Below are 70,616 nucleotides of genomic sequence, written 5' to 3'. Positions count from 1 at the left end.
TTGTCTCCAGACAGCAGTGCTTTGTAAATGTTTTATTATACCGTGATACACCAAAAATGAAGCTCATCTTCTCTTCTTTCCAAAAGCATTCAAATTTTTTCTCTAGCACAAATTATCTCATAAACTCAGAACAAGCATCAATTCTAAGCACTTCTTTAAATGCTTAGAAGTCGGGGTTAAAATGAGTTGTGCAATGGGTGGGAAGAGTCATGTATGACAGTGCTGACTTTATGGAAAAAGGTGAAGTTAAAAAAGTAGAGGATGTTTGGCTATATTCTGCAAATACTTTATTAGATTTTTTAATTATATAATATATACACTTTATTATATGTTCAGTGTACATTGCTTATTTACTTGAAGTGAGAGGAATGTTGAATAAGAATTGAAACAATAATCTTGAAGTGAACAGTGTATTTTTGATTTTTTGATTTTTTTAGTTCTCTAAATAGATCAGAATTATATCCGAAAAAAACGTGTCTACTGTAGTTTCTTGTCTTAAACGTGGCTCTCACTGGAGATCTGACAGCCAAATCAAACTCATTCTTGAATGCAAGTTAAGGCAATGACAAACATTTCATTCGTATAATAAAACAGATGTGAGTGACTAGCAGACACCCTGGTACCTGCCGAGTGAAGAACATCATGTGAGAATAGAAAGGTGTGTCTTCTCTGACACTCACTGGCATGTAGCTGACAGACAAGAGGTGCCGCAATGAAGACAAACTGATGAACTGAAAGAGAACATTTTTAGGGAATTAACATTTACTCTTGTTACTGTGAGCACAATCAAACCTTTTACAAGTGAAAAAGGTGGTTCTGGATCACAGTATGTGTTCCACGACCATTAAGCAACATGTAGAAAAGTTATCTTTTTTTAACCGCTTTCATCCACCCCTTATGTGTTTTACAAAAAAAGCTACCTGTATGGAGACAGACTTGCTACATATCCTGAAACGTTGTAGACCCTTGTAAACTCATTTATAAAGGATAGCCAACTCACCCCTAGTCTAGTCAAGAGTATGTACCACAAATTTGTTTGACCTATCCTAAACTTCGTGTGAGCTGTCCTGCCAATCACAGGTAAACAACTTGGTATTACCCATGGTTATGCTGGGCCGAGCATAGCTCTCGAGTATGAAGACCGGCTGAACTTGTCAGTGTCTAAAAGCAGCTATTATCAATGTAATCTTTTAATTTTACAATAAAATGTTCATTGTAGCATCAACAAAAGTGTAGATAAATAAAGGTAAACAATAAGCAGTGTCTGTATCATATGAATACAATCCTAACAATATATATCCCTAATTATGGGCATAAATATTTAACTTTAAGGCACAAATCTGACCAAAGGAGCAGGGCTTGTTGTTGTTTTTTTATTTAGCTTTGTTGTGTCTTTCCTACAGTTCCACCCACTAGGCATGCATCAACAAGAAACCTACAGGAGCCATGGCATGAGAAGCATGGTAAGTCTCAATGGCTGTAATAAAAAGAACTTTTCCTTCTTAACCGTTTACCTTACCCTATTTATTTTCTAGATAAAATTATTTTAATATATAATATAATAATAATATCATATTGTAATAAAAGAATTGTACTAGGCACTGGTAAACTCTATGATGAATAGCCATGCTACCACTTTAGATCCACAAGAGGGTGCTGGAACCCCTATGTTAAAAAATACTGCCTTACCTTTTTTTGGATAAAATATTTAACTCATGCTAGCTTGTTAGCTTTTACACACATACAAATACTACTAAAAGTAGTTTAAAGAAAGTGAAACATTAGTGAGGATGTTTGATTACAAGTATTATTATTCTATACTGCCAATATTAAATATAATATTAAAATACAACATTTATAAATATACTCACAGATTTACTCTTATGTTAACAAACACACATAATGGCAGCTTTGCTTCATTTTATTATATGTTCAGTATTTAATTACTCAATTACTAAAGTGGGTAGATGCTGAAGCAGTTAAAAAATAATTTTGTGTGAAAAGATACACAGATTTTCAGAGTAAATTTAAGTCTGCAGTGAACAATTTATTTTGGTTTTTTTAGAGGATGAACTCTACATGGAACTCAAACAGAATGAACACCTATCGGGTAAGGAGTACTCTTATGTGGCTTCATATTTTACAAAACATTGAAAATCAGTGATTATGTTAACAAAGCACTATGAAAATTATGCATTTGCATTATATGATGCAATAAAATCTGACAACCCTGTTCTCTGTAAGCAGGCCGGCTCATCAATTTACCAACGTTCTTTCAGCCTTCGATCGGCTGACCGCATTGAAGACCATATCAACAGGGTAAGAGGTTTATTTCACACAAAGCATGCCTTGTATATGGCTTATAATGCACTTGATTTTATTGACGATCACATTCATTAAACTGCACTGACTGCACAGCAATGATGTGTGGAAGGGCTGCAGTCATGCTGTACCAAATGCAATTCAACGCTATACTGAGTGATGTCTCTTTTTTGTTTGTTTTACAAATTAAGCCAAGCCATTTATTTTTGACTTCTAAATTCCACAGAGATGTAACGAGGTTGATGGAAATGTTGTTGACCACCCAACATACCAACCCCACAGCTATGCCTTTGAAGGAGATGGCAGCATATGTCAGTCATTGGATAAACTGTCATTCCACGACATGGGAGAGGATTTTAAGTATCTGGATGATTTGGGGCCAAAGTTCAAGACTTTGGGACAGATGTATGATGAGGCAATTAAAAAAAAGAAAGTACAGCTTTAAAAGGCACTGCTGAAATGTAAATTGTATTCCAAGTTTCGCTCCCTAAAATACAGACTGAGCAGAGATGATACACCACTACGTTTTAATATTTTTACTTAAAGATTATGGACTATAACATCTAATTCATCCTAAGCTAGATATATTTTGTTGGCATTAAGATGGATTTAACGCACTACACAGCTAGTGATGCACAAGTGGTTTGTAAAATGTAATAACTTGAAAGGGATTAGGTGTGTTTTCTTGTTTTTTTAGTTTGCTTTGTCAGGGCAGTATTATTGGGAAATTTAATAGAACTTCTTTTGTTGAAACTGAGCTGACTCCTGTTAGTCACATTTTTCTAGAGTACTGTTTTGTAAAGGGTTTTTGATGAGAACACAGGGCTTATCATAATGGGTTATTGTTCATGCAAGTTAGAAATGTCCTTGGCCTATGGTTGATGATCGAGTGACATACTGGTCTGGAATTAACACTGGATATCCTACAAGATTAAAACGTTAATGTTAATGTTTAGTTTTCGTATTTGCATTTCATGATACAAAAATAACAAACTTTATTCCTATAACACCTTTCTAAACCAGTCACAAGGTTCTTTAAATACTTTACAATACAAAAATAACACATTTTTATAAAATACATAATAAAATGAATGACATAAAAAAAATGAAAATAAAAATGAAATTAAAAAACAACAAAAAAAGCAAGATACATCATGAAATGTTATTTTTAGAAGAGCAAGTGTATACAGGTATATTTTTTGAGTTTACTGGACGGTTGGACTGATTGAGCTGATCTAAGCGTAACAGACTTGTTCCGGGGGCTAAAACAATAAAAACACTGATTTTAAGTGATTTACAAGTAATATAGAAAAATTGGAAACTGTATAGAATAGAGAGCAAATGTGCATATTTGTAAAAAATATTTTCTTTGTTAGGAATTAAAATAAAGATTGTAGTTTTTGGGCTGAAATACTTCAACTTTTTAAAATTATACAAAGATTTTTTTACACTTTCTAATGACAACAATTAATTATATTTATTCAGTTTATGTTTGCACAATGCTCCTCTAACCCGGCTACTTAAAGTGTGGCTTCAAAAACATCACTGCATAGAAATATCACTGTAACACTGAGTTGGGTTGTCTGTACTTGTGCAAAGTTTTGAGCTTCGGTTGTAAAACGTTGTGACAGCTCCTTAACAATGTGCTTTGTTGTGTTGTGCTGACTGTAAGCCGTGTAGTCATAGCTCTTTCAGCAAGTGTCTGAACTTGTTTGTTTTTTAAAATACTGACAAATGTCAGCAGGTAGTCAAGGTGAGCCACAGAAGGTAATATGCTAAACAAATCTATGAACATGTTTGCATGCATAACTTAAAAACCTTTCTCTATTACAAGTGCAAATGAATTGCCAGAATTCATAAAAAGACAAAACATGGATTATAAATAATAAAACATAATATGAAACAAAAACAGACAGATGAAGGCATCGAATGAGGCGATAATAAGGGCATTAAAGACATGTAAAGAATCTTAAAGTTCACTTTCATTTTTTCCATTTCTTCTGGCTGGTGTAAGTGAGGTGCGGTATGGTTCAAAAGGAAACTAAAATTTGAACTTGTTGATGCATTTTTGCTGACTTTTATTATTCCAAACTTTTTTCTTAAAACCTTTTTTTAGCTTCTACAGTAGGAAAGTTTGAGAATGACTGGATTAAAGTGATTAAAGTACATACAAGAACGCATAGGGGGTTTCTGTGTTTTTAAAGTAAGCCTGCTTGTTTTAGAAAAACAGTTTGTTTAGTTATTTTACTTTGTTTTTTTGCATGGGGTGGTTTTGGCAATGATCTTCCCACGCAGGGTGTTGTTCATTAACAGTTCTTATCTGTTTTCCGAAGAAGTGATTTCATCAGTGCTGCTGGTAAAGGCTCTGAAAGGCTGTTTTGCTTCAGGCCATAAAATAGTTATTTTAATAATAAAGACGAACATCCCAACAGTAAAAAAATAAAATAAAAGCCTAGCAGACAGGAGCCAGGGCTCTATTCCTGATCACTAAATTGGCAAATCATAGACAAATTGGTAAGTCACTGAAAATGTATTCTCCTGTGTACATTATTTTCCAGAAAGCGATCTTCTTCCCTTTCCCTACCAGACTCAGAGGAATTGACAAAGTGTTTTTCTGAAGGTTTTGGAGATCTCCATAGCTGCACAGTGCCACCACAAACTTCAGTAGTTGTAGGGGTAAATAAGTTTAACCCATCACTCTGTAAGGAGGCTCAAATTGCTGACATCTAATCTGGTTTGATTTCCCAAAACTGATGGTTTTACTTTTCCCATGACATGCCGTGTGGGTTTCCTTTATTTGAATTTGACTGCAACGCTTTGAACACAATGTTTTAAAGAGGATCAAATTATTGCTGCTACTCAATTTGATGTGTTTAAAATAGAGATGGCACGATACCACTTTTTTATGTCCGATACCGATACCGATATCATAAATTTGGATATCTGCCGATACCGATATGAATCCGATATAGTGTTTTTTAATCAACAAAACTGTTTTTTAAAATATCTTGCTGCATTTTGCAAGTCTGCAAGTTCATACTCAAGTTTAAAACAACAACTACACTAAAGCTATTCTGTTATACCTGTATACAAAAAAAATATTTCATAGTTCAGCAATACTGATCAATCTAATAAACTTAAACCTACACCATCCTCACTATTCTGGTATTTTAAAGAGTACTTAGCGTAAATATTAAGCAACCTAACTAATAGGGTTCCAACTCCCAGCAACAACAAAAATAAATAAATAAAAAATAGGGAACCACCCCTCATGCTCCACCTCATGATGCTTAATCGACGTAATCAACCTTAATTTGATGCAGTGTGAAAGAAAATGCACAGAAATCAATTATTTTTCAAGAAATATTAAATAGATTCAGCATCTTTCTTCAACAAAATTGCAGACTGCACAGATGGTACCATCCCAAAGTAAAAAGTACTATAGCTTACTAGGGTATATATATTAGACTTAATAGTCACTATATACAGTAATTGACTTCTATTCATTTTACATCAAATTAAAACTTTGGGTGTCAGATAATTATTTATTAAAAGCTAGACATTTTAAATGAGAGTAAGAAAGAAAAGTATGTCTTTGTGCCCCCTTTTCCCTGTTCATGCCCTATCGGCCCCCCTGGCTAAACTTTGCTAGATCCGCCCCTGCACAGTTACGTCAGCTATGTAGAAAAAGATCCTCGAGTAGAAAGTAATATTAAATAAATTCTAACAACAGCTGATCAAGCTTAAACGTGCTGCTGTTGTTCAGCCGCTGGTTTCCTCTTTCTGGTGCAAAGTGGGGCAAAAACAAACAAGACAGACGGACTCGCGACAGAAAAGCCGATCAGCTGATCATTAAGCAGTTTCACGATTGATTGGTAATTTGATTGGTAATTTATTTCAACATGTGAACAATATACAAGTACATTTAGAAAAGAAATGAGAGAAAAAAAATATACTATACAAATTACATACAAAAAAACATTCTGATTAATTTACATGTTGAAAGGGAGTGGGAAGAAGTATACACTTATTTAATCCCACCCCTGTCCCATAAATTATCAGTGAATATTTAGTCAGCTTCCTTACTGATATAATTTGTAATAAAAATAGTGAACAGATTTCTGATATACTATATACTATAATATCACATCATGAATTTTTTGTTTGTTTGTTTTTAAATAGAGACATTCACTTAATTTAAATATTTTCCTTTTCTTTATAGATCGAGAAGATCATATTTTTATAACTCTTTTTGAACAGTTTTATGTTTGGACATTGCTTTAATTCCATATTCAGTTTGTTCCATAGTTTCACTCCTTGAACAGAAACACAAAAGCCTTTTCTTGTAGTACGTACCTTCATTGTTTTGAAGTTACAAAAACCCCTTAAATTATAACTTCCTTCTTTCAAAAAAAACATACTCTGAATATTACCTGGCAGTTCTTTATTTTTTGCTTTGAATAGAATTTGTGCTGTTTGGAATTTCACTATATCGTCAATTTTCAATATTTCAGACTGCAAAAATAGTGAGTTTGTATGTTCCCTATAACCTGCATTGTGGATGATTCGAATTGCTTTCTTTTGAAGAGTAAAAAGTGAATGTAATGTGGTTTTATAGTTATTGCCCCAGACCTCTGCACAATAGCTTAAGTATGGTGAAACCAGTGAACAGTAGAGAATATGAAGTGATGTTCTGTCGAATACCTGTTTTGCCTTGTTTAGTACTGCAATGCTTCGTGATACTTTGGAATGAATATATCTTACGTGAGCTCTCCAGTTAAGTTTTTCATCTATTATTACCCCCAGAAATTTATTTTCACTGACTCTTTCAATATCAACACCATTTATTTGAATCTTTGCATTTGTATTTAAACTACTATTTCCAAATAACATAAGTTTAGATTTATTCAAATTGAATGATAATTTGTTTTTATCAAGCCAGAACTTCACTTTACTTATTTCATTAGTCATATCCTCCAATAAATTCTGCAGATCATCACCAGAGCAAAAAATGTTTGTATCGTCAGCAAAGAGAACCATTTTTAATACTTTGGACACTTTACAGATGTCGTTAATGTACAAGTTGAAGAATTTTGGACCCAAAACTGACCCTTGGGGTACACCACAAGCAATGTCCATACATAAGGAGCAGGATTGAAGTAGCAGCCGGAGAGCGAGAGGCAGTCGCTTGTTAAGCTTAACGCATGAATGCTTTACAAACATTCAGAGATGGACTTACACACTTGCTTTACTTCTCTCGGGGATAACTTTGTCGGAGATGAAATGCCAGGTTGCTAGCGAAGCTCCACATGCTATCCAGACCACCGACAGGTCCTGCATGCCACAGCCGCTCTATCACGTGATGCATACTGCTCCGACGTGCTAACGTTCTGAGGTGAGTTACAGCGTGTTGCAAGTTTTGTGAGGTGCTTTCGTGATATTTAATGGATCGGATTACATTTTTTATTTTTCTCCGATATCCGATCCAGTAATTTAGGTCAGTATCGGACCGATACCGATACGTAATATCGGATCGGTCCATCTCTAGTTTAAAATACATAAAAAGATTTCTGTCACTTAGTTAGAAAGAAAGCGAAACAACTATGAAAGCTTTTATTATAAGCAATCAAATCACTTCTTGAGAAAAGGGCCTCAAGTTAGGAGTGGTGTAATTGTTTATTATTTCCAGATAAGTATGCAAGTTCCTGCTTAGTTCCTTCAGCTCAATGGCTAAATGAAATAAATAAAATCACTTAAAAAAAACAACTGTATTATTATTATTATTATTATTATTATTATTATCATTATTATTATTATTATTATTATGAGCCACTGTGGACATTACCAATACCCTCCCACTCCTCCAACCCTTCCACCTTCTGGGAAGAGATACAGATTAATCCGAACCTGAAGCAACAGATTAAAAGTCCTTAACTCCTTCTGTCCTCAAGACTGTAGTAATATGCAGGGTAGTGGACATAAACCATGTTAGTCTCACCTTTTTTTCTTTCTTTTTTTACTAAATGCAAAAGTCTTGAGCCACAACTAATTTCTTTCTAATTTGGTTTCAAATTTTAAAGGGATTTATTCATTTGACTTAAATATTTGACTTAACTGACTGTGGCATCAGCAAATACTATTTACTATTTTTTCTGTGTTCTAGCAAGTTTTCAGTAGGTCAGAGTTTCAAGATTTTATATATTTATACAGTGTTACAGTTTGTAACAAAAGCTGCCAACTTCTGCTGTCAGGGTTAATTAAAATTAAAATTTAAAATTAAACACAAATAAAAAATGTAAATAACAGTAGAGCTTACTATTAGTCATGAAAATATGTGTTATGAAGAACAAAATTGTATTTTAAATCTGCTATTTACCCCAATTTTAATCCCTTTCTTTTTTTTTTAGTCACAAACATTTTTACTACAAAAATTATCAGTATTTGCATAAAGTTAATTTGTCTTCTGCTGACAGAACTTGGGTTAGTTTGTGTTTTAAATTTGTATTATAAATAAAAGTCACATGCCTCAAACCTGAAGGGAATGAATCTGATTCTTGGGCTGCTTTTTAGGTACAATTTTCAAAAATGCTTTCTAAATGAAGATACCACAAAAGCCGAAAAGAAAACACCATTCCATTTCTTGGCCGAGAAAGAATATCTATAAAGCTATATAACTCTAAATAAAATTGTGTACAATAAGGCACTCAAATCATTCATCATTAACTGATGGAAAACTATGAGTTTCTATTCATTTAGTTCTGTAATGACTTCATCCCGTCTTTACCACAATTGCAACAAAAGCATTGTCAAGTAGCTTTGGAAAGATCTGTAAGACCTGAAACACTGAAAGGCTTGTGTAGCCTATCCCCAACATGCTATACTTGTAACTGACTTCCACTAGAAGTCTGAACATGCCAGGCGCATTTTGGAAACACCTGTTGTGGTCTCTTAAGGTTTAGAACATCTGGACACAATGAGAAAAGGTACACTTCAAGACAAAAAGGTGCTGAAAGCCTCAACCAAACTCTTGGACTATATGTGTTTAGGTAAACATTTTAACAAGCACTAGATTAAAAACATTAAAACAAAAACTTTAAAAATATAATTCGTTTTAGACTTAGTTTGGATAATTGACCTGTACAGAGCCCCGCAAGTGACATTGGAGAAAAAAAAATAAAGATGAACTTTTGCAAGATCTCCCAAAACTTTTGACATCTTGCAATTCTAATACAACAACAACAACAACAACAACAACAACAACAACAACAACAATCTTTATTTATAGAGCACATTAAAAGCCAGGGGCATGCCAAAGTGCTTTACATGAAACAATAAAACAATAAAATGATTTACACTAAAACATCAGAATCATATAGGTGTGGGATTATGTTCACAGGTAAAAACCACTAATAGGAACAGTCAATAGCACACAGCTGTAGCAAAGAAGAACTGTACCATCATACACAGTGATAGAGGACATAGGCAACGCAACAATAAAATAATAAAATAATTAAGACTATAACGTCAGAGTCATATAAGTGTGAGATTATGTTCACAGGTAAAAACCACTAATAAGAATAAACTATAGCACACAGCTAAAGCAGAGTAAAGCTGTAAAGCTGAACCATCAAACACAGTGATGGAAAACATTGACAGCACAGGACAACGCAAAACAACCAGACACATTAGAACATTAGAACAACTCACTAGAAGCAAGGCGAGAATTTAACTGGTAGAAAAAGCAAGTTCAAACAGATATGTTTTAAGCCGTGATTTAAAAGATTGAATAGAATCAGACGCCCGGATGCCAATCGGGAGACTGTTCCACAGCTCAGGTGCAGCTAGAGCGAACGCTCGATCACCTCTAGACTTCAAGCGAGATCTGGGCTGAACCAACAATGACTGTGAGGAAGATCTTAAGGCCCTCGTAGGAAGATATGAATTTAAGAGTTCCTTAAGATAACTTGGCCCTGTGTTATTGGTAATTTTAAAAGTAAACAACAGAATTTTAAATTGAATACGAAATTTCACAGGCAACCAGTGCAGATCGGCAAGGACGGGAGTGATGTGAGCAAACTTCCTAGTTTTAGTTAGAATGCGTGCAGCGGCATTCTGGACTGTCTGTAATCTATGTAAAAGGGTAGAGTGGAGACCATAATAAAGTGAATTACAGTAATCTAGTCGTGACGTAACAAAGGCATGGATAAGCTTTTCCAAGTCATTGTGCGGGATGTAATGTTTGGCCCTGGAAATAAGGCGAAGTTGGTAGAAACTAGATCTGATGACAGCAGATACTTGTTTGTCAAGTTTAAATGAGCTGTCAAGTAGCACACCCAGATTCCTAACAGTGTCAGGGAAAGAACTAGTGAGAAAACCAAAAGCATCATGAAGTTTGGCACGAAGAGCGTCACTGCCAAAGATCATAATTTCAGTTTTCTTATCGTTAAGGATAAGAAAATTTGCCAGAAGCCATTGCTTGACCTCACACATGCACTCTCGAAAGTTACTCACGGACATAGCTAGATCATCATTCAGCTCAAAATAGATCTGGATGTCATCGGCATAATAGTGAAAGGCAATGTGGTATTTCTCCAAAATAATAATGTTGTATCATGTGCTAACTTGTGCACGCAAGGGCTCGGGTTACCACCATGAAACAAATAAGTCATGTGTGGCCTCTGTATTTTTTGCTGCATTTGATTTGAAGTGGAAATTCTGAATTTGTGTATAAAATTCATAAAGTCAGAGAAGCCATACGACCAAGATTTGACAATCCTATGACAGCTTTGCGTATAAACAGCAGGGAACCTGTAAAACTTGGAATCTGTACAGCTACTTCTGTGCATTTGAGACTCACTAAATAAATCATACACAGAACACTAACCATGTTCTATTTGTGAATATGAAGCGGTTTTAATCACACAAAAGGCCTTGTACTATATTAATGGTAATTGATGAATGATTGTACCTTGACATAGAGCATTTAAAAAGTTGCTTTTCCAACTTTACAAATGGAATGCAGTTAACTCTGGAGTGAGGTTACTCCAATGTGTGACATCCGGAGCAAATCAAACAACGCATTTGTCCTTGATTCCCTTGAATCAGTGCTGTGACTACATGTATTAGTCTTTATTGTCAACATTTAAATTGTCTGTATTAAAATACAATCAGTATTGTGTAACAATCTTTAGCCAGCCTTCATTTGTTTCATATTTGGACATTTTTGTAATTTTTCTAAATCTTTTAGAAGAGAATTGTGTGTGGGGGATTTTCTTCATTTAAGCCATTTAACACTGACCTTGCAAAAATGCCTCCACCACTTGTGTCAGCTAACAGAACATATTTGGTAATTGTAGATATATTTTTATATATTTTTGTTGTTGTGTGGTTTGAGGGGGCGACCATGTCTGCTTGCCTTTCTGTAAATAGCCGCTTCAATCACAAAAGGTATCTAAATCAAGGTGTGTGTTGTGTGCACACACAGACAAGTGAGCAAAAAATCTTAAATTGTCCCTTTAGACATTTTGTGGTGATTAGCCTGTTGCAAAAACCCATAATCTATTCCAATGTATTTAAGTGAACCTATAAAAGTTGCCCAAGATACAGTTACAAATACATATACTCACAGACACACAGATGCAATACAATACAATGCAATTCTATCTATTCTATTCTATATTATATAATATATTATAATACATAATATAATATCATAGACTAATTATGTTTTTAAATGTGATTTTACGTGGTTTTTAGTTGGGGTTTTTTTCTTTTCTTTTCTAGCATCATTATAGGTTCTCAAGCAAGCGGGTACTGTTAGTCAAGGTGAAAACTGTACACACCCATACAGATACAGATAAAGATTACGATTACCTCATGGCTAGACGTATACAGCTGATTTATAAAGATATCCCTCCCACCGGTATCTCTCTGCCAAAGCTCACATTGGCATGCAGCTGAGTTTCTACTCAAGTGCATTCAAGTAGTAGTCTGCAACGAATTCACTTCAAAACTAGCCGTTCTGTGGATATAAAATGGAACTAATACACCCAATTCTACTTTTGATTCTGGTAAGGCTTAAGTATGTAAAACTACATGTAATCTTTTATTACTTCTGCCATAAATTTCAACACAAATATTTTAAAAATATGTCTAATTGTTTTACTAATTGTGTTTATGACGATTATGTCTGTCAACATTATACTGAGTTATAGCCAGTGTTTAAAGATTAAAAATCTGCTAAGAATATAATATAATATATAATATATATGATACTCATAAATATGCTGTGCTGCACATTTACTGCAAGAAATCTTTCCAGTGTGATCTTTTGCAGTGTTGGGGAGTCCACAGATCATCTTCACAACTTTTGCTGCGTCAAAAAAGAAACTGGATCATTAATTCCTTTACTATTGATGAAGGTTATCAGGGACCTTTCCCATATTCACTGGGCAAAGTGAGTGTATGCCTTAAAATGTAACACATATCATGAAATAAGGAAAGATAATTCCAAAATTCACTGCTCGTGTGTCTTATGTTTGATACAGATTGAGGTTGAGAAGGACCTCGTTCTTTTTATGATACAAGGAGAAGGTGTCGATGAGGAACCAACGCAAGTGTTAGAAATCAATTCATATACAGGAGAAATAAAGGTCCTCCGTTCGGTGGACTACGAACAATATAAAACTCTTAAGGTAAGAAGAAATTTAAAAAAAATATCTAAATGGAAAGTAAAAGCTATGCATGGAGCGAGGTTTGATTATTTCATCTTTCCATTGCAGCTTAAATTTAAAGCACTTGACAGAGAAAAACATGAAATAGAGACACAGCTCGGGATTTATATAGAGATTTTGGACACAAACGACAACCCTCCAAAATTTCTGTTTGAAAAGTACACTTTCACCATAAAAGAGTCAACATCACAGGGTAATTTTCTCATTTGGAAAGAAATATTATTAAAATTACTAATGCTACGGTGTCAAAATTATGTTTTTGTGACAGTGAATCTAAACAAAATAATCATTATTTCCTTTTGATACTAACAGGCACTGAAGTGGGTAGAATTCAAGCAACAGATCAAGACATAAGTGAGATATATAACAAAGTTGACCTTAACATAGTTTCAGTCAAACCTAAACCTAAGGATCTTGAGTTCTACTTCAAAGAGATCGATGAGACAGGCATTGGAGTCATTTCTTTTAAAGGATGTCTGGACCATGAGGTGAGAGAAATTACTGCTTGAAAAATTAAAACTTTCCATTTTAATCTTTCAACATGAATCTCCTCAAATTTCAATAGTACAACTAAATTCAATATTTTTGACATCCATTCAAGATGAGCAAAATTTTATTTTTCTCCATCAGACAGCTGAGAAATACACCATTATAGTGGAGGCCAAAGACAATGGAGAAAAACCGCTATCCACCTCCTGCACCATCATAATCAATATAGAAGATGGAAATAATCACCTTCCTGTCATCACACAGCAAACAGTTAGCAGTTACTTATTTCAGTCACAATAATTTATTCAATGAAAATCATTTCCTATTTTACATCTTCCTCTTTTGTGACCCAAGGGCCCAGAAAAAGTGAAAGAAGGACAGACAAATGTTCTTGTTTCACGTATACAAGTTCATGATGAAGACACCAGAGGAACCCCAGCATGGAGAGCCAAATATACAATCCAAGGAGACACAAACAACAACTTTAGAATAACTACAGATCCTGAGACAAACGATGGACTACTCCATGTGGAAAAGGTATTTTTGTGATTATGTTTACAGTAGACTAAACTTTCCAATCTAAGTAGTTCAAAACAGTCTCTGTGGTAAAAACCCTGTTGCATTTTTTAAATTAACCAACATAAGCTCTTTTTTATCTTCAAAAATTAGTATATAAAACACAGAAAAATATGAAAGAGATTTTCCTGGCCTGGCTTTTTATAGCAGATAACCTTAAAAATAATTTGAAGTAGAACAAAAATGGAAGAAAACCATGACTCAGCATATGAACATACCTGATGCTGCTAAAGTGAAGCAGAACAAAATTACAGTGGTTTTATTAGACACAGCTAAGCGTTTTGCAATTTCGCATAAGTTTAAAAAGTTTATATTTATTCAGTATTGAACAGCAGAAATGAGACTTTGTTGTCAGAAGTCATTTATATAAGAAAATTCAGTGACCAACAGTGCTGTAAACAACAGTAGACTGCTTGGAAATAAGCAAGCAAATCATGCAGAAAACAGATTTGAGATGGGGAAACTGTTCTTGAAGTGCACTGAGAGAGAGAGAGCTGTGCAGGAAGTGTGATTTTATCATAGTGGAAGCAAAACAGCAAAAGTAAGAGGGAATTCATGACGATGTTTATGTAAAGTGAAATGTGAAGCGGCGAAGCATAGTTTTGATCTTCTTTTGCTGCTGGTTCAGTCTATTTTGGTTGGAGAGGGACAAAACCTACAGCTTTACAATCTAGTGCAAAAAAAGACAAAAACACAAAGCGCAGCCCCGACCTATCAGAATCTGTGAGCTGTCGACTTTCAGCACTGACTGTTTATGTGAAAGAAAGCCGAAATCTCACTCACTGTGATGCATCGGGTCCGCGCTCTGTGCGAGAGTCTTTTTGTGGAATCCATTTACCTGCTTTCATTTACTGTTTTAGCTGTTTTGTGGTTGCTGAAATAGTTTTGTGAGATTCTGGCATTTCTGGCAAAGTACATTTATATTTAAAAATCGATTCGGGATTTTAACAAATCGATATGGCTTTATTCAAGCTAAAAGCAATTTTAATCGGGTAGCAAACAGTTTTAACCAAAGCTATGATTTAAAAAGCCCTGGAAAAATATGATAAGTTATTGTTGGGTCTGCGCTTCCACAGGCCCCGCTGGTTTAGAAACCTATTCCCGTTAACGTCAAGCAAGGAAGCAAGATGAACAGCTTTTACTTGCTAGCAAGGGAGACTGGCAGTGGGAGCTGAACACTCCTCACCTGTCTCCTAGCCAGAATCAAATAAACAGCCTTCCTCGCAGCCTTTTATTTCCATGATTTACAAATTTAAGTAACACAATGACAACATTTAACAATTTGACTCCAACAGTTATGCTCTTTTACAGGCTTTAAACTATGAAGATGGTGCTCTGAAGAATATAACTATCACTGTAGAGAATGAGATCCCCTATTATTCATGCAAAGTGGAAAAACGCAGCTCCATTGGTCTTTGGAAAGTAGTTACCATATCTGGTTCCGCTGCTACTGGGTCTGCAATGAGCTTCGTGGCTGGAACAGTTGCATCCAGCCGTCAAGTGATCGTGGCTGTTGAGGATGTCAATGAGCCTCCAGTTTTTGACAAGACTTCCATAGAAACTGTGGTCACTGAGAATGTTAAGGAAGGCCAATACCTGGCAACACTCACAGCTAAAGACCCTGATGTTGCCAACAAAAACACATTTAAGTAAGTCTTGACAACTATACAACTACATGTCACTTCTACAAGACAAAAACATACAGCATTACTACATCAGTAGACACTTTGAAAATGACTAACAAACCATTTCAGATACATTATAGGACACGATCCAGCTGGTTGGATTAAAGTGGACCCTGACACTGGAAACATAACAACATCAAAGCCCTTGGATCGAGAGTCAGAGTTTGTTAAAGACAACATTTATGTAGTCACAATATGTGCTGTTGACGATGGTATGAATCGACAAGTATTTACATATTTGGCCAATTATTCATTTACATTTCCTCATTACATTTCTAAACAAGTTGCAATACTTTTTCATCACCAGGGAAACCACAAATGACAAGCACTGCAACTCTTAGTATCTATGTTAGAGATGACAATGATCATACTCCATACCTGGTTGTAAGCACAATTGAAATGTGCCAATCTGACGGACAATCCTTTGCCAACATCACAGCCTTGGACTCAGATGTTGAGCCCTACAGTGGCCCTTTCACCTTCAAGCTCCATGGAGATGTTGAGGGCAAGTGGAAGATTGACCCTGTCACTGGTAAGCTTTAGAGTCTGCAGATAGTCAACCTTATATTACTCACAAAAACAATGTCACTTGTATTAAATATACTTCTAAGCCTCCTTTATATAAAAGTATAAGTAGTATATACATAGACTGCCACAATGACTGTTATACATCTGATTATGTATTCATTTTGGACACACAGGTTATTCAGTCAACTTGGTTAAAGAGCCTACAGTTCATTCCAATCACCATGAGCTGTCGCTAGAAGTTTCTGACCAACAGGGGAAATCAGCTTTCCACAACCTGTCAGTTACTGTTTGCAGCTGCTTAGACTCAGAAACCCCAAACTGTCATGTGAGGACATCTGGCACCACACTAGGAGCAGGGGGAGTGGGAATGATTTTTTTGGCCATGCTGCTGATCACAGGTTGGACACATGTTTCAAATATTTCCATCATTATAAATAAGATATCCTCATTTATATTTGTTGTTGTTATTTAAAAACGATTAAAATGTAATAATAAAAAAGGTCTAACAATAAGAAATAACTTTGACTTTAATAATAAGCTTTGGACTTTTTCAGGAAAAAAATGTAAATGAGTTTTCGATGGGTGTTTTTCAGTTAGATTTAAGTACTTATTTTTATACTTGTTAAGATTTTGAAAAACAGTTTTTTTTTTAATATTTATTTAAAGTAAAAATAACAGAATTATAACAGCAATAAACATCTAGCATGTTTTGTATGTCATATATTTGTGTGTGTGGTCTTTATGCTCCAGGTTTGCTACTTTTGGCTCTTCTGATGTCCTGCAAAAAACAGATCTTGGAAATCAAAGAGGATTTATCTTCTGAACAACAACTGATGAAGTCTAACACTGAGAATCCAGGAACAGACTGTTCGGTAAATACATTTATCATAAATCACACTTACACACACACTCAAATGCTCACACACACAGATATTTGTTGGTTTTTAAATTAAAGATTCATTTTGCCTGACTTTTTAAAAGTAATTATCCCTACTTCAGCAATTGTAATGACTGAAATTATGTAAACATAACTTCTCGTTTTTGGTATAAAAACCTTAAAACATCATTACTTTGTCAAGGTGGCCATTGTGAATCAGAATGGAAATGCGATGCAAGAAATATCTCAAGTTAAAACTGTGAAAATGAGTCCAGTAAGTGCTACAAAATATATATTATTGTAATAACTAGTTTGTAAAGAGTATTTTTGTAATATACCATGCATTGTGAGAAATATTTGATGTTTTTCAGGCGTTTCTTCTAAATGACTCAGAAACCAGCACAGAATTCCTCAAGTATCAAAAAGAAAGCTCGGTGGCACAACCTTTCATTCGTGGAAGCTTTATGCACATGGTACAGATATTATGATTACTGTTGTTTTATTTGTTATTATCACTAAGTAAACCTGTGATACTTAAACAGGTAGAAGTTAAGAATTTTGCTCATCATAATTTTCTGTTCATGAAATTTATCAAATCTCAGAAGTATTTAAATGCTTGATTTTTCAGTCACAGCGGGGATCAAACGTGGGAATGGGATATCACCAGGGACAATCTGTGAGTGGGGTATGTAATATTTCTTTTCATATGAAACCTTCTGAAAGTGCTGGACCACCTTTTCTGTCAGAACTGACTTAATTCTACAAGAAACCAGCATGAAATGATTTGAGATTTGTGACATGGTGCCTTATTTTGCTGGAAGCAGCCATCCAAATTTGGGTACACTGTGGTCATAAAGGGACAGACGTGGTCAGCAGTAATACTCAGGTAGGCTGTGGCATTTAAATGATGTTGACTTTGTCCTAAGGGGTCCAAAGTATACCAAGAAAATATCGCCCACGCCATTACATCACCCCCACCTGATTGAATCATTTCTATAAGGATGGATGAACCTGTGCTTAGATGTTGTTTATGCAACTGTTCCTATCATATACTTCACAACAGAAGCCAATACATCCAATGTTCTCTTGTCTGTTTTTGGTGAGCCTATGTAAAACATAGCCTCAGTTTCCTGTTTTTAGTTGACAAGAGTGACAGTGTGGTCATCTGCTGCTGCTGTAGCCCATTTGCTTCACAGTTGAGATGTAGGGTTAGTCCCCTGCTCTTTCAAGAAACTGTTTAGCCTTAGAACAAAAAACGAAGTCTTTATTTCTTTCGGGTTTTGGTCCTTTTTTTATGAGATTGATTGAAAACTAAAAAAGCACAGAACAATCTGCTGGCCTTGCTTTTTTACATTGTATGTTATCATAGACTTTAGCAAATGGATTCTTATTGAAATCATTTGTGCCAGGAAACAATGTCATGGTTTGATGTGTTTGTTTTGCGGTTTTTTCTTCAGCTGATGAATGAAGCAGTACATGGAGGATCACAAATGAACTCACTAACCTCACAGTACCGGGGGGAAGGATCAGGGTCAGCATTTATTCGTGGAACCATCATGCGGAAGGTACTGAGATTATTATTAGTATTAGTATAATTAGTAGTAGTAGTAGTATTGAGTACATCTGTTTGACGAAGTGGTTGTTAAGGATTTTGCTGGTTCTTGACATTTTGCTTTTCTGTGAAGTTTCAAAAGTATTAACCAGTTAATGCTTGATTTTTCCAGTCACTGGGAGCAATATCAAATAGTGGAATGAAACATCTCCAGTGGCAATCCAGGCATGGGGTAAAGCAACATGAGTCCTTTTGATGTTAAATTTTCCAGAACTATTTTATAATTTCCACTCACCAGCCACTTTGTTAGTTACACCTTGCAAGTACCCTTTTGTCGTCATAATGGGATGTATTCAACAAGGTGCTAGAAGTATACCTCAGAAATGTTGGTTCCTATTGATATGATAGTGTTTAACAAATTTTGCAGAAGTGCAAATCTCCAATTCCACCACATCCCATAGATGCTCTGCTGGATTGAGATCTGGAGACTGTGAATTAAAGTATGCCATTTGAGTATAGCGAAGTCATTGTTATGTTCAAGAAACCAGTTTTGGTGTTGCACATTATTTTACTGGAAGGAGCCATCAGAAGACTGTAGCCCATTGGTTTCAGGTTTCCCTGTTTCCATTAAGAGATGCACTTCTGCCTACCCTGGGAGGATCGAGTAGTTTTTACTGTTGCCATCCTAGCAACTCAAAGCTGTTCACCCGTCTCCCCATCACCCCTCTGCCAGTAACACTGAGTTGATGGAATGTGGTTGGCTAATTAGAAATGTGCATTAATGAGCAGTTGAACAGTTATTCCTAATGAAGTGGCTGTTGCATGCAATTCCTACTATGGAACAAATTTTGTTGTTAACAGGTATTGTCGATGTAACAACAGCCGCATATTACAGGATAGATAATAAAGATGAATATTGGCATTATTACATAATTGGAGATGATTATATACACATAATCCTGCTGCCAAATACTCATTAAAACACTGAATAACTGATAAAAATCCTTAATTCAAGTCAAAGACGGGAACACAGTTTTGTCGGGACAGAGAGCAGCCACTGTGTGTGCATATTATTATGCAAGTAGTATGCAAGTAGCATAATATATGCTACTTGGTTTAACTTGTGTAATGTGTTCTTCTTTAGTCCCTTGCTCTTTTATTTTTAAAAGGTTTTAAACACAGAAAAGTACAGTATCAACTGACAGCCTTGCTCTAACATGATCCAAGTATGATAGGCTTGGAGGACAAGCCTAATCATAATTAAAATGATTTCAACCATGAAATGCTGTCATTCTTTGACATTTGTTTGTTTGGTTTCTTTTCAGCTGATAGATGAAGCCGTACGTGGAGCATCACAAACCGGGTCAATAATCTCAGCTTTTCAAAGGGAAAGCTCAATGGCACAAGGTTTTACTCGTGGAAGCTTTATGCGCATGGTACAGAGATTTTTCTTATAAAACTTGTACTTACTCTTGTTATCATTAAGTACATGTGTCATATTTAAATAGTCCGGTGTTAAGAATTTTGCTTAACTATTTAAATGCTTGATTTTTTCAGTCACTCGGAGGATCATCCAACAAAGGAACGGCACATCTGCAGGTTCAATCTAAGCATGGGGTAAAGCAACATTTTCTACAGTTTTGTCATTTATGGTCAACTACAAAGTCTTGTCTTACCTTAATTCCTATTTAAATTCTAATATAATAATATTTCAAAAAAGAAAATTCATACAACTTCCTGTTTCTACTTTTTAAGATTTATATGGGACTAGACCAACGAAACCAGCTACTAAATGAGGTAATACCAAAAAGGATAAATGCTCTCCAGGAACAAGGAAAGGAACTGGGCAATTATCTGCCTCGTGTATATAATGAGGAGGGAGACACAGAGCATAACTTTGAGCTTGATTCAATCTCCATTGCTGATGTTTCCTTTGACCCTGAAATGGATCTGTGTGACAAGTTCACTACTCTGGCCTCAGTCTGCATGCCTAGTGATGTCACCACAATACAGAAAATCCAAACAGCAACTCTTGTCCAAGAGGAAAGCCATGAACTAAACTGGCAGAAACTCACATTAAATGAGGTTTACATTTCACAATAAAGTCACCAGACCTCAAGTATAAGGTACAATATGAAAAGTCATAAATATTTATTCAGTTGTCTGGGAGCATGGTATGGTAAGATGCAGTGTCATGTCATAATGTTTACAATAAAGACTGGGTAATGCAAAAACTAATGCAGAGGGGTGAATATGGTATTTATCAAATCTGCTTATTTGCACTTTGGGAAACATACGATCAATTGTACTAAGAGGGTAATGCTTTCTACTTTCGTTTGGGTTATCTTGAGCTTCTGTTCTCAAAAGTGTTTTTTAAGGTCACTTTTTTATCTTTTTCTATTGCGAAATAATATATTTCAAGCGTGTGAACTGTTTTCTTTGTCCATTAGAGGTTGTCAGGCCTTTAAAAAAACAGAGTTAAGCTTGAATGCATGAATCTTAAAGGCATGCAGGTGTGTCTTGTGCAAGTAAAAGCTTTCTCCAGAATAAATGATGACTGCCGCTGTAATGTAATTCCACAGTATTTCCATTTTGGCACGACGAACTTGTCAAACTTGTTCTCATTTTGTTGTTTAGACTCCACGTTATCAAAAGGTGCTGGCGTGGGCGTGCTCTCGGGTATCTGTGGTTGTATGGGTGTTTTCATGTTTGTACATGCAGGACAGTAAGTCTGCTGACTGCTTCGGTGAGGAGGATGGTCGGCCTTCTCCCACACTGTCTGAGCATCTGGGTGCATCTAATAAACTAGTTAATATGCTTCTAAGGATCATTGTAACCATGTTTTATGTGCATCAAATGTTTGTATAGTGGTAATACTAATAAATGTGTTAATCTGAACCTCTCAAACAAGATTCTCACTATAGAACTATCACTATCATGTTTATTAATCTAATTCTTGTGAAACACTGACTCCTTGTGGTTTTACAAAGAAATTGTTATATTTGTATTTGTGCCTAGTTATATTAAGCCATATTCATACAGTAAAAATACTTCTGAACACTCATACCAGCAAAGGTAATGTTGGGAAGTGCATTAAAATTATATTTACTAAACTTAGTAAATATCTAATGACTTACTCACATTTCATTAATGTCTAAATCTGTCAGAAGCTTCTACACAAGCCTGACTGAATTAGTTTTTCATTCTAAATGGCATTCTTGTAAGCTTTGTCATTGCACATTTTTCTCACTAATTAAAAAACATCCAAAGATGAGTAAAATAACTCTCAGGTTTCTTATCAAAGCTTTAGATTTGTCAGATGGGTTAAAGTCAAAATCCTAAACTTTTCTGTAGACAAAGCTTTATTTATTTGGGGTGACATATTCGATGCCAAAATGTGCTTTTAGTAAAGATTAGTCTATTGCAACAGATGGAAATCTGAACATAAAAGAAATAAAAACAACTGTAAGTAAAAAGGAAGCAGTCTCAAAGCAGTCAACTTCTATTGCTCCACTTGTTCAGAAAAATACTGATAATAAATCATAATAAGTCCATCAACTAAAGCTTGGCCAAAAAAGGGTCACGCAACAGGACAATGGTTCCAAGTACACCAGAAAATCTACAACAGAATAGCTAAAAAAAACTAACGAATCACGTTGTGGTAGGACTTTACAAAAACTCTGCATAAATAAAAACCTGCAAACCTTATAAAACAGAACCAACGACATGGGACAAAATTCCTCCACAACCATTTTAGACTTCAGTTTGTTGGCGGTGGTTCTACAAACTATGGAATCATGGCTTGTAGTTCGTATTTCACATGATAGCATCTGATTTACTCATCAGCTTGGTTACGCCACTGATTATGGCATGTCTCAACTTCCATAATCATAAACCTTGGGGGGGGGGGGGGGGGGGGGGTCATTTTTTTCATCGTGCTGCTTTTGGCAGCCTCTGTCAACATTTTATTCACAAAAAGTAAATTACACATGCATCTTTAGATATGCATCTAATATCAGACTTGGGACAGTCAGTGCATCCAGAGTTTTCACTGCAGTTGTACAGGTCCCAAAAAGGTCAGAATCCCAGTTACCTTGACCACAAAATGAGGTGATGTAGGATTTTGAATTTCATACAAAAGGTGCAGCTACTAAAAATTTCAGATGAGTTTGCATTTCGGTGACCTTGACCTCCAGGTCAGAGGTCAGGTTTTCTGAAAATTCTGTGAATGCAATATCTTGAGAACAAGACGACAAGGAGTTTGAAATTGATACCACAGTTGTATCTACTAGGAGGCTGAGGGGTAGCATTGGCACCCCCCAGCATGCCCACTGCAAGAATATGTGAGACAGAATTCTCTAAAACCACATCAACTTCAACAGGGAAGGCTGCAGTACAGTTCTGTGCAAAAGTCTTACATCACCACTGTTCTGCACACCTAACTGGCTGAAATATTATAAAGTTTATATCTAATTATTTCCTTGAGCTCACAATGACGTGCTGGAGAAATCATGTAAGATCCCTTAGCAAAAGTAACAATAGCATATTACACATAAAACTGTATTAATGCCAAACTGTACATAAATTCAATCAAATGAAAAAGTACTTACAGTGTTATGTGAATCAGTATTAATGATGCAGTTGTTTATGGTTGAGCTCATTTTAAATATTTCTGTTTAACCTCCAGTGCTACTTGATTGCTCCCATATCCACAAGGGGTCGCTACAGACTGTAGCAGCATGTTTTGATCCAACACATTTTAATGCTGGATGCCCTTCCTTATAAAAACCCAAAGAGGCCTAGCAAGCGAATCTGTAAATCACAACACTTTGGAGATACTGTTTAATCTCGGGTAGTGCATCATGTACTACATATATAATCATATGTTTGTGTTGGCTGTCCAGTAAGGACTACATCTCTCCAAATAAACAGCTGTTAATGAGCTCAAAAATACATTTTTCAAGCTTTGACTTAAAAGTTTATATCAGGTGTATTTATTTAAGAATGTATTTATAAAATGGAAAAAAAATCAGATGAATTAAAGCACTTTTCGCTTTTCGTTTTTTCGCCTGTCCCGTTTGGTGCTTTTGCCATCAGAATTATTGTCTAAAGGCAAAGAAAGATACCCAACGGATTTACTTTACCAAATGGACCATCCCGGCTTGCCATATTGGTCTATTTGATTCACCTTTGATTTTATTGTTTATTTTATTTTATTTTCACTTGCTACACACATAACTACGGAAGAGGATTAGGGCCACTGGAAAAAAAAAAAGAATTCTGACTTTATTCTCAGAATTCTGGGATTAAAGTCAGAATTCTGAGATTAAAGTCAGAATTCTTTTTTTTTTTTTTCCAGTGGCCCTAATCCTCTTCCGTACAATTGTGACTGGTTTTGGTGGAAAAACTTAAAACACTATTACTATTTCTGAAGCAGGTGTCGGGAACCAAAAAGAGAACCAGATGCAAGAAATATCTCACGTTAAAACTGTCACAACGAATCCAGTAAGTGTTGCAAAATATATATTTTTGTAATAATACAATTTTTTAGCTGTTTTTTTTTTTTTTTTAATGAGTGGCTCTGAATTGCAGCCTGTCACAAATCATTCAACTGTGATGCATGGCCACTTAGAGGAGTATGACATGTGCGAAAATTAATTCCTGCAAAAGTCACAAAGTCCAAATAAAAATTGGCATTGGACACTTTTATTATCAACTATCACTACTGGACAAATTATAAAACTGTTCTTGTGATATTTTAGGTTGTATGTTCAACAAATCTTGTGAAAAGCCCAAAAGGAGCAGGCAGTTGCTATACAAGGTGCCATCATTGTAACATAAATCCAAATATAATGTGTCTTAATCGTCTGTGCCATTGAACTTATTTTTTACTATTACGAGTGACCGCAATTTACTTTGAGCTGATTACACACTTATCATCCTGTTAAAAAAACATTAAACCTGAAATAACACAAAACTGTCCTAAATACAGGTGCCAATCATGTAATTAGAATATCATCAAAAAGTTGATTTATTTCACTAATTCCATTCGAAAAGTGAGACTTGTATAATGGTTACATTCATTCCACACAGACTGATATATTTCAAGTGTTTATTTCTTTTAATTTTGATGACTATAACTGACAACTAATGAAAACCCCAAATTCAGTATCTCAAAAAAGTAGAATATTACTTAAGACCAATACAAAGAAAGGATTTTTAGAATTCTTGGCCAACTGAAAAGTATGAGCAAGTACAGCACGCAATACTTAGTTGGGGCTCCATCCATCCATCCATCTTCATCCGCTTTATCCGGGGCCGGGTCGCGGGGGCAGCAGCCTAAGCAAAGAGGCCCAGACCTCCCTCTCCCCAGCCACCTCCTCCAGCTTATCCGGGGGAATACCAAGGCGTTCCCAGGCCAGCCGAGAGATATAATCTCTCCAGCGTGTCCTGGGTCTGCCCCGGGGCCTCCTCCCGGTGGGACATGCCTGGAACACCTCACCCAGGAGGCGCCCAGGGGGCATCCTTGTCAGATGCCCGAACCACCTCAGCTGGCTCCTTTCGATGTGGAGCAGCAGCTGCTCTACTCTGAGCCCCTCCCGGATGGCCGAACTTCTCACCCTATCTCTAAGGGAGAGGCCAGCCACCCTTCGGAGGAAGCTCATTTCTGCCGTAGTTGGGGCTCCTTTTACCTGAATTACTGCAGCACTGCGGGATGGCATAGATTTGATCAGTCTGTGGCACTGCTCAGGTAAACGGTAAATGCATTTGTATAGCGCTTTACTTAGTCCCTATGGACCCAAAAGTGCTTTACACTACATTCAGTCATCCACCCAATCACGCACTGGTGATGGCAAGCTACATTGTAGCCACAGCTGCCCTGGGGCACACTAACAGAGGTGAGGCTGCCAGACATGGCGCCACCAGGCCCTGTGACCACTAGACAACGGGTGAAGTGTCTTGCCCAAGGACACAACGACCGAGACTGTCGGAGCCGGGGCTCGAATCGGCAACCTTCCGATTACAAGACGAAACTCTTGAGCCACAATCGCCCCACTGAGAGCCCAGGTTGCTCTGATAGTGGCCTTCAGCTCTTCTGCATTGTCGGGTCTCGCAAATCGCATCTTCCTCTTCACAATACCCCATAGATTTTCTCTGGGGTTAAGGTCAGGTGAGTTCGCTGGCCAATTAGGAACAGGGATACCATGGTCCCAGATACTGGTAGCTTTGGCACTGTGTGCAGGTGCCAAGTCCTGTTGGAAAATGAAATCTGCATCTCCATAATGTTGATCAGCAGCAGGAAGCATGAAGTGCTCTAAAACTTCCTGGTATATGGCTGTGTTGACTTTGGACCTCAGAAAACACAGTGGAGCAACACCAGCAGATGACATGGCAAGGGTTAGGGTTAGGGTTAAGGCGAGACCCTTCTGACACTGTCTGTTGTTCAACAGTGGCTTGACACAAGGAATGCGACAGCTGAATCCCATGTCTTGCATACATCTGTGCGTAGTGGTTCTTAAAGCACTGACTCCAGTTGCAGTCCACTCTTTGTGAATCTCCCCCACATTTTTGAAGGCGTTTTGTTTCACAGTCCTCTCGAGGGTGCAGTTATCCCTGTTGCTTGTACAGTTTTTTCGACCACATCTTTTCCTTCCCTTTGCCTCTCTATTAATGTGCTTGGACATAGCGCTCTGTGAACAGCCAGCCTCTTTTGCAATGACCTTTTGTGTCTTGCCCTCCTTGTGCAACGTGTCAGTGGTTGTCTTTTGGACAACTGTCAAGTAAGCAGTCTTCCCCTTGATTGTGTAGCCTACGGAACTAGACTGAGAGACCATTTAAAGGTTTTTGCGGGTGTTTTGTGCACATGTAGATGCTACTTACTCCTGCTTGTGTAATGTTTTCTTTTCTGCTCTTTAATAAAACTACATAGTTCCAAGAAAATAAGTGTTTATTTGTCAAAGGTCTTTATTTTTTTACATTTTCATTAAGAATAGCCAAGTCACATATAGGTTTGGAAATTTGGACAGAAGATGTCAAAACATTTGAATTTGGTCTTTTTCCAAGATTAACTACAAAAGTACATCAAGCCAGCTTAGCATGATGGGCTTGGATGACAACTGTATTTCAAACATGAAATACTGCCATGGTTTAGATTAGATTAGATTAGATGAAACTTTAATATCCCTCAGGTGGGTTCCTTCAGGAAATCTGGTTTCCAATAGCACTGCACCGACAGAAGTTACAGAATGTGAGCAGAAATATACCATATATACACATATATAAATACAGAGTATACAAAAGGGATAAATAGAATAAATAGGAATAAGAATACAAGGGAATTGCACATTTCAAGTATTGTGAGTCTATTGCACCGTTGGATATTACATTACGTTTGACATTTCTTTGTTTGGTTTCTTTTCAGGTGATGAATAAAGCCGTACCTGGAGTATCCGAAATCTGCGCACTGATTTCAAAGTCCCAAAAGGAAGGCTCAATGGCACAATCATTTAGTCATGAAAATGTTACGCATGGTACAGATTATTATAATAATTATTCTTATTATAACTGAGTAAATCTGTCAGATTTTTAAAAGCAGGTGTTAAGACTTTTGCAAACCTGGTCAAAACTATTAACATTTAAATGCTTGATTTTTCCAGCCACTGGAAGCGTCCTCAAACATGGCAATGAGACATCTGCAGGGACAACCTAAGCCTGGGGTAAAGCAATATGAGACCTTTTCGTGTGAAAGGTTTTTACAGAGACTTTTGTTGCTATTGTTAAGTCATCTGAAACAAGCTAATTCATACAACTTTCTACTTCTAACTTTCAAGACTTGAATGGGATTCTGTCTATATTCTCTAAAAATTCTACTAAATAAGGCAATAGCAAAAAAGTAATAAATCCAGCAAACATAGATCTAAACAGCTAGATTCTGTTATTAATGTATTATCTCTTCTTTTTCACCCCTTTGTCTATATTTTTCAGAATTTGAATACTCTCCAGCAGGATGCTCTCCACAGATCACAACTTTGAGCTCAGTGCCAGCTCAGTACTCATAGTCTCTAATATGTCTCATAAGTGTATATTACAATATTATGAAAAGTAAGGCATTTTAAATGGCTGCTCTTGATCTAAATATTAGCTTAACAAAACGCAAAGCCAGAGTATAGCTTAATTGTGTGAGATGATAGTATGATATGATGGGGTCTGGGTTATGGGAAAAGAAAACTTGACTTTAGAGATGAGAATGGTTCACATGCTACTTTCACTACGATATCATTAGACAGTGATAGTGGTTAGATAGAGAATGTGGTTATCAACAGTCATAACAGGGAAATGCTTTTTACTGTAATTTTGAGTTCTCAACAGTTTTTAAGGCATAGTTTTAATTTTTCCTATGGTTAAATTTCAAGTTTACTTGCTTTCTGTGAATCCTTTCCTGTCTTGTTAGTACAAAAATGTTATTTTATGCCGTTAATCTACCGACAATCCTATAAATAAACTCCTGGAATCAGAACAAATTATGTTTTTGTGACAGGCTGTTAGTAACAAAATGCCTGAAGATACAACTTAAAAAATGTTTCTGTTATCATCAGCAAGTGCAGGCAGAGGTTTTAACAGTTTTCAAGTCTGAAGAATGGGAGTGTATGTTAACACAATGCCATAATTGTTAACTATGTAGGCCTCAATTAGCTTGTTAAATGTTAAAGTTAATGAGAGCACAATTAGAAAAGGACAGAAAACCTATGAATTGTTTGAAATGAGAAAGCATTTTCTCTCTAGAAACATGACAGTGTTGATTAGGTTTACAAAACTGTATCTGAACAAACCCTTCTGGAAAATGTCCTTTGAACAGACCAGACCAAGTCTGGTCATAAGAGGAAACTACAGAGAGCATCAGCATAAATGCTTCATACCAACTATCAAGCATAGTGTTTTGCAGCTCTTTCAAATAACCTATTTGAGGAGACCAGCAAAAGAACAAATTTATTCTGGAAAGTGATGTAAGTACCTCTTGTAAAGGTTCATCCCTACACTTAATTAAAAGTGGAGAAATTGCTGAGTGTGCTCTTCCTGACCTTGTTTTCCCAGGCTGGCAGCTAATCCTTCCCCAGAGGCATTTGATGATATACTGGGTCATTTAACACATCACTCTGACATCAGACACTGCTTTCAGTGCTGTATACATCTTATTGACATAGGAAGTAATAGACATAAGAAGCATAAGCAATACATATACATTTATCAAACTGTAGTTTTAAATCGAATTGCTTGGGTTACATTTTTGTTTTAAATTAACTTACCCAGAGATAAAGTAAAAAGGAAATAAAATCAGCTATGAGGTGTTACAGACTTCTTAACCTCTTGTTGGTTAAGAAAAAAGATCATATATAGCGAAATTCCGGTCTACTTGATCCTTGACTTACAACACCAAACAGGACACACTTATTATGCTAGCTCGTGAAGAAAACCGTTGTTAGCTAAAGAGAAAAAAAAATCTTTTTTTTCCCCCAGATGATGGTGAACAAACCTGAGTTGGAAGGTCTATTCATCTCTTGACCAGAAACAGGTTACAATGATATGGCAATAGAGCTGGGCGATATAAGATTTTTTCATATCACGATATGTTTTTTTCATTTCAGGCGATAAAGATATCTATTAGTAAGATTTAAATGTGCCGTTGCTCACAAGTAAAATGTGAAATAATCAGCAGCTTGTTTTTATTTAAATATTTATTTCCCATAATAAGTTCTTCCATTAAGCGGACGCGAATGGATGGATGAAGTTCAACAGGGTAGATGTACTTAAGGAACATGAGACTTTTTCAGATAAATAAAGGCAAATATTGCAAACTACACAAAAGGCAGCCGCTAAAGCGTTTAAGTTTCAAAATAGAACAAACGAAACAGACTAAATTGTCAATTCCACTTAGAAACAAAATATTAATTCTAAAAATAAATCTTAGTTTGTTTTACAGAAGAACAGACAAAACTGACTAACTTTTGTCAATATCAAATAAAGTGAGAACTAAAAGGAAATTCTCAATCTCTCCTTGTTGTATAGCTTAGCTTTTCAAACAGTTTTAACAGTTACTTTAGTCTGACAAAAGCCGAATGACGAATTAGCGCTTCCAGTCAGAGACTGAGGCTACGTCCACACGTAGACGGGTATTTTTGAAAACGGAGATTTTCCGTTTGTTTTAAAAAATAATCCCGTCCACACATAAAGGCAGAAATGAAGGAAAACGCTGCTATGAACATGCCAAAGCAGCAGGTGGCGCTAGATTCCTAACCGTGCAGAAATGTTGGCCAATCAGAAGTCTAGAAGCCTCGGTGGGAAAAAGTAAACAAAGCTGGGGCATAGAAGCAGAGCCGAGTCGTATGTGTGGAGGGACAGTAACTGTGTGTATATGTAAGCATTTAAACACTGCAGAGAGTAGAATTAACAGTAACAGTATTGTAGAAAATCATTTCACCGAAACAATAACGTGGCGCACAGTGTGACGCATGCACCAGTTCATTGTATTTCCAGACTTGCTTTCGGCACAATTTACAGTGCACGCTACTCTGTTTTTTGTCAGACTTGAAATAGCCGAAATACCTTCACACTACGGAACTTCTATGGCTCTTCCGTTCGACAATCTCTCCGGCATTGGAACCATCATCTGTTTTCTCTTCGGTAACCTTCGGTCACGCTCGGTTGATTTTTCTAGTCGGCACACTCATTCACCCGGGCGGTACGGTGGCTGGCTGCTTCACAAACAAATACACATGTGCGGCTTGGCACTTGTGCTGTATGTAACAAGTCACGCGACGTGACGCTGCGGCTGTGATTGGTTCGGCTCTGCGCTACTTAATTTGGATTGGCTGACCTTTTTTTTTTTTTTTTTTTTTTTTAAGAGGACAAGAGTGGCGAGGTCTATCGCGATAGTTTAATTTCTCTATCGAGTAAAAGTTATATCGCGATACATATCGTTATCGTTCTATCGCCCAGCTCTATATGGCAATTATTATTTGTGCCTGCAAACATTATCAAATCCTTTGTTAAAATTTAACTTTAAAAGTTGCAGCGCATCAGGGCTGTTTTTTGTTGATTCTTCCGCCCCCTGGTGGAGGTGCAGCTTTGTAAGTAAAAGCTTTTTTAATTATTTAAAAACCGCATTTAGACTTACAAATTGAATATAGCTTATTAACATGGTTTGTTTTGCGCAAAGTGCACAAAGAGCTATACCATATTATAGCTAGGAATGTGGCCCATTGCTTCCACATGAAAGGAGGACCAGACTTGATAATCAAATTATAAACATTATAAATTATAAACTCAGTCAACAACGTTTATCCAACTGGCTGTACTGATTTTATAATTAGCATTTTACAAATATCTCTCTCTCAAACTCCTTCTTCCCCTGGGCTTTTCGGACATAGTCTCTACTCTGACCAAGCATTTTGTATATATTTCTCCTGTTTGTTATTTATTCCTGCACAGTTGCTGCGGTGTACCCACAACGTACAATGACAATAATGGGCTATTTTACTCTGTTCAATTCAAAACTCATATAACGTTCACTGACAGAAAATTTAACACACATTTCTGAAACCACATCAGCTCCAGGAGAGAAAGCTGCAAGTCATATTTAGATTTACCCCAAAATATTAGTTTGTAGTGACACCACTTTCTAAAGATTTACACACACATACACAACCACCAATCTTTTTATGAGCTTGTAAAAATCAATTGAAGTTCCCTGCTCACCACAGTAACTGTACTAAGTTCTCCACAAACCCTCAGATGTCTTTACTTTGACTATATGGAGCTTTATTTACATAACTACCACTGAGGTTCAATAAAACATGACAAACATGCCCTCTGCTGGTTTAGCAAGGAATTCCATCTACTTTCAACTCTCAATAACTTTGTTCCTGACAAATCATATCTTAAAAAAAATTGATCAAGTAAAACTTAAAGGCAGCATTGAAAATCTCTTTTGCTGTTCATCTTTTATAAAATAATACATTTAAATATTGTATGTGTAAATACCATCATTAATTAAACACCAAACTCTTATGTTTTATTTATTATTTTATTTATTTATTGAGAAATTAAAATACTGACTAAATTGTCCAATATAAATATTCATCATACACATTTTCTATTAAGCAAGTAGCCAGTTTTTCCTACCATTGAATCTCCCTTCACCCATTACCTCCCCCTTGGATGTAGCCATCATACAACTCTCTCAGGTGGAGAATGAGCTCCTCTGTGTTTTGTCCTGTGAGAGCTGAAACAGGGATGACCCTCTGGGAAACGTGGCTTTTAAGAGTTTCCAGCTTTTCCTGGGCCTCAGATAGGTCCATTTTGTTGGCTATGATAGCCTGAGGCCGCTGGGACAGTCCAGGTTCATACTGGTCCAGTTCATAACGCAAATGTTGGAGCTGGGTCCAGGGCTCTTGAGCCGACAAGTCCAGAACAAAAAGGAGGAAACGACAGCGCTCTATGTGGCGCAAGAAGGAGATTCCTAAGCCTCGATTTAGATGGGCTCCTCGAATAATCCCTGGGATGTCAGCAACTGCATAAAGTTAAGATAAAAAAAAAAAAATCACAACATCATTCAACTTTATCATACTGTAATATACTATAATAATAACCTTTTTTTTCTCCTACAATAGACAATTAGAATCTTTGCTTAAAACCACCCACCTGCAACTTGCTCATGATCCCTGTACTTGACTATGCCCACATGAGGATTGAGAGTTGTAAAAGGGTAAGCAGCCACAGCAGGTCTAGCATTGGTGATGGCTCTCAACAGAGATGATTTCCCAGCGTTTGGAAAGCCAACCTGATGGGATGAAAGAGAATAAAAACACTTCAATACATCTGCATTGATGAAAAGTCTGACGCCAGTTTTCTCTTCAGAAACAGGGTCTGCTCACAAGTCCAGCATGTGCCATGGTACGAAGCTCCAGTTGAAGGAGCCGCTCCTGGCCTGTTATTCCAGGAGTAGCTGTCATTGGAGAACGGTTTTCATTTGACAGAAAGAATCTGTTCCCTTTCCCTCCAGCCCCTCCAAATGCAGCAAGATACTCCTGACCATGCTCAGTCATGTCCAGTATGGTTTTGCCCAGCTCCTTGACTACAGTTCCTAATGGTACCTTTACAGATTTAAAAAAGCAAACACACACACACAAAAAAAACATCACAGGAGAGGTTAAGTAAGGTCAGGCCAGACTCATGATCAAAGTGGGTGCCATTTATGATGAAATGCAGGGACTCACACGAATGTAGGTTGGGCTGCCATTCCGACCATAACAGTTCTTGCTGCCTCCCGATTCCCCATCCTCCCCCTTGTAAAGTGGAACTACTTGTGCTAATGATTTGACAAAGCGGTCAGCTGAAAGCAGACAAAAAAGGAATACGTATAAAAGCATGAAGAAACTCATTCTTATTGAAGAATTTATTGTCCATTTGATCCTGGCTTTGGTTCCTGTCTATACACACTCACCGGCCACTTCATTAGGTACACCAGGTGCTCATTAAAACATATATTTAATCAGATGGCAACATCTTAATGTATAAAACATCTTGACACAGTCAAGACCAATTGCTCAAGTTTAAACAGAGCACCATATGGCGAAGAAACATGACTTAAGTTGCTTTGAATGTGACTGGATTGTTGGTGCCAGGAGGGCTGGTGTGAGTATTTTAGAAACTTGTTTACTGGAATTTTCCAGCACAATGGTCTCAAAGATTTATACATAACAGTCTTGAAAAGAGAAAATATCCAGTGAGCAGCAGTTCTCAGCAGGTGAAGATGCCTTGTTGATTTCAGAGGTCAGAGGTGAGCTGATAGGAAGACAACCTGCTGAACCTTGAAGCAGTTGGGCTACAGCAGCATAAAAACTACATCGGGCGCCACTCCTGCCAGCTAAGAGCAAAAAGCTGAGGCTTCAATTCACACAGGCTCACAGAAACTGAACAACGGAAGATTGAAAAATTACCGTATGTTTGCTCTTGAGAGTATATTGACTTCTACATAGCAAATAGTGCAAATAAACATTCCTGTAACCAATCAAACTTACCCTTTATAATGATGCTTCCTCCGTCACCTCCATTCCCTCCATCCGGTCCACCCCACTCTTTCCGAGGCTCACTGTGAAAGCTGCTGGCCCCTTTACCCCCTGACCCAGCCACCAGCTTCACACGGCGGTGGTCCACAAAGTGACGGGTCTGTGAGGCGCAAAAAGAAGCAATGTCACAGTAGAGTGAACCATGCTTACGACTCTGATAGTCTCCACGACAGGTGTGTTTATGCTTTGTAAATATGCAAATATCCTGAGAAATAAGACGTGTAAAATACGCTTTAACGTAACATACCAGTTTCTTTTCAGACAGCTCCCTTTTCTTGGAGTTTCCGCGGACTTTGGTGCACAGTGTACTCGAGGTGCTGACATCTCTGACACCGCCGACTTTCCTACTACAAGTCACAGAACTGAGTGTGAGGGGGCTCAGCTCACCTCTTTCGACCTTTTGTTCGAAAATACATCTTAAAAGTAATTCCGAGGATGGTCGGCGAGGGATTTTAAATCGAGACAACGCTGCCAACATTATAGCGTTCAACAAACAGACACCGGTTACAGTTTTAAAGTAGCTAAAAGCGATCTGTCAATGTCACGTCGACCGTTTACGTTAATACGCATCTCCACCAGCGTGATAAACAGGAAACTATCGGGGAACTAGGTAAGGGTTTATAAAATCTAAACGTCCATTCATGGATTTCCCTTGTATATGTATAATTATTTGGCGTTTCCAAAACGATCGCAACTACCCATCACACGTTTACCGACTACGACCAACACATGTACGGAAGCCCCACCGGTCAAAATCAGTCTTTGCCGTTGCTTTGCGGTCCACTACCGCCACCTGCTGTGCTACAAAAGAAAAGGAAACCCCATACCTGAACCGCCAAAGAACTCATATTTTCAACTCAAAACTCTAAAATGTGTCTACCTTAACAAAAAAAAGGGCTCCTGAAGTTTGGTTGTGACCTAACCATGTTGCAATCTACACATGATGGAGACTTTATTAAGTAAACCTTACAAGTACCAGGTTGAAACCCCCTTTTGCCTTTAAAATTGCCTTACTTCTTCTTTGAATAGATTTAAAAAGCTGCCTTCCTCTTAGCTCAAAGCAGTTTGGCCATTCTTCTCTGGCGACATTTTTACTCTGAATTGCTCTTCACTGGATATTTTCTCTTTTTGAGACCCTTCTTTGGAAACCCTAGAGATGGCCCACCAGGCACCAGCAACTACAAAGTAAAGAAATCACATTTCTTCCTCATTCTGATGCTTGGCTTAAACCTGAGCATATTAAGTTGTCTAAATTATTGCCTAGTAATCTGAAGAACAGGTGTGCCTAATGAAGTGACCAATGAGCATACAATGAAATATTAAAGAATCTCTGACTCACGTTCAGATGACAAAATCCAGACACACAAAAGGTGAATGTCAATTTATTTTTGTATAGCAAATAGTAACAAAAGACAGCAGAAAAGATCAGGCGATGCAGTCTTACAATAGATAAGTAGATAACATTCATATTTGGATTATGCACATCAAACTCTCCTTCTCGCACATCCACACACACCGACACGCACACTAACAAGGCATACCACCCATGAGTGATGACACACTACGTAGAACTGGAAAACAACTTGCCGCACATGTTTGGTTCACAGTAAAAATGAGAAACTGATACCAATTTAGAGACGCCTGTGATTGTCAGTGTTGAGTGGTACATAGTTAATCAGCTGTTTGACAGCCAGGTATCTCCCATCCTTGATAACCCCTGCAGAATGACCACAGTTGTTGTGTTATTCTTCCCCTCTGAGGTAAGTTGAGTTACAACAAGATGTTATAACAGAATACTGCTAAGTTGGACCCTCACAACCACAGAAATAAAAAAAAAAGTTGTCTGATTTCTTTTTAACTAAATAAACAAAGAAATAACTTGCAGATAGATCGATCGATAATAAATATGAAAAAGGTAAATTCTTGTACATGTACAAAAATTATACTGCTGCAACAATTGTATTATTTTTCTTACATGAATTCCTTGATCTAATACAAATAATAGCAATAAAAAAATTACAAAGAAAAAAACTGCTAAAGTAGTAAGATTTATGTTTGATATATTCACATATCTGCCTCTAAGTCACGTAAATAAAGAAGTAATATTCTTAAATAGTCTATCACATTCTGTTCTTTTCCTGTAACATAACACTGAATAATTTGAGACAAACGATCTCTGTCTTTATCACAGCTGTATGTAAAAAAACAAAACAAACAAACAAACAAAAAAAACTACATATAATCACGTAAAGTTCACCGTAAGAGCCAACCTCAACATGACTGACGGAGCTGAGTGTATTGCACTTATTGAAGTTGAGGTGCAGGACATGTTACTGTTCTGTTCCTGTGTTACTTTGGCTTTTTGAGTATCATCTCTTAAAAACAGCCTGAATCACGCTACGATACAAAATATTAGACAATACATACACTGTCACTGTAAAATAAAGTGCAGACAAAGTGGCAATGCAATTTTATGTAAAAATCATTACTTTATGGCATCAGAGCGCAACACTCCTTACCTCTGCACAGACGCTATAAGCCGGCGCAGAGCGATGCCACTCAAAATATAGTGTCAAAAATACTACCACGATGTAAGATTATCATGGACAATGATACACATTGTTAAGTTTTCGTCTGTCAACTATCTATTATGTCGATTACCTCAGCAAGACATATGTAGAGAGTGAAAACACATAATGTTATACCACACAGCAACACATCACAGTTTGACTAACACAGACAAACCCCATGATCAAGTCAGGTTTAACGACCAACATTTTCACCTTTTTTTAAGGATGTACCATGAGATATAACAGTGTTTATACCAGGAATAAGAGCAAGATTTATAGTCTTCTATCAAATATCAAAGAATATTCTCTTCAAGGCTAATAAGCTTTTTTTTTGTACTCCCACAGTCTCACTTGCGCTGTGCACCAAAAATAAAATAACATCAAAAGCTCTTAAAACAATAAAGGTAGGGGACAGAGAACAAGTTTATTTGTGCATGTGGCTGAGGTGCATGTGACAACTCCACAGCGCCCTTTTTAGTAGCTTGTATAGAATGGTTACATTAACTGCCTTGGTTTTGCAAGCACCACAACCAGCTACAACCCTGTTGAAATTAAAACGGAGGAGGGAAGCATCACATTTGACTGGATTAATTATTTTAGCTAGAATGATGATTAATGAGAGGATAATAAATCTGATGGCAGCCTGATCTAATCCATAGCTGAGCCCAGTTCATTACTGTTGAATGTTCCATCGCACATTTTCTTCCACCAGCAAAACATTGTGCTGCCTCATTGCTGATAATTTCCATATTGACCCTGAAATTAGAAAAAATATATGTTTAATTGGATTTATTTATTTATATACTGCTTAAAGTTGTGGTTGGACATTTACATATACTCATCATGGGCATAAATTTAAAGACAATATTTGGTTTTTAGTTATTTTTTGAACTGTTCTTTTTGGTGGAATGACTCTAACATACATCTTCAAGATGTAGACCGATACTTAAAACAATGGGAAATGTCTGGGAAACTCTAAAGTGGAGATCTAAAAAGGAGAATTGTAGATTTAATCAAGTTGGGACGGTCTCTTAGAACCAATTCAAAACAGCTGTAGATTTCAGGATCATTAATTCAAACAATTATAAATAAATATAAATTATTCAGATGTGTCACGACTTTGCCAGGATCTGGAAGAAGACCAAAATGTCACCCTCAGATGAGAGGAAATTATTTAGGATATTCAGAAACAACCCAGGGAATTCCCAAGGTTCAAACATGAAATGAACTGGAATCTGCAAATCTGAAAATCTTTGGACTATGCTTAAAAGGTTCTCTGCTGGGAAACCAGCCAATTTAAATTAACTCCACCAGTTCTGCCAATGAGAGCAGCCAAATACTGAACTTGGATTATGTCAGAAGCTTGTTGATGGCTACTAGAAGTGTCTGGTTGAGGTGTAAATTGCTAAAGAACATTTAACCAAATACTACTGGAGATGTAGGTATATATTTTAGTCTGTATATAACATTTTGAGCCTGTGTGGATTACAGAAAACCCAAAAATTATTTCAAAGATGTGCACCCAATTCTTGGTTTTTAAGTCATTAAAGAAGCATGTACATAAGAACAAGTTATTCATTAAAGATGCATGCTCTCCACCGTGGGAAATGAACAGTTACACCATATTCATGCTGATGATGAATGCATGTAAACGTCTGACCACAACTGTCTGCATGGTGCTTTCAGAGTATATGTTTCTATTAGTACTAAAACAGACACACACTACAACATCTTTTTTTACTTCACTGGTCCTACATGAATCTGATTTTCTGTTGCTCTGTGTAATTATATAAGGAAACAGGAAACAGTGTTTTAGATCATGGTCAAATTCAATTACAATCCTTTGAGACAAAGGGGGTCTAGCAAGGTCCTGTGTTATTTTATTACTCTTGTTTCGTGCACAGACTTGTGCCAGTATGTCTATACCTAAATAATACATACATTTTGCTTTAAGTTAAAACATCTCATGTACCTGTTCATAGGAGAACGGCCTCTGCGTCTGCGCTCCAGGGCCTCCCTGGGAAGATCGGTAGGATCCATACTGTTGGCTTTGACTCTGCTGATACTGAGAATATTGAGATGATCCTCCCTGGACTGGACCTGTAGCACAGGAGTTCAATTAGGTGGATGTTTTCAGTTATTTTATGTGCGTGTTTAAATTTGCCTGGATGCACAAAAACGACTGTATGAGTCACTCTCACCATATCCCTGGGGCTGTCCACTGTAGCCTTGTTGAGAAGAGTACTGCTGTTGGCTGAAGGCTTGCTGCTGGCCAGAGCTCTGTTGATACTGGGCCTGCTGTTGACTGTACTGAGAGTTCCCTGGAGGTAGACATATCAGATGCACATTACTATAGTTAAGTATTTATTTAAACAATAAAATATAGAAATGCAATTTAAATTAAGAAATGTTATTACCTCCTTCATAGTAATGTTGTGAGGATTCATCAAATGATCTATCATACCCTTGTTCCCCATAAGAGGACTGTTGATATGAATACTCCCCGTGACCTGCAGAGAACACGATTCAACACATGCAAAAACTCCTCTGCTAAGGCAAAATCCAGTGACAGACGAAAGAGAAGTTATTATTTGCAGGTTGCAGCTGAAACATTCATAATAAATGTCTGTCAACAAATTTTCACACGAACACCATTTTGCCAGCCTTTTCACTTCAACGTATTACACAAAGCATTTTTTTTTTTTTTAAAAACCACCCCAGATGAAGTTTGAGCTCTCTCTGTGACACGCTGCTATATCGCTCTCTGAAATCTGAAATTTCGGCACACCAAAGGGGACAGTATGGACACAGACACAGTGGCAGAAAATAGACCAATGTCAGAGTTTTCAATTTTTTTTTCATTACTTTTGTCTCCCACAGTGAAAAGTTGGGAGGAAGAGCTTCAGCAATAAATCTGGCTCAGGCCTGTAGGACAGTGCTAAAGGGAAATGGAATGACCTACAATGCGGGTTGTGTGTTTGAAAGCTGTGTGTATGAAGTTTATGGATGTGCACGATTACCATCAGGGTAATACTGCTGGTTTATGGGCTCGCTGGAGCTCTGAGTGTGTCCATACTGCTCTCCGTAGAACTCGTCTTGTCCCATGTACTGCTGTGCAGATCCTGCAAGACAGGTAAGACCATGATTGGTTAAACAACTGGTCAAACCAACTGGCCATGTGTTGGACATGGCTGTGGCCAGGAGAACTAAAAATAGCTTAAAATAAAAATAATTAATATTACAGTAATGATGTTTTATAACTTATGTGTAAATAGAGTACTGTACAAGTCACTGAAAATGATTTTCAATAGATTAAATTGATAATATTAAATAAAAATAATATGAAGGAAGATTTATTTTTTTATCCAAATTTTAGATTTAGTAATTGAAGTGAAACAATTGCACTGCTTGGTTGAATGAAAAATGCATGATATGCAATTTTTGAAGATAAAGTGTGAAGTACAGAAGGTCTGTTATTCTGGAAAATTAGGATTTGTTTGGTGGTGGTGTGCAGAAACTCCAGATTCCACTTCCGTTTTGTTTTTTTTATCTGAACTGGATCTTAGAGAATAAAAAAAATTACAAAATAACAAGTACTCTGAAAACTGCAACAAAAGTCAGCATAGTCTAATCTCCCTTCAATCTACAACAAAGCCAAAAATTCCATACAAAGATGGGCAGAATCACAGAAAGCACTCATACCAAAGCAATCTAAAACATACAGTTGTGGTCAGAAGTTTATATTCACTCACCATGGGCAGATGCCATGCAAATTTCAGGGTTTTGATGATTTTTCTGGGGTGGAATGATTGTACAACATACATCTTTAATTCAATAAATTCAGATTCACACAGGTTCAGACAGGTTACAATATATACATACATCCACACTAATATTTGGTTTCAGTTTCATTAAATTAACAACAAGTGCACTAAAGACAACTGATTGCTGTACAATCATTCCAAGAACAGTTCAGAGAAATCATTCAAATCATTTGAAACACCAGATTACCATGACATCCATGTCCATGATGAGTGCATATAAACTTCTCACCACAACTGTACATGTCTTTTGCACTTCCAGATATGACCAATTAGCTATAGATAATCAAAATATCCCTTCCAGCTGCTGCACAACCAAAGGCTGGTGGGAAATCCACACAGCTTAACCATGGACACAATATTCCTGTAACACACATCTATCTGGAAGCACTTCACACTATAATGCAATAGGGTACGGCCTGTTGCACTGGAATTAGTATCACATGCTTCTTCTAAATCTAAGTTACTACATGCCTTCAAAGCCTGCACCCTTTGAAAGACACAAAGGGACAGAGTGGAGCTATTATTAGGCACGCACTGACATTGCAAGTTAGGTGATTTACAGAGATGGGAACTTAAAGTGACACAAGTGATACATCTCCAGGCTACTTCTTAAAGTTACAGGAAGGCAACTAGAGCCTACACAATTCCAGATGTCTAATATCACTCTCGTTTTATAATCTTGGAACATCATACTACCAATACTACCTACTTATCAGGGGCTTTTGCAGCAACTATGGCTTTCATCTCAATCCATCTCAAAACTTAGATACTGGCAACCACCGTCACACTTGGAAGACCTGGAAAACTATTCGCCAGACATTCAGGTGTTCACACACAACCACCCACACAAGTGTACATAAGTACACAAATCAGTCCAAATAAACTCACTGAAACAACAGCCATACCAAAGCAGCATAAAGAAATCTTGCCACCTACCTTGCTGAGAAGAGCGGTAGGATCCCATGGGCCTCTGAGACATCATGCTGTTTCCTTGACTGCCCTGACCCATCATGCCCATAGCCTGCTGTCCCTGATAATGTTGCCCCCCAGCTTGGGCTGAGGAGTAGTGTGGTGTGGCAGACTGCTGGTGCATCATGGAGACTGTGGAGGAGGTGGGATTATTTGGGGGGAGGGGGAGATCTTGTACATTAATATATAGAGATAAACTTCATCTATAATGCTGATAAATCCTGCTTATGCTTCAGAATGCACAGCCTTCTGGAGCATAAGCAGAATTTCCAGATCTGAGCCTGACAGAAATGTGTATAGTTACACAAACAAACAAATGTAGAAGGAGGTCCAAGGCAATCAGGACACAAGAGGAAAGCCAAAAGGGATCCATAGCATACAGCAGTCAAGGGTCTTTTAAAAAAATATCTTTAAAGAAATGCTTTCAAGATGCTGCTTTAAGTGTAAACAAAGCCAGCGAAGTCAGCGCATTAACAGAAGTACGATAAATACACACGGACATCCAGGGAAAGGAGGGGTGCATCTCAAAAAGTAGGAGAAGTTAAACCTGAAGCAAAGGGAAGAAGGAGGGAGGCAGGACACCTCACTGATGAACTGAATGTGTTTCGTATTTGTCTGTTACACAGGAGGAAAGTTTAAGATATGCATGCAAGCATGTTTTTTATGCAAGCTCAAAAGGGGCACAGCTACCATGTACAGTATTTCACCCTGAAAACTTGAAAAGATTATTTTCATCATTCCCATCCTCTAAATGCCAAATCTTGTATAATACACATAAACAAGTAAAAAACAAGTACGGCATCTTGCATCTCGAGAGATGGTAACTCCTGACTATCAGATCATGATGGTTTAGAGACCAATTCCTGATGACTGGGCTTTACGATACCTGGCTCACCTTGGTTGGAATGCATGTTGAGGTTGCTGCGGGAGGAGGAAGAAGAGGATGAGGATGTGGAGGAAGAAGAGGAGGAAGAGCCATAACCAGGCCCAGGGCCCTGGATCATGCTGCCCTGGGAGGAGGGCGCAGCGTGGCTGTACCCAGGGACCGAGCTGCCATAGCTGCTTGCTGGCAGGCTGAGGGAGGTGGAGGGAATAGCCGACTGCACCTGACCAGACTGCTGCTGCATGGGGGCATGGTTGGGCCCTGACAACACACACGCACAGTCAGAGCAGCCACCACACATTCCCCTGTGGTGCCATGTCATGTTAACCACGGCCCCACATTCAGTTCATCTTCACAGGAGACGTGCATGGTTGAACAAAGGTAGAGTAACGCACGTTAAGGATGTGTGTATATTTTTTTCACAAGAAGAGGGAATATAGTAACATAACTGTGAAACAATCTGACTCATTGGCTGAACTTAAAACCACAGATACTTAAAGGCAATGAAGCAATATAGAAGTGCGGGCACTGTGGCAGACAAGACATGGTACTGTGTCAGCAGACAAACATGCAACTAAGTCAGAATCAGACGAGCAAGCAAGACACTGGACAGACAACAAAATCGGGAGGCATCTTTGGGCTGAAATAAGTGATTCAGGGCTTATCTGTAAAACACAGGTATGCAATTAACTCTCACCATTACTCATTTGGCTCTGCATCATTGATGTCGGGGGCAGTGCTGGTCCCATGTTGTCATTGAGGTTACTTTGAGCATGTCCCCCACTCTGGCCCATCCCTCCAGGACCCAAAGACATACTGGAAGTCGGAGGCTAAAGGTGTAGAGACGTAATATTTAAGTAGTGGCAGTCATAAATGATATGCAGTTCATTTTTTTCACACTGTATTTATATGCATCTATTTTCTGTTTTCGATTAATGTTCTATTTTCTCAGTGGACACAGTGTATACTTATATTTCATAGTTGCCATTACTGGAGTCACAAATCACACTTACCGCAGGTAGTAATGACTGCATGTTCTGATTTGAATCAGCTATTGTGGCCAAGTAAACAAGATTTCTGTGCAGGATCTGCTGATACCTGGAGGAGGAAGAAGAAGAAAACCAGTCTTAATTGTGCTATGCTTTGATATTTAGCAGGTATTGGTCAGGGAGGAAAGAAAAAAACACTTACTGTGTGCATTCAGCCGTCTTGCCTTTGCTTTGGTAATCCATTATGCACTGTATTAAATGATGATTTTCATCCAGCATCTTTGGAAAATAATAAAACAACTTCATTCCACTGTATCTGAAGTCCTATAAGTGTATAGTAAATTATTAACTAACAAATACTCTATTAAAACAGTGCTGTGCTTGATTCTCAGAACTTTATCCAGCCCTTGAGTGTTTTTTTCTGGGTCATCTTTTTCATTTTCTTTTTATATAACAGAGCCAAAAGAAGAACTCATTTTTCACTGTCTTTATTTAGGACGCCGGTTGAAAGTCTGGCTTTCAAGGATAGGGTTTACGTTTTACTTTCGCGCTAAACGGTTCAATCAAGGATAAAAGCGGTGCCCTAGGACATATACTGTAACACCTGCCTTCAATTTCAATCTATAGCCTACTTAATTAAACACCAGGGCAGAGCTGCTGCTTTGAGAATTCTTGTTAACCATCTTGCGAGGAAATAAAACTGATTTCCAATTTCTCACACAAAAATATTCCCATTCGTCTCAAAATATCTGCGAGGATGACAGACAGCATCACCAAGAAAGCAGAGATCCAGCCGGCGTTAAGCCGAGCGCTCGTCTACATCACCGCGATGGCTTTGTTTGGTTCGCACCTTCAATTGACTGTAACGTTCCAATACCAGTTGCCATTTCTTTGATATTCACCACTGGCTACTTTCTCTGCACTGGAGGGGGATCACATACTCCCATGCTAGAATATCTAAATAGAAATGTCGCGACGTTTTAGGATTTTTTTTACCTTTTGAATGGTTTGCTGTGTCACCTCCCCTTTACTTCTGGGGCGCGCCGATGAAAACGCCACCGACATTTTGTCATATGGGAAATAAAAGAGCCGCTTTTATTCTAATATTTATTATCTCGAGCGCAGCCTTCTATTTGGTTACATAGTTTCTCCATTACCAGGAATAGGGGTACTGACCAAACCAGAGCCATGTCGCGAAAGATGGAAAATTAGAAAACACTTGACTTATCTGAATGGCATTAAACAGGATTTCCCTTAAGCTATTATTTATTATCTGCGTGCAAATAATTACATGCATATAAAGGGATATGATGGTAAGGGACAAATCCCTCTCCCTCAGATTTTGGTATAGTCCAGGCAGTGAGTAGCCTACCACTTTCCCCTCACTGTAGACGGGGTATCGTTTGATTCAAGAAAGCAGTCTGCTTGGAGCACACGCTGCTCAGTGCGCAAAACCTTTAAGGATCAGCTGTAGCCAAAGTTGCTTTCAGCATTTCAGGAAATGTGAGAATCCCACCGTTCACTGTGGAGTGTTTACTTTTTAACAACAGCACTTGCCCCTCACGTGCTGAATCAGGGAACGTGTAATCTTATAATTCAGTGTGACATTTACGCTTTTTAAATTTTTATTGCCAGTTTATATAATCGAATCTTGAATATATTGCAAACGTTATTTAAAGGAGTGATCCTTCTTAAAAGGACAAAGAAACAGCCATAGAACACAGATACTATCCCAGATTATTTATAATTAGGATTGTACAACTAAGAATTTTTAAATGCTTACTTGTGCAACAAAATGTCTTTTAGTCTCATAACAGGTGTATCAGCACATCCATTTTATTTACATTCAACTCATTCCCTTGATTATACCAAATTAAGTCTTAAGTCTGAAAGCTCCTTTTGTTCATTATATTAATACTATACAACATTGAATGGACAAATCTGATTAATACTCCCAAAAGGCAAAAGCAAGAATTTACAAATGTGCAAGTAGCAAACAAAAGTAGAAACTGAAGCATTCATGGTTTCCCCCTTTTAAACAAAAAAAAAAAAAAGAAAAAAAAAAAAAGAAAAAAGTTGGAGTAAATTTTACCCACATAAAAACAAGGTCAAATGTCAAAGAAATAATGTTAAACTTTTTAATGACAGACGTTTTGACTGGTTACAGCACAGCTGTAATAATGATGGCTTAGTTCCATCACGTATCCCAGTAAACAGACTGTAAACAAACATGCACAGCATAGCACCTCTTCCAAATGCAATACAGCCTTCATTATTGCCCTTGTGATTTCTTCACTGTACTAAATATCAAAAGGTCTGTCAAGAAAAGGGGGGCAAGATTCTTACAGGGGATCCAGTACCTTCCAGAAATAGGGTATGAAATCAGTCAAGGTGGCTTTACTGCCTTTGTATGAAACTGATCTGTACAGCCGCCCAGTTGCATTTCTTTGAGTTAGACTCGAGCAGCACCTCGTCCTCTTCTGGTATATCCACCTCTGAATCCTTGGCCCCTCAGGAAACGTCCAGGGACACCAAAAGTCTCCAGATTGCGCTTTCGCTCCTCTGCCCACGTCAGTCTGAAACCATTGATGTACATAAATAGCCATGAGCACATATCTGTACAAAGACCAACTTTTATATAAGACAAAGAGAGTCAGTTGATTACCTGAGCCCATTATCAGATGAGATGTTGTCAAAGAAAGACTTTGCTTTGTCATAGTAGCACTTTGGACCAAAACGATCCTCCCCTGAACTCAGCTGCAACCCCTCCGTTTCCCTTCCCTCAGAATTCCCATCTGAAAACAGAAAAAAAAAGTACTGACAGTGGAAGGACAGACCAATTCCCTGGTTTTCAGCTATTGCATTTATTTAAAAAAAAAAAAAAAAAAAAAACCCCACACAAACAACCACTAAAGAAATTCTATCTATCTATCTATCTATCTATAGGCCAGAGAGAAACATGGCATTAGAAGGCTTATTTTACCTGAATGCAAATTTACTTCTATTCAAACATTCATTTTTGTCACCACACCTTTAACTCATTCAAACAGAGTTACATGAGAGCACAACTTCCATGAAGATGCCACAACATTAATAATGCATACCTTTAAATTGACAGCATTCCTTCAAAGAGAATTAACTGACAAAGCAGGTGATTTAAAAAAAAAAAAAAAAAAAAAAAAAAGAAGAAGAAAAAAAAAAAGTGGTGCATTGTTGGCAACTCCAGCTGATAACCAACCTTTTAGAGTCAGCCTCTCCTGGAACTTCTCCTCAAGCGCCTCCTTAATGAATTGTGCGTTTGAGGAATCAAAATCAAAGTCTGTGTCAAATTTAAGGGTGGGAGATGGAGCATTAGCCACCATCAGCTGGCCTCTTCTGCGGTTCCTGCGCCGTCGAGGTCCTAAGATTATTATTTATTTTTTATTAAGTGCACCTCAAGTTTGTTTTGTATACAAGGATGTCCTTTCTGATTTTCAAGTCTACTGGAAACGTTCATGTTTAATACCTTGTCTTTTTCTAGCAGGTGGCCTGGTTTCAGCATTTTGCTGCTGACTGTCTTGAGAAGTGGATCCACTTGGGTCTGATTGCACTGCAAAGACACCCACAACAGCTACACTTAGTTTTAAGTGCATGTAGCTGCCTAGAAAAATACCCCATTATTTTCCCCAAAACATACATACTCCTCCACAGTTAATCAACCTGTTTCACTTGGGAAACATCACAGTACTTTAACAGCATTTCCTTCTCATTGCTGCAACATTGTTTACTCACTGGTGGCTTCAGTGACCCTTGTGGTTTGAATATTTGTTCCTCTCGTCCCCTTGGGCTGCCTCCTATTCCGTTGCTGCTGCTGCTGTCCTTGTTCTTCTTGTTGCTCCTGCTGCTGGGATCCACTCGCACCTCTTCTCTGCCTAAATGTCTTTACACTGACAGTTTGAACAGCCTTTTCCACCATGGGACCTCTTTGAGCAAGTAAGCCTTGAAGTAAAGGCCCTGGGTAAAGGATATGAAGTGTGTAGTATAGAAAGAACCCATTTAAATTTAATTTTTTTAGTCAATTAACTTGTTAGAAACTTGCTGTCATTGATTTACCAAGGCCGAGAGCTGCAACATACTGCTGATTAAGCAGAGAGCTAGCAGCAACCTGGTTGTAGGCAGGCATCCTTAAAGGGCTGAGTGATCCAACGGTAGATTGGATGCTTGAAGCGCCTGAACTGGAGGTCTGGATGAACCAAATATGTTAATGTTTAAACACACATATACATACTTAGTCTGTTTTTAGAAGAAGGAGGGTGTAACCAAGCAGTTTTTGTACACCTGTATTATTGCAGGATCCTGAGGCAGGCCATGGTGATACCTTGGAGGGTCACCCAGTGTAATATCCTTAATATCACTTCCCCGGAAAGTAATGTACTCATAGACATCATCTTTGGGTGACGTTGGCCTATCTGTTGGCCGTCCCTCAGTTCCAAAACACTTGACTAGTGAAAAGAAAAACAATGGATAAAGTTAGGAAAGTTCCACCCATATTTCACTTGCCCAGTTTCTTTCCAATTCAGTTAAAAGGACTAGATGTTAAAGTCCCTGATAATGCATTGCTTTAGATGGAGAGACTCTTGAGGGATGGCTGTTATGAGGAAAGGCAGCCCAGAAACTTTGCCAGCAGCTAAGATTAAATGACAATAACTAGAAATGGAGAAAAAATTTAAAAAGCAAGTTTTTGAAACGCTGACAGATTTTCAAGAACACTGATAGCTAAGCTGAGGTGGTTCGGGCATCTGACAAGGATGCCCCCTGGGCGCCTCCTGGGTGAGGTGTTCCAGTCATGTCCCACCGGGAGGAGGCCCCGGGGCAGACCCAGGACACGCTGGAGAGATTATATCTCTCGGCTGGCCTGGGAACGCCTTGGTATTCCCCCGGACAAGCTGGAGGAGGTGGCTGGGGAGAGGGAGGTCTGGGCCTCTTTGCTTAGGCTGCTGCCCCCGCGACCCGGCCCCGGACAAAGCGGATGAAGATGGATGGATGGATGGATGATAGCTAAATAACTCACCTTCTGCCAGAACTACTGTGCTGTTCGCTGCATCAATAGTATACAAAATCCCTTCATAACGATTTTGGGCTTTTGAGAGGAGTGATACTTTACAGCCAATGTATGGCTTCGAAGCCATGGCTCGAGAATATCCGGGGCCGTTGCTATAAACTTCTATAAAGACTCATCACATGGCACATTTCGAGTCCTAGTAAAACCGGAAACAATTTATAGGCGTACACAGCTGACCTGATTGAAGCACCTGGCAATCATTGATGGCAATAAAATGAATGCCAATCACCACGGCTTGATTTAACTCACTTGTGACCCATTCGTTTGAATTTTTTCGTAATCTATGATTTGTTACGAATTCGATCAATAATTATGATTGTGCTTATGGTACATATTTTTTTCATAAAAACATTTTTTAGATAATTTTTATAAGTTGCAACAAAAGTCACAGTCACGGCGTTAAAAGGCTGAGTCCTGTGATGCATAAACAACCGTGCAAACTGGCTGCCTAAGTGCTGATCTGCACTCTCAAAAGTTTACTATCCAGGTAGTTTCACATCACTGTCTGTGAGCACTAGGCGGTTACTGCGGGTGTCCTGGAAAAATAGCATCAACGCAGCCATTTTGGATTGTTCAGAGAGTAAAATAGTGTAATGCAAGCATCTTTGAAATCATGTGATAGTGCATGAGAACTATCTGACAGTTTCTTCGATGTGCTAATGCTCCACAAGGCACAGCTCTGTGAGCGATGTCGCTTATTTCCAACGAAATAGTCCGACTGCGGTGGCACTTTGCACTGCAGCTCGCAACCATTTGTTCCAGGTTTTATTTTTATCCAACAGCCAATCATGAGGCGAGTTAAGGTCGCGTCACGGAGGATGCATCCAATCGGCGCATGCGTCTCACGAACGAGCGTAGCTGGGAAAAGATGGCGGCGGGCTCCGATTTGCTGGGTGATGTTTTCTTGAGCACAGAGGTGGACGAAAAAGTAGTTAGTGACCTAGATGGATCCCTGGAGTCTGAACTAACAGAAACAAGGCGCGATAACACAACCGCTAGGGCCCCGTCTGCAGAAAATCATGGCGGAAACTCAGCTCTAGGTAGTAGTTTAAATGTTCAGGATAGCAAAATGGGACTTTCACAACAAGAGCTTGCTAAAGCAGGTAAGATAGCTGCGCACTCCGGTTAGCTAACATTAGCTAATTTTGGTCACGTTACTCAGCTGGTTATAGCTTATTTGGCTTCACTTGTCTGTGTCCCGAAACTAAAGCGAATCGGAGAGTTGCTCGACACTCCCCTTGTTTTCATGTGTTTCCGCTGCTGCAGGGACAGGAGCGCAAGGAGGTGTCAGTAACAGTACGGGGTCCCTGGGTTCAAGCATGGATGGGGCAGCAGGGATCACATCGACGGCAGGACCGAGTGTGACAGCCACTCAGAGTCAGTCCAAGTCGGACGCAGCCAGTGGAGTTGTTATGGTTACACTAGATGCAACAGCTGGCGCTGGCAGACCTGGAGCGACCGATGCGCAAACTCTGAATGGAGGTGCCGTGGTGATGAACTGTCAAATAACCGCAGGCGGACCCGCTGACAGCAACAACTCGCAGCCCGGTGCTGTCACACTCCTCAACAACGGACCTGTGAGCAAACCAAGCGCAGCAGGTCTGCCTGGAACACCTAGTACTATTATCCGAGCTACTTTGAACGCGCAAAATGTTGTGACTTCGTCTGTTATCTCGTCCCAGCCTTCTGTGAAAACTGTTCCCACAATCACGCTGGTGAGGCCACCTATGCAAACCTTCATGAACCCTTCACCAAGTACAGGCAGTCCAACCACAGTTTTAACGTCACCGTCTGTCAGTGTTACCAGCACAACTGGCTCTCCTGCTAGCAAAACTGACTGCCCAAAAGTTATCTTGCCTACTGGTGCCCACGTCGTGGCTTCAGTTGTTGCTACAGGGACGACAGTGAGGAGTCCGACTGTTTTGCAGGGCTTGAGGACTTCAGTACCTTCAACAGTTGCTGCAACTCCCGGTGGAATACGAACTATTGTTCCACAGGTGTTAGCTCCTCGACTCGCTCAGCCTCAACAAAACGCCCCAAATATCCAAAACATTCAGCTGCCTCCAGGTAATTGAGTTGTAAAGTCTGAGAGCATGTGGAAGATTAATATTATTATTATTATTATTATTATTATTATTATTATTATTATTAACTTTAACGGTTTCCCGAGATGCCTTTGCAGGCAATAGATGATTTGAAACACATTGTAGTAGCTTAGTAGCAACTTTAGAGGTGGCCAGGGTTCTGTAGCAGATTAAAAGCAGGACTCAGTGGAACTCAGCCAACACATTCTTCATATAGTTTATCAATGTAGCTGTCCATTCCAGTCTATTGATTCTTTTTAGTTTGTCTTGTCTGAGACGATTACATCCTATTATAATAGCACCAGCTGGATAAAATATACAGGATATCTCTCAAGCATTATGTGTGTTTGGATGCATGTGTTAAAATGTATTGATGCATGCGCAATAATGCATGTAAGGAAGTCCCAGAAAGTTGATTCCCTCTATCTGGATGCACTGTTTTCAGTGGGAGAAATATTTCATCACTTATCCAAGTGACTGACTGATAAAGTCACTTGAATGCATAATGAAACATTTCTCCGACTGATAATGCCACGTTCAAATGAACTGAATCAACTTTCTGGGATGCATGTGTTGAGTATGCAAAGTCTTCAGGTTAGCATTTTTGTCTCAGTTGTGAACTGTTATTTCAGGGTTTTGTAAAAGTGCAGTGATTCTATTTTATGCTCAGTATAGCATAAAATAAAGAATTATTATATTAGAAAATGAATCCAGATCAAATACAGATATTAAATCAAATACAAATACTAAAACAAACAACATCATTTTTGACAAATGCATCTATTTGCAATTTAGAATGGAAAATCCCCTTTGTGGCCTCCCTGTAGGATATAGTTCTTTGTTGTAGGCCACTGTATTAATGGCAGATTTCTTCCATGGCAGATTTAATTGCCCCTTGGGGATAAATAAAGTCTTCTGATTCTGATTCCAAGGTATTCCCACTTTGTAGCCTTGATGAAACAGCTCTGGCCATTTATTTGGCCAGTCTTAGAATGTCTGTGTTATTATTATGTAGTAGAGTCATGTTGTCACCTCTTTAACAGACACTGTTGACATAAGGGTGTGGTGCATAGTATTACACTGCCATACAATAAAAATAAATTGGTGGCAAGAAGACATGTTATTTTGAGCAGAAACAAGAATGTTTTTAGCTTTTTGCATGGTGGATTGTGACTTGAACTTTTTTTTTTTTTTTATGCTGCCATATAGACCCTGACTGATAATGTTTTTTTTCTGGTAATATCAATTTTTTATAAATATAAAATTCCAATAATAATAAATATGGGTATACTGGCATACGTATTTAAGCATTTAAGAGTTATGTTGAGACAGGAAAATGGTGGGGTAATTGTTTATTAACTTTACTATTAGTTCTATTTACTTTGAAGACGCTGCTCATCCCTGCATCACTGATTGCTCTGCTCTTTTGCAGACAGAGTTTTGTAAAGACTGAAATGGGGCTGTTCTTCTGTATAAACTATTCCTTTATTGCCCCAAGTCTCTCTCTCCTGCATTATACTCCTAACAAAATAAATGTTTTAATATTGTCACATATATCAGTCAGACTCTGCTAACATGCTTGTGGCTCATTTTGGTTTGACAAGTTGCTGAGTGGCTTAGGACTAAATAGGGCTCACTATTGATGCATACATGCGTGCATACATCCTTTTTTTTTTGGTGACTCATTGGGACAGGAAGATAATGACCTTTTAATATTTTAACTCCTTGGATATTTGGCACGTACAGGAATGGTCTTGGTTCGCAGTGAGAGTGGGCAACTGCTGATGATTCCCCAGCAGGCTTTGGCTCAAATGCAAGCTCAGTCGCAGTCACAAAGCGCCATGACTCCACGACCTCCAGCTCCCACAAGCACTCCACCTGTCCAGATCACATCCCTACAGGTACAGATCTGCTAGATACAGTCAAACGCAGAAAATATGACTCAGATACCTGTACAGTTCTGTAAACCTTCTGTAACAGTTGGTTCTCAGACTTTTTCTCAGAACCCAAAAAAGGTAATTCCTCCCAATTCACATTTGATTTATTAGTCTTTAACAGTAAAAGAGTACAAGTGACTTTTTACTGAAATAAAGTTCAGTCTGGCAAAACCAGTAAACTTGTTTATATTCCCAACATCAGTTATATTAATTCAAATTAGTTGTCTTTTATTGATTTTTTTTTTCTTCTCTGGTCATCCACATCCCATCTACAGTGACTCATAGACATATTCAATGCTGTCTATACCAGTAACATTAACATATCATTTTTAAAGCTACATATACATAAATATGTTCCTTTTTATCTGGTTTTCACAGTGATAACTTATGCTAAATGCATAACCTGGTTGGAAGCAGGTCGTGCTCAGGGTTTTTAATTTAAAGTCACCTGTAAATTGTCACATTTTCACTGAATTTTCACTAAAGTGATTTTCAGTCCCCTTATCAGGCTTTGGGACAGTACCATTTAATGTTTAAATGTGTCCAGTTGAAAGTTTCAGAGCTCTAACATGCAGCCGTCATTTTAGAACTAAGCAGGACTGAGAGTGCACTCGGCATTAAAATGATTAACTCAAATAGAAATGTTTATTTTACACCTCAGTGCGCTAAATCCCGAGATTAATAATTTTCTGCTGTATTAATTTCCTATCTTACTTGTAACGGGGTTGCATTTTCCTTTCTTTTATATTGCATGTTAAATTTTTATGCTCTTTATAGATTTTTATCACCGTTTTATCGTCATCTGATCGAAGTAGGCGGCACTCGTGATGCGTAAAATGCCCCCTTTTTTTTGTTAGCGTCCACAGAGCCTGAGGCAGAAAGCCTGCGTTAACACTGGAAGTAGATAACCACTGAAGTGATACCCATTCACTTCTAGCAGGGGTTTTAGTTTTTGACATGCCAGGTAATGCAAAGAAAGCTGTGCTGAACTTCTTTCACATTACACCTCTCTTGTAACTTCAAAGTAAGGATAAACTTAATCACTATTTTACTTTCTGTTTATAATTGAGTTTTGGTTACTGCTTCAACATAAATACTGTGCCTCTGCTTGGTAAACATTTACAAAACAAGTATTTCTGATTTAATTTTCGTTCCACAGAGTAACTGTTGCATCCAACTTAAAAACATATACTATATACTACTACTACTAATATGTAACTTTTTGAATATTTTCTGATTTTTGTTATTTATTAATTTATTTTTTATTAAGCAATATAGCATGTGTCCGAAAAACCCCTGCTGCTCCACTGTCTGCCAAAAGCGTAACATCTTCTTTTATATGTCCTGCAGGCACCAGGTGCACCACTGCTGGCTCGTCCTGTTACTCCCACCACTATTATTAAACAGTGTTCCACAGTTCAGACCACTGTGACAGCTACCACTGCACTACAGAGGCCTCCTGTTCTGCAGGTAAACTCTCACTATATTTAAATCAAATGATTCATTTCCATAACACCAAGTGTAACCCATAGGCTCAGTTTGCATTTTCCCCCTATGCTTTTGCGGATTACCTGGGGAAGCTCTGTTTTTTCACACTATCCCTAATGGGTTAAGTCAAACATCCTGGCCTGGTTTGAACCCAGGCATTGCATACTCTTGTCCAGAGCGAAGCTGTGTAAAACATTATTAAAATAGGAATAGAATCACCTGTAAATCAAATGATCAAATTTCAAAAAGTTTTTTTTTTTAGAAAAATTTATAGATCTGAGACCCTACAATAGACTAAAACCAAGGGAAAAAGTATCTTAAAAAGTTGTCTTAAATTGCCCCTGTAGATGCACTTATGAACTGTAGTTTTTAAAGCTTTTCCAATCTCATGCTCATGTGATTTTTCACTACAGAATCATCTCTGTTTTTAATGTAGGTCTGCCTAACAGCCCAAACATAACATCTATTCAGTGCTGGATTTTGGCCTCATTCCTTGTGTGCAGAGATTTTTCCAAATTCTCTGAACCTTGAATGGTTTCATGTAATTTTGGTCGTAAACTCCTGTGTAGTTTTTGAATCATTCCCAATTTGTTTTTAACATTTCCTACATATAGCCATACCCAGGCATCTTTTCAATCATCTTTAACATTAAGAATAATTTAAAGGGTTTTTTTTTTTTTTTTTTTTAGGAAAAAACAAACAAATCTTATTATCATTGTTTCTCATACCCCCTTGTGACCTGGATTAAAACCACTACTCTCTCATCTTCCACATCTGGACAAGTGGTCCTCACTATGATCTCGGTCACATCCTGTTTCCATTAATCTCACACAGTTGACCCAAATTAGTCTAACTCATGCTGCTACTTACATGACATTTGCTTCAGTTAGAATTGTCAGCGGTGTGTCTGAAGTGTCTGCAGAGTGTTGTTGTTATTTGAAATGAATTACACTTCATAATTTTTCTATTTGTCAGGGAATGTGTGCCTGTTACTGTACACCTGCTGAGAACAGCTGTGCAGAAGGTTCTTGGTATATGAGAATATTAAAGTAAGACTCTTATTACTGTTGCTCAAGTAAAAGCTGAATGTATCCTCCATGAACTCGTTAGGACTGATTTCCTACTGTGAGATGGTTTTTAAAAAAACAAGCACAGAATCTGTTTCATAGATTATATGGTCAATTTTTCTGCCAAACGGTCTAACTGTGGCGTGAAAGGATGGGATTTTGCAACAAGGTCAACACAGTTGTTTTCAGTTCCTCTCTGGCTGGCTTGTTTGCTCACTTTTAAAAACATTGCTGCTTCTATTCATCTTTTATGTCCTTATTGCCATGGAAATTCCTTAAATATATTTTTGCTAAACCTTGTTAGTTTTTTTTTCCAGATCATGCTTTTAAAGTAAGCTCTAAAGCATTTGTGTATATAAAAAGTAAAATTCATAGAACACCAGTGTTATGTGAAAAAAAGGAAATGCACTGTTCAACAGGCCTGCTCGTGTTAAAGCTGTTTCTGACCTCATCATTTTTCTTGGGTCTAATTTCAAGTGCATATTCACTGACACATACAGAACACCATCATGCTGGGAGGAGTTGCTACCACCGCAGGACAGCCGCTAGGAACCGCCACCACAGTGCAGCCCGGATCCGCCTCCACAGCAGTAGCACAGAGGGTGGGGCCCGTTGGAGCTACTGCAACCCCTGTCACTCCAACACCTGTCACAGCTGTAAGAGAGAATTGCTAACCATGATTGATGAACAGCAAAAAAATACCTTTTTCCCTACACCCTATTTAATGGTTTTTTTTCATGTATTATGTAAATATTTGAGAGAAAATATTTGTGTGTGCTTGCAGGAGACGCTGGAGAATGTGAAAAAATGTAGAAATTTTCTGTCGACACTGATCAAGCTGGCATCCAGCGGGAAACAGTCGTCTGAGACCACAGCTAATGTTAAGGAGCTCGTCAAGAACCTACTGGTACTTCTCTCTCCCTCTTACCTTCTCTGGGTTGACACTTAATCTTTCTCCTGGTGAAATTCCTTCAAAGTTTATTTATGTATGATGTATTCTCATCCATCATGTTTTTTTTTTCTTTTTTCCTTGTAACAGGAAGCAAAGATAGAGCCAGAAGATTTTACCAGTAGGTTATACCAGGAGCTCAACTCATCACCGCAGCCATACCTTGTACCTTTTCTCAAGGTGAGATTAGTGACACACCTGCAGACAAAACCAAAGTTATTACATTGTTCTGTAACTTTGGGACTTACAGTTGAGCACTGTATTACTCACAAACTTAAAAGCCATCAAGACTCTTGTCTTTGATTAGAGAATTTTCTCACATTATTGCACATCTTGTCCATTGGGTATGTTTAGGATCTGCCCACAGATTTTCAATAATGGTTCTGAGGCATGCTTAGGATCACTGCAGCATTTTTGCTTAAATTGATTAATATTTCATGGAAACCTTATTTCTAGCCTCAAAGCAGAATATTTTCCCCCTTAACAGTTTACTCAGTGTTGTCAATTGTTATCATGTGATTTTGGGCTGAAAGCTGATAATGTAGATGCTCCACAATATAAAGGTAAGCTCCTTTGTGGTCACATGGGACTTTAATTTGCATTCCTGCCAAACAAATGCAACTTTATCTGAAGGTTGTGTTGGTGTTCACCTTGACCAATTTTTTAACAGCATTTTGGAAAGTAAAATTTGCAAGCCATCTTTTACCTGTTTTGTAGGCAGCAGTTAACGCTAATCCTAAAATTCACTGTATCAAAAAGAAGCCAGTGGTTGGTGACTTCTACTGCTAGGTGTGCATTCGCACACATGTACCCACTCCATGACAGAGATTAGAGTGCAGGTGAGCGGAGGATTTGCAGCCTTAATCAGGACCAGGCCAAAAGCTATAGCAATTTGTCACACATGGACTTAAATGCTACTGAAAAACTAGAGGAAATATCTGCTCTGCTGGCTGACATGGTGATGTAGTAGCCAGACAGGTAGCTTTAAAAATCTAGAAAGGATGGGGCAAATTTATTCTCTCTGCATTTCTCTTTCATAATCAAATCAATAAAGCTATTTCATAATATTTAAAAATCTGTAAAGCATGTTGTTTCATATAGCTTCTGCAATAGTTTCTTGTTGAAAAGTCAAAGAACAGAAATGAAAAAGAAAAAAACTTTTCTGAACTCCACTTACATAATGAACTTCACTTACATCATAAACTAAATTCTATGCACTGCAGTTTCTTTAGAGTACTATGTGATGTGTAGAAATGATAGAAATGTAATCATTTATCACTAAGAGCTGCTTCTGTTAGATTTCTTTCTATTATATTCTTTACTTATCCAGGTAAAAGCCTCTCTTTTTAAAGAGTACTCTGGCCAAGACCCCAGCACAATAACCACAACTAACTGACTCATTCACATTATGAACTGAATACATACACACTTCATTCATTCTGACTGTAGAGAAGTCTTCCAGCGCTGCGCCAGATGACCCCAGATTCAGAGGCCTTCATCCAACAAAGCCTGCTGCCTCAGCTGAGCCCTCAGCCTGCAGCCGCAGCCTCCACAGCACTCACTGCTGTGGTGCTGCGACCTCCTCTCTCCACCACCATCACTACAACCACCAGCCCTGCCACAACCAAAACCACAGTTATCAGCCTTACACAGACACCTCACAGTAAACCGGGACTGGTAATGTTTTTTTGTTTTTTTTTGCTATTACCTGTATCGGAATATATTGATGAACATGTATGAACAAGTGGATGCTTCTGAATATATGCCTGTCTCTACTTCTTTCATTTGTGTGCTTTCTTTTAGGTTTCTCATTCTTAGTCTTTTTCTGAATGTGCACAGATAGTACCCCAGCAACAGGGGACCATTGTGAGGCCACCGGTGACGCTGGCTCAGTCTGCCGTGGTAACACTGAGAGGACAAACTCACAGTCGCATCATCGTGGGCCAGCCACAGGTTATCAAACAGCTACAAACAAGTGGGTCATATTAATATTTGTTTAATGCTTAACTGATATTTATTACTGATCAATGTACAGTTAGTTTCAATGTTCAGTCTCAGTGTTGTATTTCATTACTTTAGTACCTCATACAGTTTCAAATGGATATCCATGAAAACATCCCCATGGTCCACTAATGCAATAGCATCACTAAAATCCACTAAATTGCAGCTGTTACGCTTGAGTTTAGCTTCTGTCTTTAATGCATTTAACACGTCTATGGAAGTGCTACCACCTTGTGGCTACTGTTTGTAATTGCAAGACACAAAGTCCAAGAATACAAGAGTCAAGTGTATATTCAAATTCTACTGCGTGCTCTAATAGTTTTAGGTGCAGCTGCCTTTCATTAGTCTAAATTCACTACAGAAAACTTGTTTTTGCTCCTGTTTATGATTTTTAGTACCAGCAGTGAAGCAGACATTGGCTCCAGCACCCAAAGGAATACAAGCTTTCAGTCAGCCTTCCTTCGGTGCAGCTCAGAAGAACAAGCTGAAGGAAGGAGGAGGCACTTTCAGGTACGAGAGACCAAAAAAAAAAAAAGAAATCCAACTCACTGTTAAATACCAGTATCTGTATATGCGTTCACAGAGAATTAAGTATCCATAGAAACTTACGTGATGTCATAACTTTTTATGTGCCAACCGTAAGATAAATTAATGCAGTTTATTGCTGTTGTTACTTTTATCTTAAAGTTTACCTGTCATACTGACTTCCAGCACCATATTTTCAGTCTTGGCCTCTACTAGAGTAGCTTTTCACAATTCAGAACAGAAATTATTTACTTTATTATCCTTTGTGCAGCTCCTTAGTTCATTAACTGTGTTAAACAAGTGCTTCCAATTGGTTGCCTCATGAATAGAAGGTTATAATAACAGGTGATTGGGACCACAGCCAGAGCTGTACACCTGTGATACCCATATTAAGGATAACACCTCTCTTTGTCATCATACAGTGCCAAGTACTCTGTGTGTGTTGTGTTGGTTTTTTTTAATGTTGTATTTATTCTGTATAAATGTGCTTAAGACACAAAAAGTAAGAAAACTGTTTTTGTCTCTTCTCCAGGGACGATGACGATATCAACGATGTGGCCTCAATGGCAGGAGTCAACTTGTCAGAAGAGAGTGCCCGTATCTTAGCAACCAACTCCGAGCTTGTTGGCATGGTGACTCGTTCCTGTAAGGACGAGACCTTCCTTTCCACCTCTTTACTCACCCGGATAGTTCTGGACATTGGTGAGAGACGTACACTGTCGAGAAAATGCACAGCATGTTCCTCACTATGCTGACACCGTCTAAAGCTTTATCCATACTCACTCCTGTTGCGACAGGTAAGAAGTTCAGTGTCAGTGAGTTGGGCACAGATGTGATCAACTACATTTCCCATGCCACACAGCAGCGCCTGCAAGACATACTGGAAAAGGTGTCGCATGTTGCACAGCAGAAGAACTTGACTTTTAAGGTGATAATTGATTGCAATTGTAGAGTAGGGGAGACCCACTCACTACTGTGTTTTAAGATCTCTTGTTTCATTTTCCTGTCTGTCCTCGCTTTTCATGCCAACTCCAGGAAGATGAACAGTATGAGCAGGCGAGCGATGTGCGAACCCAGCTCAAATTCTTTGAGCAGCTGGATCAAATGGAGAAGCAAAGGAAGGAAGAGCAGGAGAGAGAGATCCTCTTGAAAGCTGCCAAGGTAACAGCATTCGAACAAGGACACACGGTATCACTGACAGAAACAATCTTGTATGCATAATTATACAGAGAAGGCAAGTGAGTGCTCTTGGGTCATTGTCATTAATATACATTTTCCCTGCCATCACCAAATGCCAGACATGGAAACTGAGAGAGTGAATGAATAAAACAAGTCATTTAATAAATTCTACATATCCTTTTTGAAATATTAAAATGTCCTCGATATTATTTCAGTCTCGGTCACGGCAAGAAGACCCGGAGCAACTCCGACTGAAACAGAAGGCCAAAGAAGTAAGTATATGCTAAAATAATATCCTGGGTGATTGCTTTCTTTTTGAAGCATTGTTATGAGTTTGCCTGTACGTTGAATGTACGTGTTACTACTTGTATTTCAGATGCAGCAGCAGGAGCTGGCTCAAATCAGGCAGAGAGAAGCCAACCTAACAGCGCTGGCAGCAATCGGCCCAAGGAAAAAGCGGAAAATGGACTCACCGGGTAGAGGTGCCAATGCAGAGGTGAGGTGTGATTAACCCAAAGTAGGAATGTGCTTATTTTGAAGTTTTCTGGATTCACAAAAGCAGTTGATGAAAAATTGAATGTCCTTGCTTTGTTTCACCCTCCAGGGATCAGGGTCGTGTCCCTCTCAGACTGGAGGCTCAGGTGGAACAGGCTCCAGACAGTTTATGCGACAGCGCATCACTAGAGTCAACCTCAGGGACCTGCTCTTCTGTCTGGAGAATGAAAGAGGAACCAGTCACTCACACCTGCTCTATAAAGGCTTCCTCAAATAGCACCCGCATTAAAATGACTAGTTTCACTCAGTGGCATTAAGGAGGCAGAGTGGACCATCGGCTCCGATCCTTCCTGCCGGTACTTCCTTTGATCACCCACTGTTGAATTATGAGGCATCTGTCTGTGGGAGTCATGCTGAAGAGACCTTGGCTTTTAAAAGCCTCTTAAAGAAAAGGACTTTTGTATTTTCAGTGGAGAAATGGAGCAAATATTGGAACTTGGCCCTGAATTCAGTGCGCCTCTCAGCTCTGCAGTTACAACCAACCACACTCGATGAAGATGCACTGCCTCATGCTACACAAAAGAACAATGTCTTTACCAAACCGAACACTTCAGATTTAAAACGTGTGTCAGTGGCGTCTGTGCTGTAGCAGCAAATCTCTTTGAAGTGCTTGGCAGACACTCTTGTTTATTTAAGTCGTTAACAGAGATTTTAATTTATCGTACATTTATACTATATTTTAGCAATGCCTGTGGATCGTTTTACAGAGATTAATCTTAACCGGTCTTATCATCTGCTGAGTTGCCTTCTTAACAGTTTAAGCCATATGGATTAGAATGTGTTGATCAAGGAATTTTATATATCCAACACTTCTCTCCAGATTTGTAGAATGAGAGGATTTTTTAGGGATACAGTTGTTGTTGTTGGTTGGCTGTTGTTTTGTTTTGTTTTATTTCTTTTTTATCTTTGTCTGTGATTGGAATCAATGATATTTTATGTGTCATGTATTGTGTGCAGTGTAGAGGTGGTATTAGAGCTCACTGTCATAGGATTTCTGATTTATGGTGAGAGTTCTTGCACAAATTTTGAAGTCTTTTTAATTAGGGTCTTGTATTTTCTACAGAGAATTTAAATACTTTATGTCGCTCGTCAGTAATTAAAAGCAACTAGGTAAGATGTACTCATAAGGTATCGTGACTCCACCCTTTACCTGTCAGCTTTACCTGACTTAAATTTGTGCCATCTCCTTTTAAACCTCTGGAGCGCTCCACCACATACAAGCCTAGAGATCGGTTGGCAACCATCTGGTAATCGCCAGTCAGAAGGGGGAAATGCGCATTTTTCCAACCAGTTGCAAGTACTTACTATTGCTGGCAACTACTGTGAAATAAATTTCTTATGGTCCATTCAGGCAGCAGTTAGGCTGGTCAGTGACCCTTGGTAACCACTTGTTGCCAGGGAAAAGGATGTATTCTGCCAATGATTGGTGAATGTTTGCTCGAGGTTGTTGCTGTTTCTAATGTGAAGTTGGTTCCCTAGAAGTATATGGTGCTGCACTGAACATCTCCTTGCAGTTGCTAGCAGGTTGCCACCGTCATCTGTAGTTTGTCTGAACAACAGAATGTGACTTCTGTTGCACTTGTGCATGTAGAAATGATAAACAAAGCGTACTGAGGGTATACGCTGTTATTGATGGAGCTGCAAAACTTTGACTGCAACTGTTTAGTACTGAGATTTCCTTTCCCATCTCCAGCTGCTAGTAGCGTTAATACATTTCTTCACTGATGTCAGTACGACATTTACGTCAAGGACTGAATCACAGTGAAAATCCTCTCCAAAGAAATTGTTATTCATCACAGTGTGATTGCAGTCATCGGTGTAAACTTTTAGCGGCAGATTTTCTGCAGTGGAAGCGAGCTCACGGTCCACATATTTAGAAGAGCAGAGAAAAATGAAAAATTTAAATTCTGAAAACAAAAATGGTAATTTTACTCCTTTTCTTGAAAATTGTCGCAAATAAATAAGCCGGTTTTTGTTTGTTTTTGTTTTTTATGATGCCTTTATTTAATATCACCCACAGAACTAAAGACTTACTAAGTAAGACTAGGTTGTTATGATTTTGGAAATGAAATGGCTCTTAATAATTTAACATAGCCAGGTTGGGGGGATTTTTACTGTAATGTGATTTTTAAAGTCAATTTTAAAATCGATTCTAATATTATTACTAATTTCAGCGATTTAAGTGAATTACATTTTTTTCAATAAGTTGAATGTCCACACTTTTTTTTATTTATGAATGATAGAGGTTATTTTGGGTAAACGTGAAATGCAGAGCAACAACTGCACTTTGACAGATCAGTTTTCTAAAACTAATCAATCAAATGAACATACCTTCTATAAATTGTTTATATTTTTGTGCACATACTAATTTTTGTCTTTATACCTTTAGCATTTTATGACAAGATGTTTATCAGCAAGTTTTATTACTGTATATACTTAAGTTGCTCTTTGTAGATTTACTTGACAATTTTGAATTACGAAAAAATGTCTTATTTTTCTTGTACAATTATGTGACAAAAGGAGACAAAAATATTATGCTTTCTTGCCAATATCTTGTAAAATTTGCACAGGTACTTGTTTATATGTAAATAGAGGATTTTCAAACAAAAAGGTTTTTAATTGCTATTTTATAATGGATTGAGAGAAAAAGTTCTCCAAATAAAACATAAACAACTATTTCTGTCTTAATGGTCTTAATTTCTGACAGGTTCACAATGTGGAATTGGAATTCAGACATTTTCAGTCCCATTACCAAAGAGGCATAAAATCAAGCCCCTATCCAAATTTGAAAACATTAGCAACCCTCTGCTGATTCAAGACTGCAGACTTCCAAATCTTCTCTGGCATTAACGTCAGCACAAACACTGGTGCTGGGAGCTTCGTGGTCAAGTCCTAATGAAGTTAGAAGGTGGACTGTTTCATGGTCTGATTGTAATTCATAATATTGATTTGACAAACTACATTATGTCTTGTCCAATCGTAACATCTGAATTTTCCATCTCTTCTGGGTGTGAAAGTGTACAGCTCATAGTAAATAGCTTTCAAACTATTCAGATGCATCAAAGAAGTAGACCATGAAGTAGAAATTATAAAATACGTGCTCAACTCAGGGATCTTTTATATTTCTAAAATGATTCCTCACAGTGCTTTTTGTTCATGCTTTTCAATAGGTAGGAAAATGTCCTCTCAGAAAAAGACAAATGTGATGTAAAAGGATAACATGCCTTTAGTGGTTTCTCTCTTTCCACGTTAAAAAAATTCTAATATTCTGCACCCATTAGGCACAAGAATGACGAGTCCTGGTCCACAAAATCACATAAATAGAAGCCTGTTACAGTAGAACACTAAGAATTAATTTCCCCTCCAACCTTCAAATGTTATCAAAAGATGTTTTGCTCAGAATAAAACTTCAACTTTTAATCTCCCAACCTCTTGCTGACTTCTTTAAAGAACTACAGTAAAGGTAATGCCAGTCTTTAGATTAAGTTAAGACCAGAAGTCATGAAGAGGTTTAGGTTTAGTGATCCATCACTGTAATCTTATTTTTCAGTCAAAAATGTCTATTCATTCACCACAACAGGAAAACTAAAGAAGAGTTTTGTTACATCATGCAAACTTTGAAGTGATACAGTACGGTTTACACAGCTTTGGCACTTGAAGTTACATGCTACACTATTTCACTGTGATGTACCTTCATATAAAAAAAGCTTCAACATTTTTCTTGACTCCTTTCACATAAATAGATGTGCGAAAAAAAGGAAAATGTCTTCTTTTTATGTTGCTTGGTTGCAGCCATCTTTTATTTACAGTCCACAGTCCTGAAGCTGTCCTTGTGTATTGAGGACCTAGAGCAGATGTGGGGAATAATTAAACCCAAGGGGCCACATGGAAAACTGGTATTGTTGTGGAAGTCCATACCATTTAGCTCATAAAGAGATAAAATGAATACAAAGTGGAGTTCATCTTACTTAAGTAGCCCCTTGGGAAAAGTAATTGTAATAATGCTTTTCATGAATTAATGATTTATTGGACAATAATATTATGCAATAGTCAATTCATTTACAAACTTTACTTTATTAATGTCTAAACAAATATAATAAATTATCTAAAAATTTCTTTGTAAAAAAATTCATTATTTGATATTTTAACAAAAACAATAATAATTTCCAAAATGAACTGTTTATCAATAAAAATGACATATAGAAATAACATGAAACATTTAATAAAAACCCTTTTTTAAAAAAAATAAATAAATAAAGAGCTAAATAAGTAATTACACTAATTAAAATCTATTTTAAAAAAGAAAAGAAAATGGATTCACAAACTGATTTACATTTTTCGCCCCTTAAAATTCTGTTTACCGTTCTCTTTCGTACATCCATTTCCTCACTTTATGGCACTTTATTAAGCCAGGACACTGTTTCTTTTCTTACTTTAATGCCTCAGCATTCCTTTTTCTTTTTAGCAAGTAGCAGTGAAGAGAGCAGATACAAGCTGTAGCCGAGGTGCAGCGCAGAGCTCCACAGGAGGGCACTGGTGCACCACATTAGAACTGAGATCTCTGACAGCTGCAGAACCTGAGAATTTGTTTGATCGCTAATTAAATATATATCTTTTATCACCACATGTTACTTAAAAAATAAATAAATGAAAGAGACTCTTACCCATCAAAACAGGAAGTTGGGAATGCGTTTCTGTGTAACATTGGTCTGTAAGGATAACAGCTGTATTATCATTGTATACAAGCACTGACTTCATAACTTTAGCTGTTTAGAAGATCTAAGGATATTTATACACAAAAACACACACTCGCACACAGATGGACATTTCCGTAGAAGGATCATACCAAAGCACTTCCCCGTATTCCTTCAGATTTGGTGGATTTGAGGCTTACAGAGTTGTTTGTTCTGTTCCCTCTGCAGACAAGGTATCTCATGCCTGTAGGTGCCCAAACCATTGTCTTTGTTGTATTGATATCCAGGCATAGGCAGACTTCTAAGTCTTCTCCAATATGAGTTGTCAGGCTATATTTGCTTATGTTACTCTGGGACACCAAACTCAATTCCACTGCCTTGTTTGATTTTGCATAATGAGAGGCTGCTGGCTGCTCACAGGATAATGTCTTTGACTGACAGTTATGAAGATGAGCGAATATATTTCACATATTTTGATATATTCTAGAAGTGCAGTATACATACTTAAAAATGTGGTGAGCAGGGCTCCTTTGATCCCCAGTAGAACTTGCTTGCATATGGTTTAAATATAGTGGACACCTGTCCGAGGTGATTATGCATGACTTTCACATGTACTTTGAAACTTCATCAAGAATGAGCACGTGTGCGTTTCATTGTTAATGTCAGCATGCTAACATACTCATACTGTAATGATGTATTAACATACTAATGTTTAACAGGGTGCCACCTTGCTAATATTTGCTACTTAGCACTTAAAGTAAGGTATAGCCAAGGATGAAGGGGTGACACCAGTTTAGTTTGTAATCAGCTGCAAAGCAAGTTTTGACCTGTTGATGACATGTGGCAAAAAGTCATAAAAGTGCTAAATTTAGGTAACTCTAGTAGGGGCATTAAATTGTGCCTCAAATGTCTCCCTTTTCGTAGTTGGTAAGACAATTTACTTAAAACCACTGATGTGAGCTTTATCGTGAAAGAGGGAATGGGAAAAATATGAGGAATATCCTCGGGGGACAATCAGTTCCAAATTTCATGGGAACCTTTGCAGTGAGCGTTGGACATTTTATTTGTGGCCAAAACAGCAGACAGGCAGACAGGCTCAGTGCTGACACTGCCATTCCTCGAGTCAGACGCTGCGGCTAAACAGCTTCTGTTAAATAAACGGTTTCTTAACATGTATCGTGTTTCTTCAACAAACCTGGAAAATAAATTAAAAGCCACAAGGCTGTGAAAAAAGTATTTCCCCCTCTTTCTGCTTCCCCCCCCTACATATCTGCCCCACTACCACCAGGTGTGATGGTATGATGTTCTTTTTATAAAATGGTGTGTTAGTTTTATGCCACATGTAACGGGACTCAAACATTCCATAAATTTCAACTTTTGTCTCGTCAGTCCACGGCATACAAGTTATGTGGATCATCAAGATGTTTTTTGGCTACTTTGCCACGGACACTGGGGCAGTCTCTTTTTTGTTGTTGAATTATGAACACTGACTTTAAATGAAACAAGTTAGACCTTTAGATGCTATTCTGGGGTTTTTGTGACCTCCTGGACGAGTCATTGATGCTACTCTTGTAGTAATTCTGGTAGGCCATCCACTCCTGGGAAGGTTCACAACTGCCGCTAGTTTACTCCATTTGTAGATAATGGCTTTCACTGTGGTTCGCTGCAGTCCCAAAGGCTTAAAAATGGCTTTGTAGATAGATAGATGTCAGTGACTATTGTTCCTCCTCTGTTCTTGAGATTGTGGTATGATGTGTTGCGCTGCACCACCTCCTCTGTCACACAGGTTCTATTTAGATGATTTCCTGATTGAACAGGTCTGGCAGTAATCGGACCTGGGTGTGGCCAGTGAATTTGAGTTGCTTTCCAAAAAATGTAGTTAATCACAGTTAATTCATGATTTAACATGGCAGAGCAATTACTTTTTCACGTAAGACCAGTTAGGTTTGGATACCATTTTTCTGCTAATAAATTAGATCATTATACAACTTCCTTTTAAAATTATGTTTGGCGATTGGAAACATGTAAGTGTAACAAATGGGGGGGGGGGAAGAATTGAGGGAAAAAATACAGCATATCGTCATACGTCTGTATAAGTAAAACTCTGTCACCAAACTTCATCATCAGTAGCAGCAGCCTTTAAAGCTAATTCTTCCTTGTAGTCCTCCCTTGCTGGTCTGCTCAACAGTGTGCTTTCAGAACAATACAAAAAATAAATAAATAAATAACTAGCGTGATGGGCCACTGTTAAACAGCTGGCTACCAACTTTACCACAGGGATCAGAGCAGATAAATAAGCATGCCCCACAGCAACAGTGAAAAACAGCAATATGTGCACCTGCTTAGTTGAAACTCACCATGAGTTAAAAACTCCAACAAGTCTGATGCCAGAGTTTGTTTGTGTTTTCGAGAGGCATTGGGTCTTACAACTGTGAGTTGCTTTTTATTTTGAACCCTGCTCCCATGACTGGAGGAGATGCTGAGGTGTTCAAGCAATAGGAGTAGGAGCTTTTTTATGGGCCTCTAAAACATCAAGACACCAACAATAAAGCAAAATTATAGTTAAAAGGTCTGGAATCAAAGCCTATGTTACTATTATTATTATTATTATTAGATTTTAAGTTAAAAGGTCAGAAAATCAAAGGCTATGCAATTTTTATTTATTTCCAGGTTAGGACACGATTCTTGATAACGTTCGGCACAGTGAGCTGAAAAGACTGTTAGAGACATGTCCAACTGACAATCTGTTCAATCTTGGAATAAAATTCAACATTTTTCCCTTTTTTTTGGTTTGGACATCTGATATCTTTTCTTTGTACAATTTTTTAATTAAACATATGGTATAAAAGATTTTCACATTATTGAATTCTGTTATTTATATTTTTCACAGCATCCCAATTGTTGAAAATGGGACTCCACTTAAAGCTACCCGCTGTGTCTATTCTAACACAGCAGTGAAATGTTTTTCCTATGGGGACTAAAAAAGACAAAAGCCTGCAAATATCAAAGATTGGATTTGGATGTTGAATCTATAAACAGATAAATGTCAAGATTACATATTATCTTGCAGAATCGGAAATGCCAGTTCCATTTCTATATTAATAATTTAGGGGGGGGGGGGGGGATCTCGTCTGTCTTGACATTTTCCAGCTGTCAGATCTGAAAGGTTTGGTTTAGGATTATTATCAGAGACATTCAGGTTTTTAAATACTTGCACTGTTTACTGCTTTTTTCTTTCTTTCTTTTTTACAGTACAGTGTGTGCGAATGTGTGACTGTGCATGCATGCAAATGCATGTCTATGAATGGCAACACGAGAAAGTTGTTTGTCAGAGGTAATTTTGCTTTCAAGTTTCTCTGCTATCTCAAAGTTATCTTGGAAAAAAGAATTCAAAGAGGTGAAACAAGCAGCAGCCATAATTATCTACTCTAATTGCAGGTGTATGTGCATTGTTTTACAGCACCAATTTATCTGCAGCAGATTTCGACAAATCAGTTTCCACTGCACATATCAAAGTGCTAGCTGAAGACAAGAAAACTGTTATGGCTTCTGTTATGATTTTTCTGACAAAAATAGAATTTAGCATTAGCGTTGAACCTATTAGCATTGAATTGGCTGTTTCCCCTCATGACTGACTGGTTGGAGTGGTTTTGTGGGTCTGGACTAACAGTACCTCAGTGACTTGGCAGCTACATGGGAGGCAAGTTCCAAAATCTAATTTTTCCCCTGAAAGGTCAGGGTGAGCCCGTGCTGGGAAACTTTCCGGCATTAAATCAATCCAGACCTAGACAAGCTCTCATCGCTAACAATAATATTACAACCCTGACTGATAACCATCCTCCCGCGATGCAATTTTCCTATACACTCGATGACATTACTCCTCGCAAAGCAGGCGTGATTATCCTGTGGTTTTTCAGTCATGTCAGTGTTTATATATATATACACCAAGAGAGCTTTGAAAACACACTCAGACCAGTCATCTATCTATCCATACCGTTACCTCAGATTCTCCATCAGTGACTTTCATTTCCTCTATGATAGCCCGAGGATGTGGCAGACAGAAGAAGATGCTGGAAGAAGCGAATGGCCCAAGTCTGATTGGATATCCGTCTAATGGCTGCTTTAGTGGACTGCCGGACCACCTCTGGGGACACAGATGGAGCACGCATTGAGTGAAATAGAGATGGCATAGGCAGTCTGTGTTCTGAATCCTCTTTAAGTAATGCATTTACTCCAAATGATCCAAAGTGCATAGCTCTGTGTAATAGTGTAATAAGAATAAACAAATAGCCACACCGCATTGACTTTATTGTCTTACATCAATGTTGATTTATTCACAGTTCTGGTGGACTATTGTATGCAGATTGCCTGATGCCCCTGAAGTGAACTCCTCATCTAATCCTTTCAGAGAATGAATGCACCATAGGGGAGGAGTGGGATCTCCAGAGAAATGAGAGCGGGTTCAAACAGTCAAACCACGCAGGGGAAACAATCACGAAAGTTTCCACTCCTTTCCACAAGTCACCGCATCGACAGAATGTAGTCGCTTCACGCTTTCTAAGAACCCGAGATCACACACCATTGGCAGGTGGAGTGTTTTGATTCATTTCAAAGAGGCATCTAAAGGCTGAGATTGAAACTGATAATCTGTCCTCCCGGGTCAGTGAGACCACACCTCGGAGAAAACAGCTGCAGCTGACCGCATTATGGCTGGCGAGGGACGGGGGTAAAGGAGAGAAGCTCTGGGCCCATAGTACTATCTGAAATCAGATTTAGATTCCATTCTTACATTTAAATCATATTATGCTCCACAGCTCCTCACTGAGTAGCTATCTATCACTCACATACACACACTGTCAACACAATCTGACCGCCTGTCAGCACTTACCTACACTCAGGTTCAAAATATGGCCCTGGATGGAGCTGCTGTATTAACTACTGCTGTGGTGTATTTTTTTTTTCTCTGTGCATGCTTTGTTTGAAATTGCATTCACAACACATACACACAAACCCAAATATTTTAATATCCATGGACAGCAGTTATTTGTGCATCCTATGATAAAATCTTCAGATGAAATCCTTTTGTACATCTGCACAATAACATAAAATAAAAACATCCATGTTCAGGAAATTTCTTTCTTTTTTTATGAAACAATAAACACTTTGCTTTCATAACTAAAATATGAAGTATTAATCTGAAGATGCTGCACTGGGAATTGGGGAAGTAGCTACACTAGGCTGTCTGAGAAAACCCTCGACAGAAAAAGTGTTTGTATGGTTTTGGTGGGTGTGAAATGCCTTACATTTAAATCCCCTTAGCGCTCGCTTGCTCGGTTGAAAATCTTCTATCTTCTTCATTTCCGCAAAAATAGGGTCTCAAGAGTTTACAGTGTACCTTATTGGGGACTTAGCTAATTGAGTCTCTATCTTCCTTTGGCTTGTTTTATGTTACCACTTAGCTCTTCTAACTAAATTTCTTGATGCTTTGTGTAATCGCTGCCGTCCAGAGCTGGAAGTTTCCAAGTAAAGACTTGTGATCCAAAAGAGATCTATTCCAAATCACTATTCTGCACAAATGAGACAATCTGTAGATAACCAATCCTCTCTACTTCATCATTTCTCCCTGACTGCTTAGCCTACATATCACACCCACATTCCTCCTGCTGTGTTTATGTCTGTTCCTACAGTAAAAGGTCAGCTGTTGATTGGTGTACTGTGTGACCACATAATCGAGGAGGAGGAGGATTTAAGATGCCTCTAAGATGAGACATCGTTTGGCTCGTGGAATAATGTCCAGTATTTCAAAGGTTGAAGCTGACTGCAGCGCATGTTTTTTTTTCCTTCATAAGATGTTTCTTGTGCTGTTGTCAAGGAAAACTAACAATAAAGGTGTTACTTAAAATATATTCATACA

The 70,616-nt window shown here is 38.0% G+C and overlaps 6 protein-coding genes and 1 long non-coding RNA gene across 15 annotated transcripts in view; 4 read left to right on the top strand and 3 right to left on the bottom strand.

Annotated features, from left to right (window-relative positions):
- cdh26.1 (cadherin 26, tandem duplicate 1) overlaps positions 1–4,296 on the top strand; it is a 13,684-nt gene extending 9,388 nt beyond the window's left edge. For 2 of the 3 annotated variants that reach the window (XM_082520186.1, XM_082520184.1), the window contains 4 exons: positions 1,404–1,463; positions 2,066–2,110; positions 2,245–2,319; positions 2,549–4,296. In XM_082520186.1, coding sequence (XP_082376312.1) covers positions 1,404–1,463; positions 2,066–2,110; positions 2,245–2,319; positions 2,549–2,767 — 399 coding nt within the window. In that variant the 3' untranslated portion in view covers positions 2,768–4,296. The remainder of the gene's footprint in view (positions 1–1,403; positions 1,464–2,065; positions 2,111–2,244; positions 2,320–2,548) is intronic. The other variant, XM_082520185.1, reaches the window with a different exon arrangement.
- Positions 4,297–12,082: 7,786 nt separating this feature from the next.
- Positions 12,083–21,660, top strand: LOC309697948 (B-cadherin-like). The gene is made up of 20 exons (XM_082520183.1): positions 12,083–12,392; positions 12,644–12,778; positions 12,870–13,016; positions 13,104–13,248; positions 13,368–13,543; positions 13,686–13,814; positions 13,899–14,081; positions 15,432–15,769; positions 15,875–16,017; positions 16,113–16,337; positions 16,507–16,731; positions 17,084–17,205; positions 17,413–17,484; positions 17,582–17,683; positions 17,839–17,895; positions 18,668–18,775; positions 18,935–18,994; positions 20,088–20,198; positions 20,320–20,379; positions 20,518–21,660. The coding sequence occupies exons 1-20, from the start codon at positions 12,357–12,359 to the stop codon at positions 20,863–20,865; spliced, it is 2,922 nt and encodes a 973-aa protein (XP_082376309.1). The 5' UTR covers positions 12,083–12,356; the 3' UTR covers positions 20,866–21,660.
- Positions 21,661–27,272: 5,612 nt separating this feature from the next.
- LOC309697955 lies at positions 27,273–27,813 on the top strand. Its single transcript, XR_014273965.1, has 3 exons — positions 27,273–27,293; positions 27,420–27,479; positions 27,748–27,813. It is a non-coding gene; the product is annotated as an uncharacterized lncRNA (long non-coding RNA).
- A 4,001-nt stretch (positions 27,814–31,814) lies between these two features.
- Positions 31,815–34,754, bottom strand: mtg2 (mitochondrial ribosome-associated GTPase 2). The gene is made up of 6 exons (XM_082520194.1): positions 34,135–34,754; positions 33,840–33,987; positions 33,036–33,151; positions 32,694–32,912; positions 32,461–32,599; positions 31,815–32,329 (listed from the first exon to the last, which is right to left on the bottom strand). Exons 1-6 carry the CDS (start codon positions 34,363–34,365, stop codon positions 31,956–31,958), a joined length of 1,227 nt encoding a protein of 408 aa, XP_082376320.1. The 5' UTR covers positions 34,366–34,754; the 3' UTR covers positions 31,815–31,955.
- A 473-nt stretch (positions 34,755–35,227) lies between these two features.
- Positions 35,228–44,300, bottom strand: LOC309697950 (calcium-responsive transactivator-like). Of its 7 annotated transcripts, none has more exons than XM_082520187.1 (11): positions 44,119–44,300; positions 43,325–43,401; positions 43,147–43,231; positions 42,831–42,963; positions 42,137–42,394; positions 41,218–41,382; positions 39,478–39,579; positions 38,875–38,967; positions 38,659–38,778; positions 38,430–38,557; positions 35,228–37,213 (listed from the first exon to the last, which is right to left on the bottom strand). In XM_082520187.1, exons 1-11 carry the CDS (start codon positions 44,185–44,187, stop codon positions 37,187–37,189), a joined length of 1,257 nt encoding a protein of 418 aa, XP_082376313.1. In that variant the 5' UTR covers positions 44,188–44,300; the 3' UTR covers positions 35,228–37,186. The 7 variants fall into 7 exon arrangements, with proteins under 7 accessions (XP_082376313.1, XP_082376314.1, XP_082376315.1 ...); XM_082520188.1 differs by having other exon boundaries at positions 42,146–42,394; XM_082520189.1 differs by lacking the exon at positions 44,119–44,300 and adding an exon at positions 43,973–44,078.
- A 946-nt stretch (positions 44,301–45,246) lies between these two features.
- lsm14b (LSM family member 14B) lies at positions 45,247–48,391 on the bottom strand. Its single transcript, XM_082520182.1, is given in 9 exon segments — positions 45,247–45,578; positions 45,581–45,698; positions 45,788–45,917; positions 46,361–46,522; positions 46,628–46,711; positions 46,894–47,115; positions 47,215–47,344; positions 47,440–47,603; positions 48,173–48,391. Coding segments are annotated over 9 exon segments (1,242 nt in total). The 5' UTR covers positions 48,291–48,391; the 3' UTR covers positions 45,247–45,464.
- Positions 48,392–48,537: 146 nt separating this feature from the next.
- On the top strand, positions 48,538–61,128 carry LOC309697945 (transcription initiation factor TFIID subunit 4-like). The gene is made up of 16 exons (XM_082520179.1): positions 48,538–49,326; positions 49,490–50,290; positions 52,054–52,208; positions 53,595–53,714; positions 55,300–55,455; positions 55,584–55,706; positions 55,839–55,928; positions 57,198–57,425; positions 57,588–57,723; positions 58,145–58,259; positions 58,807–58,976; positions 59,072–59,202; positions 59,310–59,435; positions 59,669–59,725; positions 59,830–59,949; positions 60,058–61,128. Exons 1-16 carry the CDS (start codon positions 49,059–49,061, stop codon positions 60,223–60,225), a joined length of 2,964 nt encoding a protein of 987 aa, XP_082376305.1. The 5' UTR covers positions 48,538–49,058; the 3' UTR covers positions 60,226–61,128.
- Positions 61,129–70,616: the final 9,488 nt, after the last annotated feature.

This window comes from Aulonocara stuartgranti, assembly GCF_965226115.1.
Source record: "Aulonocara stuartgranti genome assembly, chromosome: 20".
Taxonomy (NCBI): Eukaryota; Metazoa; Chordata; class Actinopteri; order Cichliformes; family Cichlidae; genus Aulonocara; species Aulonocara stuartgranti.
Note: the sequence above shows the minus strand (reverse complement) of the source record. Positions and strands in the feature narration are given on the sequence as shown.

What these genes read in the sequence shown, in the direction of transcription:
- LOC309697948 (XM_082520183.1), top strand. Translation starts at nt 12,357, where the DNA reads ATGGAACTAATACACCCAATTCTACTTTTGATTCTG. An exon ending in AATATGTGCTGTTGACGATG is followed by an intron (nt 16,018 to 16,112) that starts GTATGAATCGAC and finishes TTTCATCACCAG; the next exon opens with GGAAACCACAAATGACAAGC. An exon ending in GGCCATGCTGCTGATCACAG is followed by an intron (nt 16,732 to 17,083) that starts GTTGGACACATG and finishes TTTATGCTCCAG; the next exon opens with GTTTGCTACTTTTGGCTCTT.
- LOC309697950 (XM_082520187.1), bottom strand. Translation starts at nt 44,187, where the DNA reads ATGTCGGTGGCGTTTTCATCGGCGCGCCCCAGAAGTAAAGGGGAGGTG. An exon ending in GCAGAGCCAAATGAGTAATG is followed by an intron (nt 42,395 to 42,830) that starts GTGAGAGTTAAT and finishes GTGTGTTGTCAG; the next exon opens with GGCCCAACCATGCCCCCATG. An exon ending in TGGACAGCCCCAGGGATATG is followed by an intron (nt 38,558 to 38,658) that starts GTGAGAGTGACT and finishes CCTGTGCTACAG; the next exon opens with GTCCAGTCCAGGGAGGATCA.
- mtg2 (XM_082520194.1), bottom strand. Translation starts at nt 34,365, where the DNA reads ATGTTGGCAGCGTTGTCTCGATTTAAAATCCCTCGCCGACCATCCTCG. An exon ending in AGCTGTCTGAAAAGAAACTG is followed by an intron (nt 33,988 to 34,134) that starts GTATGTTACGTT and finishes TGCGCCTCACAG; the next exon opens with ACCCGTCACTTTGTGGACCA. An exon ending in CCATGGCACATGCTGGACTT is followed by an intron (nt 32,600 to 32,693) that starts GTGAGCAGACCC and finishes TCATCCCATCAG; the next exon opens with GTTGGCTTTCCAAACGCTGG.
- LOC309697945 (XM_082520179.1), top strand. Translation starts at nt 49,059, where the DNA reads ATGCGTCTCACGAACGAGCGTAGCTGGGAAAAGATGGCGGCGGGCTCC. An exon ending in AAACATTCAGCTGCCTCCAG is followed by an intron (nt 50,291 to 52,053) that starts GTAATTGAGTTG and finishes TGGCACGTACAG; the next exon opens with GAATGGTCTTGGTTCGCAGT. An exon ending in TCCAGATCACATCCCTACAG is followed by an intron (nt 52,209 to 53,594) that starts GTACAGATCTGC and finishes TATGTCCTGCAG; the next exon opens with GCACCAGGTGCACCACTGCT.